A 54,198-nucleotide genomic window follows, 5' to 3' on the forward strand; every position below is an offset into this window, starting at 1 on the left:
GACTTATTTATTTTATAAGGAAGTTGGTACCTTTTGGCCCCCTTCATCCATTTCTCCCACGCCTACACTCCCTGACTCTGGCACCCACCGATCTGTTCTCTGTATCTGTCAGCTTGTTTTTTTGTTTTTCTGTTTAGATTCCATATATAAGTGAAATAATACAGTATTTGTCTTTCTCTGGTAGACTTATTTCACTTAGCCTAATGCCCTCAAGCTCCATCCATGTTGCTGCAAATTTCAATTCTATTTATGAATTAAAATTTATGGCAAGATTTCATTCTATTTATGGCTGAATAATGTCTCGTGTGTGTGTGTGTGTAAAGAGAAGCACAAAATGACTTGTAGAAATAAGTCCAACTGTATTAACAAATACAATAAATATAAGTGGACAAACTTTCCAGGTAAAAGGCAAAGTTTATCAGACTAAAATTTTAAAAACCCAATTATATTGTATTTACTAGATAGGGATAAACATGAACATTATAATAAAAAAGGTTGAAAGTCAAATGGTTAAAAAAATGGACCAGGCAAGTATTAACTCAAAAGTAAATAAATAAACAAAAGAAAAGCTAATACTGCTCTATCAATATCAGACAAAATCACCCTAAAGCAAGAAAGTATCATTAGAGGAAAAGAGGGTAACTTAATAACAATATAAGATTCAAGGAATTATAGCAATTCTAAATTTATATGCATCTAATAACATAGCATGACAATATAGAAAGCAAAAACTGACAAATACAAAGAGAAATAGAAAAATTCACCAACATACTGGGTAATGAAAACCTGCCTCTCAGTAATTGATTGATCAAGCTAAACAAACAAAAAATCATTAAGATTAGGGAAAGTTCAAATAACACAGATAACATGCTTTACTGGTTTTTTTTTTATAATTTTATTTATTTTTTATTTATTCATTTTTAGAGGAGAGAAAGAGAGAGAGAGAGAGAGAGAGAGAGGAGAGGGGAGGAGCAGGAAGCATCAACTCCCATATGTGCCTTGACCAGGCAAGCCCAGGGATTCGAACTGGCGACCTCTGTGTTTCCAGGTCGACGCTTTATCCACTGCGCCACCACAGGTCAGGCCATGCTTTACTGGTTTTATTGATGTGGTTGTTTGTTTAATGAACATTTATTTGTATAGGGTTTATTATGTAGCAAGCTCTATGTACTTTTGTCAAGAACTGGATATGGTTCTGACCTGAATAGAGTCATGGTGGTATCATTGATCAGCTAAATTCACATCAGGGACAAATTTCATAGCACTTTCTCTAATAAGATGACTCCTATCATGAAGATAACTCCGCAGGGTGCAAACAAATAACAAGTCAATTACCTTCCATTAATTAAGGGCAACCTCATTTTGAAGAGATATCTGCAGCTTTCTGAGGGCCACATGATCTACTGTTGGTGTTTTTGTATAGTCTCTCACTACTCACCCCAAAGTCACCATGATTTTGGGAAGCAGGCAAGTTCATGCCTGGCTTTCATGCACTAAACATGCTCATGATGCTTCTGGCAGAGGGCGAGAGGCATGGTTTAAAATTGTTGGGTCCCCCAGATAGGACCTTATATCATTTGGGGACACAGGTTGACAGTGTCTCCAACATGGCCTCCTAGCAAGATTATAACACTTAGGGTTCCTAGTGCAGTTCAAATAATTGTTTCTAGTCCTTATTTTTGGAGGGACTGCTAATGGCAATCAGTATACCCTATTCTATCTGTCCACACTATTGGCCAATTGGCATTCACCTACCAGTGGGATGACTGAGCAATACCTAGGGAAAGGATGGTGAGATCTGGGGGGTGTTATGTGTGGAAGGGGCAGGAGGTAGAACTGGTCCCTGCTGTCTCCAGGAGACTCCCAGCTGAGATTGGAGAGTGGTGATCAAATCAAAATTAAAGCCACCTTGCAAAGGATGGCAGACCCAGTAGTCAGTTCAAAGGGCTTGCAACAATTGGAGAGGACTGGAAACTTCAGAGGTAGTTCTGACAGACCAAGACCATTAACTTCCTTTGTTCTCCGATGTCTATGGAGGACTGAAGTGGTGCCTCCCTAAGTCATTATGACTCCTCCACTGTGTCCCATTCCAGTAACTATAAATTTACCATTCGTTATATCCAGACCTTCTGTCCAAAAGAATCAGATGCAAGGGGAACAAGAGTATTTTTATAAAATTTAATCAGTTATGTTCCTTGTGTCTCTGTAATTTTTTCATAGCAACTCAGGACAAAAGAAATACCTACCAGTTTTATTTATTAAGTTGTTAGGTACAAATATTTTTTTTTATTTTTAAGATTTTATTTATTGATTTAACAGAGAGAGGAGGAGAGGAGAGAGAGAAGTGTCATCTCATAGTTGCTTCACTTTAGTTGTATGTGCCTTGATCAGGCAAGCTCAGGGTTTTGAACTGGTGACCTCAGCATATCCACTGTGCCACCACATGTCAGGTCCAAATATCTTAATATTTATGTTGTCACATCTTTGTAGCCATGTAAAAAATAATACGTATAAATTGAAAGAGACTATTTTAATTTTTTCTTCTTTTTTTAGTGAGAAGAGGGGAGGCAGAGACAACCTCCTGCATGTGCCCCGACCGAGCTCCATCCGGCAAGCCCACTAGGGGGCGATGCTTTGCCCTGGGGAACTCGCTCTGTTGCAACTGGAGCCATTTTTTAGCACAGGGGTCCCCAAACTTTTTACACAGGGGGCCAGTTCACTGTCCCTCAGACCATTGGAGGGCTGGACTATAAAAAAAACTATGAACAAATCCCTATGCACACTGCACATATCTTATTTTAAAGTAAAAAAACAAAACGGGAACAAATATAACATTTAAAATAAAGAACAAGTAAATTTAAATCAACAAACTGACCAGTATTTCAATGGGAACTATGCTCCTCTCACTGACCACCAATGAAAGAGGTGCCCCTTCCGGAAGTGCGGTGGGGGCCGGATAAATGGCCTCAGGGGGCCGCATGTGGCCCGCGGGCCGTAGTTTGGGGACCCCTGTTTTAGCACCTGAGGCAGAAGCCATGGAACCATCCTCAGATTCAGGGGTCAGCTTGCTCTAATCAAGCCATACTGCAGGAGGGGAGGAGAAGAGAAAGAGAGAAAGAGAGAGAGAGAGAGAGAGAAGTGAGAGGGGGAAGGGTTAGAAAAGCAGATGGGCGCTTCTCCTATGTGCCCTGACTGGGAATCAAACCCGGGACTTCCATACACTAGGCTGACACTCTACCACTCACTGAACCAACTGGCCAGGGCTAATTCTATTTTTTTTTTAATTTATTCATTTTAGAGAGGAGAGGGAGAGACAGAGAGAGAGAGAGAGAGAGAGAGAGAGAGAGAGGAGAGACAGAGAGAGGAGGGGGGAAGGAGCTGGAAGCATCAACTCCCATATGTGCCTTGACCAGGCAAGCCCAGGGTTTCGAACCAGCGACCTCAGCATTTCCAGGTCGACGCTTTATCCACTGCGCCACCACAGATCAGGCCGCTAATTCTATTTTTAAGTAATCATAATTATTTGCTGATGGGATGTACTGGGTGCCATACAATTTCTCAAACCCTGGATTAAGATTGGACACTGCTGTCCTGGCTGGATAGGTCAGTTGGTTAGAGGGTCATCCTAATATGCCGAGGTTGCAGGTTCGATCTGCAGTCAGGGCACATACAAGAATCAACCAATGAGTGCATAAATAAGTGGATCACTAATTGATGTTTCTCTCTCTCTCCCCCTCAAAAAAAATTAATACGGCCCTGGCCGGTTGGCTCAGCGGTAGAGCGTTGGCCTAGCGTGTGGAGGACCCGGGTTCGATTCCCGGCCAGGGCACACAGGAGAAGCGCCCATTTGCTTCTCCACCCCTCTGCCATGCCTTCCTCTCTGTCTCTCTTTTCCCCTCCCGCAGCCAAGGCTCCATTGGAGCAAAGATGGCCCGGGCGCTGGGGATGGCTCTGTGGCCTCTGCCTCAGGCGCTAGAGTGGCTCTGGTCGCAACATGGCGACGCCCAGGATGGGCAGAGCATCGCCCCTGGTGGGCGTGCCGGGTGGATCCCGGTCGGGCGCATGCGGGAGTCTGTCTGACTGTCTCTCCCTGTTTCCAGCTTCAGAAAAATGCAAAAAAAAAAAAAAATTAATAGATAAAATTTTTAAAAAGATTGGACACTGCCATCCTTATTTTCTGAAGTTCACACAGTACTTGCCTTTTATCACAGCAACTTCAAAAACCCAACTTTGCAAAAGACAAAACTTTATTAAAAGGAAAAGTATGTAATGTTGAAACCATGCTCTACCTTGTACTAGAAGTTCACACTGTTTCCTACAGATGTCAAGTATCATTGTGTTTCTCTTGAACATTTAAAATATTTGAAGGTGCTCCATGGGTTTGCTGCTGTGTCACCCTGGGGTACCTCAGGACCCAATTTGAGAACTGTGAGTCTAACAGAATTATTATTTGATTTGGGGGGACAAGGTTCTTGGGGAAAAATTCAAAATCAAATTGTCACACTTGATATTACTTAGTGATGTGAATGTTAACAAATTGTATAAAAAACTAATATTTTTTTTAAAAAAAACCAAATGAGCATTAATTGAATCCCTTAGGATCCCTTTTGGCTGGGCAGCCCCCAGAGGGTGAAGCAACCACACCTGCTAGGTTGCCACTAGGATAAAGAAAGAAGCATCATGCCTAGAAGGGAATCCCCAATTTTCAAAATAGTTCTATAAAAGACCCCACCTTTTCACCTTGATTTGTACCCAGGTCCTATTTAGTGACCACTCTGCCTTACTAAGGCCCATGGACCAAGAAGCAAGTAGATAGGGTCAGAAATCTTTTCTGAGCCTGACTAGGTGCTGCGCAGTGGATAGGGCATCAGCTTGGGATGCTGAGGACCCAGATCCAAAACCCGGAGGTTGCTGGCATGACAGTTCCATCCGCAGAGCCATAATTTGTTTCCATGGTTTATAACTCCAAAAGAGGTAACTCTATAGTTTACTCTGCCAGCCAAACAGCTACGCCACTGGTAGCAGCCCAAGAGTCAGTAAAATCATAACAGGGTCCACAGGCCTACTGGCCAGAGCTGTGAGGATGGCTTTGAGTTCTACTTTCCAAGTGGCACAACCACATTCGTTTTCTGTCCCACGCTGACTCTGAACAGCCTCCGCAGCCCAGTGGACACCATGGGTTTTAGCTTTACCAAACCATCAGTGAATCTGGCCTGGGCATTCGGGAGAACTTCTGTGGGCTGACTCCCATTGAGTGAGTGGCTTTCCTTCAGGCTGTAGAGTGGAGGATGACGTTTCCCCTAAAGGAATAGTGGCCTTTTTTTCAGTGAAGCTGAAAATGCCAGTTAGCCCAGGCCAGATGCAGACTTACATACAGCTTTTCTATCTTACAAGTGAGGTATGTTGGGCCCTCCCCACATTGTTAGTTATTGAGCCCAAGTTAAACTACCCCCTAAATATCAGTCACAAGGCCTCTTTCTATGGGTGTCAGGTATTCGATTTGGAAAACAAACAAATAGCAAGCTAAGAGCTGCTTTTTAAAAGAGGTATATGTCTTAGCCACGTCAGGGAAGCAACAACCTCCTTGAGGGCACGTCCAGGTGGAAGCTGCCTCCCTTTGCCAAATGCTCCAGTTGGGAAAATGATTAATCATAAAGATTTTTAGCTTAAAGGGGTCACAGGGTATGGGGATCCCAGAGCCAGCAGCACGTTTCTACAAGCACCGGTTGCCATTGCTATAATCCTTCGGCTGCTTCTGAGTGTTCACAGGACATTCCTGGAAAACACCAGGGCCAGCTTCACACTCAGCAGCAAAAGCCAGAGTACAGCAGGTGGAACTAGTGTGAAGTCCCACCCGCTGGGTGGTGAGATCCTCCCTCCTCCCAGGAGAAATGAGACACATTCTTCCCTGGGGGGAAGCCAGCAGATCTAAAAAGTCCTTTTTTTACTTGCTCAGAAATGTGGTTATCAATTCTTACCACACACCTACAACCACAGACACAAGTTATTCCTTCATTCTTTCAACAAACATTTATGTGGTCTCTATCATAAGTGAGGAACTATTTTTAAGTTCTGAAGATACGGTAATGAACAAAACAGTCTATTCTCACATTGCTTATGTTTTAGTGGGATTTCAGACAAAAAAAGGAAATAAAGAATAAGTCAGATGGTGATAAAAACCAAGGAGAAAAAAAAAAAGCAGGAGAGAACGCAGGAATAGGGCATCAGGATTGTCAGGGATGGGATGTTACTAATTTATGGCAGGTGGACAGGGGAAGTTTCAAACACTTTAAGGAAGTGAAGAATCAAGACATTAATGTATCTGGAGAAAGTGCATTCTAGGCAGAGAAAAAACAATGGGAAAACCCTAAAGTTGGACCTTTCTGCTCTTACAAAAGTAGCCAGACTTGTGCTGCTGAAGTGGACTGACCAGGAGAGTAGATATAGTGGTCAGCAGAGAGGAACCCATGAGGACTTGTAGATTGAACAGACTTGGCTTTTACTCTGAATGAGATGGGATGTCACAGGATATGGCACATTTTCCCAGGATTTCTCTGGCTGGCCTGTTGAGAACAGACTGGCGGGAGGTGTGTGTGCGCGTGCGCACACGCAGAAGCCCATAATCTAAAAGGCAAAACCCCACAAGAAAAGATGTCAGTTTGATCCAGAATGATAATGCGGAAAGCACTGAGAAGCAGTAACATTCTGGATAGATTTTCGTAATTATTATTTTGGAAAATATAACCAAAACACCATCATCTCACCTTAAAAAAAATAACAATAATTATTCAATGGTATCAAATATCTAATAGATATAGAAATATCCCTGATTGCCTTGTGATTTCTTTTTTTTTTTTAACATTTTGTTAAAAATGTTAAAGATAAACAAAAGCTGGATATTAAAGCAATACACACAGATTTTATTTAGTGAGGACTGACAGGGGAAAGAGACAAGCTCTATTCTGATTTGCAAAGAGGTGACTGGGCATTTCAAAGGGAGGATGGAGGTGGGGGAAGAGAGAGCAGGACTCAAGTGGGACACTACAAAGGTTGGCCACAGTGACTAGGACTAGGGCAGCAGCGTCTGCTGGCTGGAAATTATGGAAGTTAGCATTCTATCCTCCCAGACACTGGGAGGCAGAAGCCCTCTCTTTCCTGGTGATAACATTTCAAAGGAATGGTTTTCAGTTCTTTGAGAACAGATACTCTGGAGTTATAGATTATGCATATACATCTCAAAGGACAGAGGGAGGATTCAGTTATAAGCACTTTTAAGTAAATGCTTTAAGAAAGAGAGGTCATGTTCCTGTGTTAGATGTTAGCTAGAACAAAGATCAAAATGCAATTTTTTTTTTTTAGAGACAGAGAGAGAGTCAGAAAGGAACGGAGAGAGATGAGAAGCATCAATCATTAGTTTTTCGTTGTGACACCTTAGTTGTTCATTGATTGCTTTCTCATATGTGCCTTCACCATGGGGCTACAGCAGACCAACTAACCCTTTGCTCAAGCCAGCAATCTTGAGTCCAAGCTGGTGAGCTTTTGCTCAAGCCAGATGAGCCCATGCTCAAGCTGGCGACCTCGGGGTCTTGAACCTGGGTCTACCACATCCCAGTCCGACGCTCTATCCACTGTGCCACCACCTGCTCAGGCCAAAATGCAATAGTTTTTGATGGCTCTGACATTTTCCAAACAGGAACTCAAAAGGGACTGGGTTGTCTCAAGGATGTGGCCTTCAGCTGCCAGTGGCCATATTTAAGTCTGATTTAGACTCTTAGTGCAGGGCTTTGAATGGAGTTTCCATGCTGAGTTTTCTGCAATTCTGACTCAGTATCTAAGTAACATTCCTACATTGCAGCTGGGTGACATTATCTCTTAAATCTCTTATAATTTATGGGTTCCTCTTTCATTCTTCTCCCCCCCCCCCTTACAATTTGTTCCTTGAATAAACTGAGTCATTTGTCCTGTCAAAAAAGGATTTTGCTGATTGGACTCTCATGAGTTATTTTGGGCCCTGTATTTCCCAAAATTGGTAGTTAAGGTTGAGTTGCTTACTAGACATATGAGCAGACGGGAGAGTAGGCATGTGGATGTCAGGCTAAGAGACAGATGAGAGGTACAGGCTTGAGATAATTGGAAGTCATGAATACAGAGAGTTGAAAGCCATGATTCTGGATGAGATGGCGGAGGGAGTGAGAGTGACAAACAAGAACAATGCTCTAAGGCCTGAGCCCTGGGCACTCCCATGTTTACGGCACATGGGGGTACCAGGAAAGATGAGGAGCATATTTAGCAAGACAATAAGGAACTGTTAGGACAGTTACCCCAAAACCAAAAAAAAAAGGTATTTGAGGAAGGAAGGAGTGATCAATTGTGTCATATGTGCACATAGATTCAGTAAAATAAGGATTGCAAATTTACTTGAGTTTGGTCAAGGAAGGCCTCACTGGTGACCTTGCCAAGAGCTACTGGGTGGAACAGTGAAGGGCTGATAGGAGTGAGCTCATGAGGGAATGAATGAGGAAGTGGGTGGGGACAAGCAAAGTCAACTCTTCCAAGAAGTTGTGTTGCAAGTAGGGAAAAGTGGTAACTGGAGGCCAATGCAAATGTGAAGGGGAAATCTGTTCTTTTCAAAATGAATTCATAGGAGCTGATCTAATAAAAGAGGAAATGTGTGTGTGCATGTAAAGCCAGTATCCATGGCCACCATCAGAGCCACCTGGCCCATGCAGGTTCACATTTGATTTGGACAGACGGTAATGAAACAACGGAGCCAAGAACTGGTGGGCCATTACCTTTTTTTTTTTTTTTTAATTTTATTTATTCATTTATTTTTTACAGAGACAGAGAGTGAGTCAGAGAGAGGGATAGACAGGGACAGACAGGAACAGAGAGAGATGAGAAGCATCAATCATTAGTTTTTCATTGCGCATTACAACACCTTAGTTGTTCATTGATTACTTTCTCATATATGCCTTGACCACGGGCCTTCAGCAGACCGAGTAACCCCTTGCTGGAGCCAGCGACCTTGGGTTCAAGCTGGTGAGCTTTTGCTCAAACCAGATGAACCTGTGCTCAAGCTGGCGACCTGGGATTTCGAACCTGGGTCCTCTGCATTCCAGTCTGACGTTCTATCCACTGCGTCACCACCTGGTCAGGCTGGGCCATTACCTTTAATCCTAGCTTGCACCCGGCGGGCAAGTAAAAATACTCACTGGGCTCCAAAACCCACTCATTCAGAGCTCCCAAAGCCACTGACTTATCCGAGTTGCCTAGAATCAAAGGTTTCTAGCTCACCAGACTTATTCACCTCTGTTCCCCATCTCCTTCCTTCTTTGCACAAACTGGCTTCTCCTTCAGCACTCCGCCATCTTGGCTGCTTCTCCTGGCCTCCTCCACGTGGCCTCTCTCTGCTCTCCTCTCTGCTCTCTCCTCTAGTGCTAATCTCAGGAACCAAGAGAGCAAGCTCCCGGGATGCCCCACTTTATGGTGCAGAAATCAAAACCTTTAATCCAATATACAAAATAGGGAAGTCTCTAATACAAAGTCACTTATCTGAGGCATGATGGGATTGCACCACCCCACATCAAAAAGGGTGGGAAAGGCTTAGTCTTAAAACCAAGCCCCAGGCTACAAGGATCCTGCCTGCCCACAGCACACATTAATATCACCTGGGTGATGGGCTTCCACATGGGCAGCGCCATCTTTAACAAAGTGAGCATAATATATTTTATCTGTCCCACGGTGCGGGTCCTCATGCACACCAGCACCTGCTTGTGTAGAGGTTAGCTGAGCAACATCCTTTAAGTGGGTAAGAGGGGATGGAATCTAGTACCCAGTGAAGGCTCTGGTTTTGGAGAGCACAGTTCATTCACAGTGACAGGAGAAAATTGTGCACCTGGACAGATGCAAACAGACAGCTAGATGCCATAGTGGGAACCTGTGATGTTTTCTCTATTGCTTCTATTCTGTAAAGCCAGTAGCCACAGCCACCATCACAGCCTCCTGGCCCACGCAGGTTCGCATAGGATTTGGACAGACAGTGTTGGGCACATAAAATATATTATGCTCACTTTGTTAAAGATGGCGCTGCCCACGTGGAAGCCCGTCGCCCAGGTGATATTAATGTGTGTTGAGGGTGGGCTGTGGGCAGGTAGGATCCTTGTAGCCTGGGGCTTGGTTTTAGGACTAAGCCTTTCCCACCCTTTTTTGATGTAGGGTGGTGCAATCCCATCATGCCTCAGATAAGTGACTTTGTATCACAGATTTCCTTATTTGTATATTGGATTAAAGGTTTTGATTTCTACACTATAAAGTGGGGCAGACCGGGAGCTTGCTCTCTTGGTTCCTTAGATTAGCATTAGAGCAGAGAGCAGGTTGGAGAGCAGAGTAAGGCCACGTGGAGAAGAGGAGAGGCAGCCAAGATGGCAGAGTGCTGAAAGAGAAGCCAGTTTGTGCAGAGTTTGTGCAGGGAGTAGGAAGGAGATGGAGAACAAAGGAGAATGAGGCTGGTGAGGTAGATACCTTTGATTCTAGGAAACTCAGATAAGTCAGTAGCTTTTTGAGCACCGAATGAGTGGGTTTTGGAGCCCAGTATGTGTTTTTACTTGCCTGCAGGGTGCAAGCTAGGATTAAAGCTAATGGCTCACCAGTTCTTGGCTCTGTTGTTTCATTACCGCCTGTCCGAATCCAATGTGAACCTGCATGGGCCAGGCGGCTGTAATGGTGGCCGTGGATACTGGCTTTACAGATGGTAATGAAGCAATGGAGCCAAGAACTAGTGGGCCATTAGCTTTAATCCTAGCTTGCACCTGGTGGGCAGGAAATATACACAGTGGGAAAACACTTCCCTTTCCATTCAGGGCTCCCAAAGCCACTGACTTATCCTAGTTTTCCTAGTATCAAAGGTTTCTACCTCACCAGCCTTATTCACTTCTGTTCCCCATCTCTTTCTCTCTGCACAAACTGGTTTCTCCCTCAGCACTCCACCATCTTAGCTGCTTCTCCTGGCCTCCTCCACTTGGCCTTTCTCTGCTCGCCTACAGCATGGTCTCCTCCTAGAACCTAATCACTCTTCTCCCGGGAACGTGATCTCTCTTCCTTTTACAACCTTTTGGCGCGAAAGCCCTCCCCCAACACATATTACCATAATCACACCCATCCCAATTAATCACCTGGCGACAGGCTTCCACATGGGCAGCACCATCTTTAACAAAGTCAGCATAATATTTTTTATCTGCCCAACATATTCTCTTAATGTACCAAGAAGCAGATCACCTGCGAATGAAGTGATGGAGGTTTGAGGACTGAGGAAAAGATGTTAAGAAGTACTCTCTGGACAGTGGTGAATAAATGGATAAGAAAATGTAGTAGACTATTAGTCTTAAGACCACTCCACTTGGTTGTGTCTCTCCAGCCAAGTCTAAACTCTCAGGGCATAAGCTAAGTTGGCAGAAATTTAAATTTACCCAATGTTGGGCAGATAAAATATATTATGCTCACTTTGTTAAAGATGGCGCTGCCCACGTGGAAGCCCGTCGCCCAGGTGATAATATTAGTTGCTCTTCTTGCTTGGGATGGGCGTGATTATGTTAATGTGTGTTGGGGGACAGGCTGTAAGCAGGCAGGATCCTTATAGCTTAAGGCTTAGTTTTAAGACTAAGTCTTTCCCACCCTTTTTGATGTGAGGTGGTGCACTCTCATGAGGAATCTCATTATGCCTCAGATAAGTGACTTTGTATCAGAGACTTACCTGTTTTTATATTGGATTAAAGGTTTTGAATCTACACTATAAAGTGGGGCAGACCAGAAGCTCCCCCCCCCCCTTAGCATTAGAGAGGAGAGCAGAGTAAGGCCACCCGGAGGAGAGGAGAAGCAGCCAAGATGGCGGAGTGCTGAAGGAGAAGCCAGTTAGTGCAGAGTTTGTGCAGAGAGGAGGAGATGGGGGAACAGAGGTGAATAAGGCTAGTGAGCTAGAAACCTTTAATTCTAGGAAACTTGGGTAAGTCAGTAGCTTTGTGAGCAATGAATGAGTGGGTTTTAGAGCCCAGTGTGTGTTTTTACTTGCCCGCTGGGTGCAAGCTAAGATTAAAGATGATGGCTCACCAGTTCTTGGCTCCATTGTTTCATTACTGTCTGTCCGAATAAAATGCGAACCTGCATGGGCCAGGCAGCTGTGATGGTGGCCATGGCTACTGGCTTTAAATCCTTCTTGCTTTGGATGGGCGTGGTTATATTAATGTGTTGGGGAGGGCTTTCGCACCAAAGGTTTTAAAAGGAGAGATCACGTTGTTCCAGAGAAGAGTGATTATGTCCTAGGAGGAGCCCATGCTAGAGGAGAGCAGAGCAAGGCCACGTGGAGGAAATAGCCAAGATGGTGAAGTGCTGAAGGAGAAGCCAATTTGTGTAGAGTTTGTGCAGAGAGAAGGAGATGGGAAACAGAGGTGAATAAGGCTGGTGAGGTAGATACCTTTGATTCTAGGAAACTCAGATAAGTCAGTGGCTTTGGAGCCCTGCATGGAAAGGGAAGTGTTTTCCCACTGTGTGTATTTCTTGCCTGCTGGGTGCAAGCTAGGATTAAAGGTGATGGCTCACCAGTTTTTGGCTCCATTGTTTCATTACCGTCTGTCCGAATCTAATGCAAACCTGCACTGGCCTGGCTGCTGTGATGGTGGACGTGGCTACTGGCTTTACATTTGGCGTAGATGTGGCAGGATTTGATACAGCTGAGTATGGAGCCACCACCACCTTTGAGCAGTGGAGTAGAGGACTGGGGGCTGTTATGGTTCCCCATGGCTGTCGTTTTGGGGGCCGTAGGCTGGCTGACTTTTACAGCCATGTGTGAGCAAACCAAGAGCTCTGTGGAAGAGGCTGCCCAGGACCTGCAAACCGAGCAGTGGAAGGAGCTGGAGCAAACGAGGGAGAATGAGATTGCGACCCTGGAGCTGAAGCAAGCACCGGAGGAGGTCAACCAGGTTCGTGAAACTTGCCTGGAAATGGAGCAAGCGCTGGAGAAGGAATCACAGGTTCGTGAGTTGCAGGTTGCCCTGGACGTTGTGGAGAGGCAGCAGCAGCAGGAGGCTGGGTGCTCAAGCCTGGTGGAAACACCAGCTTCTCTTTGGAGGATGAGGAGAATCAGGCTGGAGTTGTAATCCACAATCTCCAGAAGGTGAGAGCCCAGCAGCAAGAGTATCTACTATGCTCCTGGCAGGTCTCCAATTTTGGGACACAGGGGTGATTGCCATCATGCTCTCCGGAGCAGAGATGTAAATGCTGACTTCCATTGCCACGTGCTCCTCTTTGGGACAGTGTAAGACCTGCCAGGCCTGACCTGTGGTGGCGCAGTGGATAAAGCGTCGACCTGGAAATGCTGAGGTCGCCGGTTCGAAACCCTGGGCTTGCCTGGTCTCAAGGCACATATGGGAGTTGATGCTTCCAGCTCCTCCCCCCTTCTCTTTCTCTCTCCTCTCTAAAAAAATGAATAAATTAAACAAAAAAACAACTAAGCTTTTTTTTTTTTTCATTTTTCTGAAGCTGGAAACAGGGAGAGACAGTCAGACTCCCGCATGCGCCCGCCCGGGATCCACCCGGCACGCCCACCAGGGGCGACGCTCTGCCCACCAGGGGGCGATGCTCTGCCCATCCTGGGCGTCGCCATGTTGCGACCAGAGCCACTGTAGCGCCTGAGGCAGAGGCCACAGAGCCATCCCCAGCGCCCAGGCCATCTTTGCTCCAATGGAGCCTTGGCTGCGGGAGGGGAAGAGAGAGACAGAGAGGAAAGCGCGGCGGAGGGGTGGAGAAGCAAATGGGCGCTTCTCCTGTGTGCCCTGGCCGGGAATTGAACCCGGGTCCTCTGCACGCTAGGCTGACGCTCTACCGCTGAGCCAACCGGCCAGGGCAACAACTAAGCTTTAAAAAAAAAAAAAAAAAGACCTGCCAGGATGGCAGGGATGACGGGGGTGACTGAGGCCCCATGTGTGTGGACTGATTCCTGGACTGTGACCGAAGTGGACACTGGCTCCTTTGTTGGATCTACTTATGAATTTTGGACAATGTAAATACCCTGATGGGGGTGGCGGCAGCTTTGCCCCTGTCCCAGGAAGCTTTCCCCATGGCTAGAAAGAAGGCCAAGGATATTTTGTGCTTTTGGCAAAGCGCTCAGAGACTGGTAAAATGTTACCTTTGTAGTTGTTGAAATTGTATGACTTGTCATGTTGTTGTAATTTGTGTAATGTGCCTAATCTCTTTGCACAGAATGCCAGTGATGTAGATTGTGGGCAGTAAAGTGAACATAGGGGCGGATTGTTGGGCAGATAAAATATATTATGCTCACTTTGTTAAAGATGGTGCTGCCCACATGGAAGCCCATCGCCCAGGTGATAATATTAGTTGCCCTTCTTGCTTGGGATGGGCGTGATTATATTAATGTGTTGGCGGAGGGCTTTCGTGCAAAAGGTTTTAAAAGGAGATATGATGTTGTTCTAGAGAAGAGTGACTACGTTCTAGGAGGAGCCCATGCTAGAGGAAAGCAGAGATAGGCCACGTGGAGGAGAGAAGTAGCCAAATGGCAGAATGCTGAAGAAGCCAGTTTGTGTAGTTTGTGCAGAGAGGAGATGGGAACAGAGGTGAATAAGGCTGGAGAGGTAGATACCTTTGATTCTAGGAAACTCAGATAAGTCAGTGGCTTTGGGAGCCCTGAATAGAAAGGGAAGTGTTTTTCCACTGTGTGTATTTCTTAACTGCCGGGTGCAAGCTAGGATTAAAGGTGATGGCCCACCAGTTTTTGGCTCCATTGTTTCATTACCATCTGTCCGAATCTAATGCAAACCTGCATGGGCCAGGCGGTTGTGATGGTGGCCGTGGCTACTGGCTTTACACCCAAAAGTATGGTTTTGCCAGATGAGTAAGACAGGCGGGGCAAGGGCAGTGAGTGTGCCAGGGAGTAGTTAAAATAGCCTGTGGTGTTCGTGCTGCAGCTGAGGGTGTGCTTACATAAGTGATACATATTGGAAACTCTTCTGTCACAATTGGGACCAGTGGTCAATCAGTTATTCTTAATGTAAGTTAAATCGATGTGACAGAGGCTGCTGGCTGGTCCTGCGTCCACTCTTTCCTTCTTCCATGGTAATGAATCTTGACTTTTAGGAGGGTACCAGCTTATTCAAAATAAAGACCTAATTTCTCAGCCTCATTCAAGGCCAGAGCTATATGCCCCTACTCACTGGACCATGGTGTGTAATCATAAATATTACAGGACAGCTCCCAGGAACCTTTCTGAAAGGAGACATGAGACACCCTGTCATTTGGGGGATATGAATCTTTCGTTCATCTGGGGTGTAATCGCTGAAGCCTGGTCTTCCACTCACAACAGGAGTGTGTGGGCCACAGCCGAGACACCACGGGAAGAGAAGCTGAAAGGAACCGGGAGACCTTGAGGCTCTGTGGGGCAGAGGTGCCACACTAACACATACTGCGCATCATTAGGGTTTTTACAAGAGAAAAAGTTCTGTTAAAGTCAGTTATTCTGAGGTTCTGTTTAGGTTCTGTTTCTCATAGCTGAACCTGATGCACTGCTAAGATCACCAAAAGTAGAATGAGAACCAGTCTGAACGCAGAACTACCCTGGATGATTACGATTTCCCCCATCTTTACATCTATCTTACCAAACTTAATTCCACAGTTTAAATTTTTTTTTTTTTTTTTTTTACAGAGATAGATAGGGACAGACAGACAGGAATGGAGAGATGAGAAGCATCAATCATCAGCTTTTTGTTGCGACACCTTAGTTGTTCATTGATTGCTTTCTCATATGTGCCTTGACTGCAGGCCTTCAGCAGACTGAGTAAACCCTTGCTCAAGCCAGTGACCTTGGGTCCAAGCTGGTGAGCTTTTGCTCAAACCAGATGAGCCCGTGCTCAAGCTGGCGACCTTGGGGTCTCGAACCTGGGTCCTCCACATCCCAGTCCGACGCTCTATCCACTGCGCCACCGCCTGGTCAGGCTCCACAGCATTTTTTTAGTGACTCTCCTTTATTAAGTCTTTCCAAAGCACTTACCTTAGTTTTCATAGAAATAAGAACTTTCTTTACTTTTTTTTTTTTTTTTGTATTTTTCTGAAGCTGGAAACAGAGAGGCAGTCAGACTCCCGCATGCGCCCGACTGGGATCCACCCGGCATACCCACCAGGGGGCGGTGCTCTGCCCATCTGGGGCACCACTCTGCTGCAACCAGAGCCATTCCAGCACCCGAGGCAGAGGCCACAGAGCCATCCTCAGTGCCCGGGCCAACTTTTGCTCCAATGGAGCCTCAGCTGCGGGAGGGGAAGAGAGACAGAAAGAAAGGAGAGGGGGAGGGGTAGAGAAGCAGATGGGCGCTTCTCCTGTGTGCCCTGGCTGGGAATCAAACCTGGGACTCCTACACACCAGGCCGACACTCTACCACTGAGCCAACCGGCCAGGGTGAAATAAGAACTTTCTTATTTTTCTTAAATTCTTAAATAACGAAATTTTCTTTTCATTATTTCTTAAATAACACTTATAGTTTGTCATTTATATATTCAATTAAACTAGGTATTGGCCCTGGCCGGTTGGCTCAGTGGATGGTGTCAGATCAGTGTGCAGATATCCCAGGTTTGATCCCCAGTCAGGGAACACATGAGAAATGACCATCTGTTTCTCTTTTCTTCCCCCTCCCCATTGTCACTCTCTTCCCCTCCTGCAGCCAGTGGCTTCACTGATTCAAGCACTGCCGGGGGCGCTGAGGATAGCTTGGTTGGTTTGAGTGCCAGCACCAGACAGGGGTTGCCAGGTGGATACCAGTTGGGGCACATGCGGGAGCCTGTCTCTCTATCTCCTTTTCTCACACTCAAAATATCTCATTTGCACCAAAAATACTTTTAGCTCCCATATTTTACTAGCTTATGAGATGTTTAATTGAATTATGCAATTACAATCATGAACACTGCTGGCAAGAACAAGCTTGGGAAAACCACAGTGACTTTGGAAAGCATGTACATCATCTGCAGGAGCTGTGCGTTCTTTCCACACCAGCCCTTCTGCTGTCCGACGGAGGGGAGAGAGACAACACTATCTATTCAAAAGGTTAGGTCTCCTACTTCAGCATCCTTTCACATTTATACAGTTTAGAAGCAGAATTATGACTATACATTTAACTTTATAAATGCAAGAGCAACTTCTATGCACTGTTGATGAGCATGTGAACAGGTGCAAGCTGTCTGGAGGTAAAAATGTCATAGGATTTGGTTCAACAAAGCCATTTGAATAGAGTCCTAGGGAAATAATCGAGGATACTGGCAGCAATTTAATGTTTTAAGAATGTTTATCATAGCATTTTTTAAAATAGTAAACTAGAAAAACCAAAATGACCCCAATTCAGATGGTTTGGGTGAATTTTGATAGTCCACAGATGAATTCTAGTATAGCTGTTACTGCTATGTTGTACAGTACAAGAGGCATTTCCAAAAAAATATCTGATTATTCTGCCCTGGGGAAAAGTTTGAGAGTTGAGTGATTCAGGGGACTATGGGTAGGTGTGTGAAGACTAAAGGATGTTGTCTCTTTCAGCTAGCTCAGAAGTATCTGATTACACGATGATAATTAACATGGGAGAACTATATTTTTGAGTGAGATAAAGCACATGATAAAACTGCATAATATTATCAGTATACATACTATACAGTTTTGGAGTTTAAAGAATGAGTTCCAAAATGTTTTTACAGAAAAGGTAATTAAACATTTAAAAAATTCTATCTAGGTCTGGCCACACGGTGGCACAGTGGATAGTGTTGGCCTGGGACACAGAGGACCCAGGTCAAAACCTGAGGTCGCCAGCTTGAGTGCAGGGTCCCAGGCTTGAGCCCAAAGGTTGTTGGCTTGAAGCCCAAGGTCAGCTGGCTTGAGCAAGGGGTTAGCTGCTCTGCTGTAGCTCCCTAGTCAAGGCACATATGAGAAGGCAATTGAATTAAGGTGCTGCAAGGAAGAATTGATGCTTCTCATCTCTCTCCCTTCCTGTCTGTCTGTATCTGTCCCTTGCTCTCTCTCTCTCACACACACACACACAAAATTCTATCTAGATATATGCTGACTTTATTGCCATAGATAGCATTTGTTGAACATTATGGCAACTTTTTTTTTTTTAGAGAGAGGAGGGGAGGTAGAGACAGATTCCCACATGCATCCTGACCGAGATCCACCCAGCAAGCCCACTAGGGGGCGATGCTCTGCCCATCTGAGGCCCTTGCTTTATTGCAACCAGAGCCATTTTTTACTACCAGAGACAGAGGCCATGTAGCCATCCTCAGCGCCCGCCTGAAGCAACAGGAAGGAAAGAGAGAGAGAGAAAGCAAGAGGGGGGAGGGGGGAGAAGCAGATAGGCGCTTCTCCTGTGTGCCCTGCCCGGGAATCGAACCTAGCACATCTACACACTGGGCCAATGCTCTACAACTGAGTCATCCGGCCAAGGCTATGGCAACTCTTATGGACTGTCTTATCTGTCATTCTGGCTTCTTTCCTAATGACAAAATCCTGTGTCAGGCAAAAGGATGCCCAGTGACGGCAGAAAACTTGTCCACCCAACTCTCATCGCAAGTGCCCTAAGGGTGCATATGTAGCCCAGCTCTATCAAGGAGACAAGGGGTAAGTCTGGGCTTCTGAATATTCCTCCCTGATATGAGCATGATGAGAAAGTTCCTTTACTGCTGTCTACCTTGCTTCTTGATGTGGCTTTGGGCACTGTTATTTGAGAAATGCTGAGCTGCAGCAGCCACTTTACAACACTGAGGATGGTAGAACAGATGGACCCAAGAACATCTTGATAAGGTTCTGGCTACTACCCAATTCTGGAACCACTTCCAGGCCTCTCGTTACATGAGATAATTAAACATTCCTATTGCTTACATCACTGTCAGTCTAGTTCCCTGTTATTTGTGCCATCCACATCCTGATAGAAGCATTTTTCTGTCTGGCACCAAATAAATACCGTATTTCCCCGTATATAAGATGTTCCCATTTATAAGATGCACCTTAATTTTGGGGCCCAAAATTTGAAAAAAAGACAACAAGCATGAAAAAGTGGGAAATGCACGCAAAAAATCTACAACCACTGTATAAGACACCGTTTTTAGACCCCAAAATTTTCCAAAAATAGGTGTCTTATACATGGGGAAATACAGCACTTTAAGTCCATTCTAATTTAAAAGCAATCCTATTAGCCTGACCTGTGGTGGCACAGTGGATAAAGCGTCAACCTGGAAACGCTGAGGTTGCCGGTTCAAAACCCTGGGCTTGCCTGGTCAAGGCACATATGGGAGTTGATGCTTCCTGTTCCTCTCTCTCTCTCTCTCTCTCTCTCTCTCTCTCTTTCTCCCCTCTCTATAATGAATAAATAAAATCTTTAAAAAAATAAAAAAATGAAAAATAAAAATAAAACAAAAAAAATAAAAGCAATCCTATTAAACAGGTGTTACCTCATTTTTTATAGATCATAAATAAAATTGAGCTTAGGGAAAATAAGTAATTTCCCCTAAAGGGACTGGCAGAGTTGGATTCAAGCCCAGTCTTGACTCTAAATCCTACATCCATCACTTAACCACGTTGTTAAAAAAGACCAAACCTATAGTTCCCTCTTTCGGTGTCGTAACAAAATGCACACACAGACGCAGGAAGTAATTCATTTTCACCCATTGAGAAACACTGCTTTGGATTCTCAAATTTCTTGGACGAGTCAAAGAACTAAAGACTGAAAAACACCAAACATCTAACAGAGGGCCTTCAAGTTAGCCTAGAAGAGCAGAAGAGTATATTTGAACCAAAGAAACAGAAGAGGGAGAGGATTACAATGGAGACCCACTGGAGCACTCTATTTAAAAGAAAGCACTAAAACCCAGAGAACAGAAAACAGTTGGCTCCTCCTAGCTCAGCTTTAGACCAAACGGGACTTTGTACGTGTCTCCAAAAAACCTGCTTCACTCCTCTATAGCGAGAAGAGATCAGAACAACATCCAGAGCTCCCATGAGCTCCTAGCTACAGATAGGGCAATGGTGACTGAATATGCAGTCCCCCACATAGCTGCTGGCTAGGCAGCCTGAGCGCCCCAGTGTAGGAAAAGCCCCAGCCATGACAGAGGAAGGGGCTACTAAAGGAAGGCATACCCACCTAACACCTGAGGTTACCTAAAAGTCAGGAGGATGCACCCTTATTGAGGTCCCTCCCTGGGCCAGAGATGGTTTGCTAAGTTCAGCCAGTGGAGCTGCGGTGTCGGCATCTAATGATCAGAGACACTGGGGCAGGAAGCCTTCTTGAATCTCTAAGATGCCTCCACGCCCCACCTCGCAAAACCAGGGAAAAACAGAACCCTGCTCCTCCAGGGCTTACACATTGGATCACAAGTGTGATGAGGTGGTAAAAAGAGTAAGACCATAGAAGCGTGAACTAAAAGGCCAGCATGGCCAGATGGCATGGGGATCCAAGACAAGCAGGCGAACCTGGTGTTCCTAGGACAGGTGTGCCTCTCCATCCAAAGCTTCTTGAAGTGGCTGTCATCTGTCAAGTGTAAAAGAGGCCAATATCTAATTAATCTGACTTCTAGCTTACTAAGGCTTGTTCTTCAGCAGTATTTGACTTAGTATAATGATAATGCCCTAAGAGAATTATTATTATTATTTTACAGAGATAGAGAAAGGGATAGATAGGGACAGACAGGAATGAAAAGAGATGAGAAGCATCAATCATCAGTTTTTCGTTTCAACACCTTAGTTGTTCATTGATTGCTTTCTCATATGTGCCTTGACCACGGGCCTTCAGCAGACTGAGTAACCCCTTGCTCGAGCCAGCAACTTTGGGTCCAAGCTGGTGAGCTTTGCTCAAACCAGATGAGCCCGCACTCAAGTTGGCGACCCTGAGGTCTCGAACCTGGGGCCTCCGCATCCCAGTCCGACGCTCTATCCGCTGCGCCACCGCCTGGTAGGCAAGAGAATTATTAATTGCTCTTTGAGAAATACTTCAATGAAAGCTAAAAGAGTCTGAGGGAAGGGGGAGCAAGTCCTGGGACCACCATGTCACCTGAAGGCATTCATTATGTGTTGGGAGGAGGCTCCGACTTCTTCACTAGAACAGAACCTCCACCTAGCACCTCCCAGCAATGAACAGGAAGCACTCAGCTAAGAATGCTCAGAGGAAAAAGGACATAGAAGGGCCTGAAACTGTCCTTCAGAGGATTAGGCCAGGGTAGAATACAGGGACAAAGCAGCTCTGTTTACTTCTTTGGACAGATTCTCAGAATCTCTAATTTGAAAATAGGCCTGACCTGTGGTGGCGCAGTGGATAAAGCGTCAACCTGGAAACGCTGAGGTCGCCGGTTCGAAACCCTGGGCTTGCCTGGTCAAGGCACATATGAGAGTTGATGCTTCCAGCTCCTCCCCTCTTCTCTCTCTGCTCTCTCTCCCTGTCTCTCTCTCTCCTCTCTAAAAATGAATAAATTAAAAAAAAAAATAGACAGACAAAAGGAAAGAAAACTAACATTTACTGAGTGCCTACTATGTATACCTGGCCTCGTGCAATGAGTTTTCACTTACAATATCCCATTTCATCCTCACACCAACCCTGTGAGGTAGGTAGTATCCTCATTTTTGTCAGATGAGAAATTTGAAGCTCAGAAAGGTTAGGTAGTTTGTGCAAGGTCACACAACCAGTCACTGATAAGAGCTGAGCCTGAATTCTGAGTCTCAGACCCAAACACTCCGTGCTCTCTCAGACACTGCCCCCAGGAGGAAGGAGTGGGTGAGGCAGCAGTAGCTGTCTTTCCACTTTCCACTGTGCAAGCCAAGATGGCGGTGGCCAGGAGAGGGAGCCCTCTTCCACAGAGCCCTCTCCACCTGGGAAGATGCAGTCAGTTGAAGAGATAAATACAAATAAATAGAAGGGACAAGTCCCCCAGCAGCAGAGACATGCAGAATCCACACAGGGGGAAGGAAGATCATGGCGCTGTTCCCAGCTGCTGCGGGAGGGAGCCCCGCGGCCCTTGGGGAAAACTGGAATGAACTGACAAAGGCTGGGGTGGGTACGCCTAACCAGGCTGCTTCTGGGTCGCATGGATTTTAGAACAAAAGGTCTGGAGCAGGCAGCAGCCACGGGCACAGTCACCACCATCTTCCACCTGCTCATTTTACCGGTGTTTGTGATCCAAGAGGGACTCAAAATCAGGGGAACATACAAGTTTGTGCTTTATATGTCCCAGGACTGTCATGTCCCCTGTTCTACTCTCTCCAAGGCTCACGGACACCAGCTCCTGCCAATCGATAGAGAAGGCAATGAGAATCAAAACCACACAGCCCATCAATCAGTTCCAACTTTAACGTCATAATGCCAAGATCCCTTCTTCCTCATTTAGCACCTTTTCCTCAACACTCCACAGCCTCTGCCCTCAACCATGCAGACTCTCACCTGCAGGAAAGAGCAGGCCGTTCCCATTGTCACATCCAGCGTCACCTTGCCCAGGAGGAGCTGCACCTTTCCCGACTTGCGGATGAGTAGCTTGCCAACCTGACCTTCTGTCAGGTCAGCCAGAGTACAAGCATTCTCTGCCAGCCTGGCTTCCTGTGAAGAGAATTAGGGTACAGAACAGGGTAAGGGACTGCTTCCTCCATCTTTCAGGAGCAAAGCCTTTCCCAAAGGAAGGCACCAGCAGCAAAAGTCAGCAGACACTCCCCAAGGAGGGCTTTTTCCTGGGGTTGCTTGTCACTGGTTACAAAACAAAACCCAGAGCACACAGACAAAATATGAATAACTGCTGAAACTGGGTAGTGCCACATGAGGGTTTATGTTTTCTCATTTGTACATGTTCAAATATTTTCATTGTAAAAAGTAAACATACATGTGATTGAGATTAAAGTACAAAGTCCCAAGCCCCTTATGGGAAGAAAGACCAAATGCATATTATTCTCGAAACTCAGCCTGGGTGGCACACCGCTGCTGCACCCAACAGGTCGCTGCTTCCCATCCTGATCGATCCCCCGCATTCTCACCAAGCTCACTCCTAAGCATACCCGGTCCTTCTCCTGCTTCACGACCATCATCTGTCCATCCTCACTCTGCACCTCCGTTTTGATAGGCTTGATATCCTGAGTTGGTGGCTGGCCAGGCAGCGTGTCTGGCAGCTGGAGGAACAGCAGCTCTTCCTCCTGTGTGAGGCTCAGCTCCCTGAGCAGCTCCGCCACAGACACATCCTTCGGGAGGCCCGGGGTCTTTCTGGCTGCTCTGGGAGGAGCCTTCATCCTGGCCTCCTCCTCTTCCTCCTCCTCCTCATCTCTTGGCTCCTCTTTCACTGCATGAGGTAACAAAGATGGAAGAGCTATCAAGTGGCCACCCTCTAGGTCATTACATTGTATCCATCTCTTCACCCCTGACTGCTCCACGGTCACTCAGCCAGGAAGCTGGAGGGAAACACCTGCTGTGAGCAGGGATCCACCAGTTGTATGACTCATCTAGTAAGAGGTATCTGTGGCTAGGCCCACCAGTCCATGTCAGCACAAAACCTCTGAGAGGGAGACTCTAGCATTTTGTTCAGGCCATGTATTTCACAGTTTAAATGGGAGACGACCTGATTATGAGCAGCAATCCAGGAGGTCCACGGAGGGAGGGCAGCTACAGAAATGGAGCCGAGATGTTAACTGACATGGAATACCTTTCACAACAGGCACATCCACCTCCATGTCCTCTTCCTTGGGGCCCGCCAGCCAAGGTTTAACATCTGGTTCTTCACTCTCTTCCTTAAACAGCCACCCGGAGTGAGCAAGAGGCAGCTGGACAGGCATGTTTCGAGTGTCATTCCTCAGCCCGGGGTCATCGATGAACTGCCAAAGAGGAGTCAGGGGTTCACACGGCCTGGCCAGCATACACACATACGGGGAAAGCAGTCCACTTTAGCCCTTTTCTAATGGAAAATTCCTGCTGCTCACCAGGCTTCCAGCCAGCATCAGAGAGCAATTCTTTCCCCATCCCTGACTCCCACAGGCCCTTTCTCCAGCCATAAGGGCCCATCTCCTAGCCCACAGGTACCTACATCATCCTTCTCCAGCATGCGCAGGATCTGTTTCGTCTCTTCATCCGTCTCCCTCTTCTCTTTTTTGATGTTGATGATGTGAGAGGGCCCCATGTCCGACACATCTATAGTCTTATCCCAGTTCCCTGTGCGAAATCACCCAGTTCACCAGGAGTGAGGAGAGGCCGAAGGCAAGAAAACTCAACTGGGAGCCAGGGGGTCCCACTACCCTTGCCCTTGCCTAGGGCAGTTGGAACTGAAATCCGCTGATCCCTTCCTCCCGGAGCCCTGGCATCTTTTGTACCCTTTTTCTTCATCATTTCAGCTGGGCCCTGCTCAAAGATGGAATGGGACTGGATCACTTCTGGGCGACCCCGGCCCCGTCCATGCCCCTCTCGCTGTCGGTCTCTTTCACGCTTCTCCTTTTTGATAGTTACTTCTTCCTTGGGCCTGGAAAAGAGGATTAGGGACACCACCCACTTACCCTGCTTCAGAGAACTGCTCTCATTCCCTCACATCACTCCACTCCACCTGAGCCAACAACTACACCAAAGAAATAGAAACTAACCCTAAGTCTAACACTCTTTTTATTTCCTTGATGGACAGAACCCTTTCAACTTGCTTTCCTTTCCTTTCTTGTTTGAGAGTATACATTGGAACTGTACCTCAAAAGTTGAATTATATGGGTAATAGGAATGCAACATAATCAAATGTCAAAATAACCTAGAGATGTTTTCTCTGAACATATGTACCCTGATTTATCAATGTCACCCCATTAAAATTAATTTTTAAAAAAAGCTGGAATTACAGAAACTGCCCAAAAACATTAAATTTTTTTTGTATTGATTGAAAACAGGAAGAGTGAAATGTGAATGAACTTAAGGGGAAATGTGATACATCCTTGTCTAAACTAGTGGCTCTCAACTCTGGCTGTAAAAGATAATCACTCGGATTCACTACAAACAAGTTACATCACAACTCTGGGAAGGACTCCCAGACATCGGTATTTTTTATTTTTCAAAGCTTACACATTAGAATCAGCTGGGAGCCAGCGTTGAAGAGAACTAAATACACAAATTTAAATTTCCAAGCCACATACCTAGTTATTTCCCAAAAGGCCCAAATTTTGAGCAAGTAAACAAGGGGTGAGTATCCAGAAGGCCTAGCTACTTACTCTTCCTTGATTTTCCGACTGATGATATTTGGGGTGAAGGTTTTCTGAAAGTGAAATACAGGAGTCACTGGTTTGGTAAATTCTGATCCCAAAGTACAGAGGAACAGAAAAACTCCCAAAGGGAATTGATCCTCTATGAACCAAGACATGGTTCTCTCTGCACATTCCATACTGTTGTCAGAGGTTTATAGAAATACACATGTGCTTCAAAAGGAGGAACATCAAGTCATGGTGGCAGCAGAGTTACACACAAAGGGGCAGCAAAAACAAATTTTAACTAGCAGCCTCAATACCTGCATTCTGAAAGAGCCTTCAAGACTTCTAAAAGCAAAGGCACTAATGTAATCTCATCTGTCTTCAAACTGCTACAGAGAGCCCTATCAAGTAGGAAAGACAGTATTCATAAGCAGATGATAGATTAGATTGCCACCAGAATTTCCCTAGGCAAACCTAAGTCTTTAAAAATAATATGGCTGCTTTATGCTTGTCATCTTCCCCCTCCCCACTTTCAGGGTTACTCCTCACATCTACAGTCAGGACATAATGGGAGAGGACACACAGCCTCGAATGCCACACCTAGGATTCACTGTACTTCAGAACAGAAGGGCACACACTAGGACCCATGGCAAAGTTTATGCCTGCATGACTTACACGGTTTTATTAGAAATGTCGAAACAAAAGAGTAAATATACACTGTTCAAGTTGCTTTTGAACTAATTAGAATTCAGTGGTCTTCACCATCTCTGAGAACCATGTCTACTGCTTGTACCTAACATCCAGACTTCCAGGTGGGGCAGGCCCCCCAGAACTTGTAGACAGAAATCTGCGACGAGATCCGTAAGGCCCCGCACCACACCTGGCACACGGTAGGCCCTACATGAACGACAGCTGAACCCCAGGAGCCTGGAATTCAAGGTGGTCGGGTACCTTCTTCACTCCCCCGAGGGTGAGGTCCCTGGAGCGGATTGAGGGAAGGCGGCCCGGGGTGAGGGGAGGCGCCGGTCGCCGTCCGATAAGCCCCCGGGCCCCAGAGAGGAGGGTTCGGGGCCCAGCTGGAGCGCTGGGCTCGCCCGCAGCGTTCCCTTCCGACATGTTGCCTAGAAGAAAAAAGGAAAAGGACAACAGTCAATCGAGGGGATGGACACGCGGACCCTGAGCGGAACCCCACCCACCTGGCTGCCTGCCCTCCCCCAGTCAGTGCGTCCCTCCATGCGGAGCTTCAGCTCCTCCCCTCCCACGTAGCGACACGCGGGACCACCCGGCCAGGGCCCTTGATGGCCCTCTCCCCAGGCCTCGGCCGGGCACAAGGAAGGGGCGCACCTCAGCGCACCTTGAACCCACACCCCACGAGTCCCCGACTTCAGCTCCGGCGCTGCCCACAGTCGACTCTGGGTCTCGGCGTTGGGCGGAAGTCTGCGTGGCGGGGCCCAGGCGCCGCCATCTTGGCGCGAAGCGGAAGTGAGGTCGGTGGGCGGGGCCGGTCACACTATTTATCCCGCGGATCCCCACTTGTCTCCGCCTTCTCTTCCCGGTTCTTCCCGGAGTCGGGAAAAGCTGGGTTGAGAGGGCGAAAAAGGAAGAGGGGACTGGTCCTGATTACACCTCGGAGGTCTTAGCCCAGGGCGCAAGGCTGGATGCGCCCAGCCGAGGGTGTGGGGGGCCTAGGCGGACGCCGTCTCGCAATGTAGGCTTCTCCGCGGTAGAGCTCGGGGGCACTGGGGTTGCAGCTCGGGATGGGGTGAGGGGCGCAGGGCAGAGAGCGGGACCCGGACTCAAGTCGCGGAGCCCGGGTGGGCTGCGTGCTCGATGGTGACCCTGGAATGGTCATTGCACCTCTGGACAGCAGCCTCGGCCTCGCTCGCGGGGCGAAGTCCCCTCCCCGGATTCCTGTCGGGGTCCTGAGATGAGGCGGTGGGTGCAGCGCTGGAGCCGCTGCAGCGTACTAACCGAATACCTAATGGTACCCGCCCGAGCTCGGGACTTCAGGCCCTTAGGTGAGCTCTTGTTTCAAGCCTAGAACCTGAAAAACGAAATTTGCTTCCCTGGAAGGGATGAATGTAAAGAACTTTTATTGTGACTCTGGCATTTGTAATTTAATACAAAAAATATCCCTCCACCCCTACATCATGTAAAAACCATGTAACAACATTAGGGAAAGTTAGAGGGAAAGAAAAACATTTCTGCTAAAATTCCACATGGAATACTAAAACTTTTGTAATGTATTCCAGTCTCCTTCCCAGAGCTGTCGTATTGCACTACAATTTTGAATCTTCCCTTTTCAAATAAGAGTTGTTGTATTTAAACAGACTGGGTTCCTGACCTGTGGTGGTGCAGTGGGTAAAGCGTCCACCTGGAATGCTGAGGTCGCCGGTTGGAAACCCTGGGCTTGCCTGGTCAAGGCACATAAGGGAGTTGATGCTTCCTGCACCCTACCCCCATCTTTCTTCTCTCTAAAATGAATAATAATAATATAAAAAAGACTGGGTAGTTCTCAGGTGCTTGTGTCATGATTTGCCTATTTTCCTGTTTGGACATTTAGATCCCTCTCTTTTCCTTGTAAATAACGTTGTAGTGAACATCTGGTGCATTTGTTTTTTTCTGCTTTTGGATTACATCCCTAGGACAAATTTCCAGACTTGTGATAATAGGCCGAAAGAAGATGTCCTTTTTTTCTTTAGTACATTTTTTAATTAAGTGAACTTATTGGGGTGACATTGGTTCACAAAACCATACAGGTTTCAAGTGTACACCTCAATAATAACACCACTGGCACCCCACATCTGTGCTCTATGCTCCAAGCAAAGTCTTCTTCCATTTCCCATTCCCCTCCCCCTTTGACCAACTTCAGTAAATTTTTTTGAAATAATTGTAGACACATGTACAGTTGTAAGAAATAATGCAGATATCCCAAGTATCCTTTATTGGTTTCTCTCAACAGTAACATTGCAAAACTAATACAACATCACAACCAAAATATTGTCACTGATTCAGTCAAAATATAAGACACTGGCATCACCATGAGGATCCCTTCCAGTGACCTTTTATAACCATACATCCTGCCTCCCACCCAAACCTGACAACCACTAATGTGTTCTCCGTTTTTAGTACTATACTTGTATTATTTCAAAAGTGGAAATCTTTTTTTTTTTTTTTGTATTTTCCGAAGCCAGAAACCGGGAGACAGACAGACTCCCGCATGCGCCCAACCAGGATCCACCCAGCGCGCCCACCAGGGGGCGATGCTCTGCCCATCGGGGCGTCGCTCTGTTGCGACCTGAGCCATTCTAGCGCCTGAGGCAGAGGCCACAGAGCCATCCTCAGCTCCCAGGCCATCTTTGCTCCAATGGAGCCTTGGCTGCGGGAGGGGAAGAGAGAGACAGAGAGGAAGGAGAAGGGGAGGGGTGGAGAAGCAGATGGGTGCTTCTCCTGTGTGCCCTGGCCAGGAATTGAACCTGGGACTCCTGCATGCCAGGCCGACGCTCTACCGCTGAGCCAACCAGCCAGGGCCTAAAAGTGGAAATCTTTTTAATTTTTATTTTATTTATTGATTTTTAGAGAGGGGAGAGTGAGAAAGGGTGGGGAGCAGTGGGAATCATCAACTGTAGCAGTTGCTTCTGAAAGCCTGGGGGGGGGTTGTTTTTGTTTTTTACAGAGACAGAGAGAGAGTCAGAGACGGGAACAGAGACAGATGAGAAGCATCAGTCATTAGTTTTTCGTTGCGACACCTTAGTTGTCCATTGATTGCTTTCTCATATGTGCCTTGACTGCGGGCCTTCAGCAGACGGAGTAACCCCCTTGCTCGAGCCAGTGACCTTGGGTCCAAGCTGGTAAGCTTTGCTCAAACCAGATGAGCCCACACTCAAGCTGGCGACCTCGGGGTCTCGAACCTGGGTCCTCCTCATCCCAGTCCGACGCTCCATCCACTGTGCCACCACCTGGTCAGGCAAAGCCTGGGGTTTTGAACTGGTGACCTCAGCATTACAGGTCCACTGTGTCACCACAGGTCAGGCAAAAGTGGAAATCATTAAAAATTGGAAAAATACACAGTATGTGACTTCTTGGGATTGCTTTTTTCACTGAGCATAAATCCCTGGAGATTATTCAATTTGTTATGTTTCTGATTAATTCATTCCTTTTATTTCTGAGTAGGCATGATTGGTTACCACACTTTGAAGGACATGTGGGCTATCTTGACTAAAGCTGCTATGAACACACATGTACAGGTTTTTGTGTGCACAGAAGTTTCCATTTCTCTGGGATAAATGTCCAAGAGTGCGATTGTATCAAATGGTAGTTGTATGCTTAGTTTTCTAAGACTGCCACACCATTTCTGTAGTGGCTATACGGTCTTGAACATGAACATTTTATATTTCTTATCCATATTGCTAAATCGCTTTCAAAAAGGGTTGTGCTAATATGCATCACCAGTAAGAATGTATGTAATATATAAGAATATATGTATTTTCCACATCCTTTTGAGTAGCACTCTTAAAAATTTTGACAATTTAGTCATAATATTTTATGGTTTCTAACCAGACTTTTTCCAACTTCTCTTCTTATTGGTTTTATAATAAAGTTAACCAAAGAAAAACCATTCCGTCGGAATGTCCCCTACAGAACTACTCTGAGCAGCCTTTAGCGACTGGAGCAATAGATAAAATTGCTTTGATCTCATTCTCTGGGCTTTGAAGTCCACGAATGTTTTACAAACTCCCCATTTTCTGTTTTGCTTTGCTTATTGTAGAAAATTTTGGAAAATTTAAAAAGTACCCAGAAGAAAATTTAAATCACATTATTATTTTATTTATTTATTTATTTATTTTTGGTATTTTTCTGAAGTTGGAAACAGGGAGGCAGTCAGACAGACTCCCGCATGCGCCCGACTGGGATCCACCCGGCACACCCACCTGGGGGGCGACGCTCTGCCCATCTGGGGCATCACTCCGCTGCAACCAGAGCCATTCATTCTAGTGCCTGAGGCAGAGGCCATGGAGCCATCCTCAGCACCCGGGCCAACTTTGCTCCAGTGGAGCCTTGGCTGCGGGAGGGGAAGAGAGAGACAGAGAAGAAGGAGAGGGGGAGGGGTGGAGAAGCAGATGGGTGCTTCTCCTGTGTGCTCTGGCCGGGAATCGAACCCGGTACTCCTTCACGCCAGGCCGACGCTCTACCACTGAGCCAACCGGCCAGGGCAAATCACTTATTATTATTACCCCATCAACTGTTCTATGTACTTGAAGTTTTTTTTATGCATGTCGATTTTTTTTAAAAATATTTTATTTATTGATTTTTTTAGAGAGAGAGGAGTGAGAGAGAGAGACAGAGAGAGAGAGAGAAGGGGGAGGAGCAGGAAGCATCAACTCCCATATGTGCCTTGACCAGGCAAGCCCAAGGTTTCGAACTGGCGACCTCAGTGTTCCAGGTCGATGCTTTATCCCACTGCGCCACCACAGGTCAGGCCTATGCATGTCAATTTTTTTAATGAGGTATTTTGCACATAGTCCTAAAATCATTTTCTTTTAACCGTATACTGTGAACATTTCTGAGTTATTAAATATGCTTCTAAATTATGCTTTTTAGTTGCTAAATAGTAGTCTACATTGTCTTGTACCAGGCTTTTTAAAAAAGATTTTATTTATTTATTTATTTATTTATTTATTTTGTGAGGGAGACAGGAAGGGAGAGAGATGAAAAGCATCAACTTGTAGTTGTAGCACTTTAGTTCATTAATTGCTTTCTTGTACACACCTTAACTGGGGGCTCCAGCTGAGCCAGTGACCCCTTTCTCAAGCCAGTGACCTTGGGCTTAAGCTAGCGACCATGGGGTCATGTCTGTGATCCCATGCTCAAGCCGGCACTCAAGCTAGTGAGCCCGCGCCCAAGCCAGATAAGCTTCTGTTCAAGCCTGTGACCTTGGGGTTTTGAACCTGGGTCCTCTGCGTCCCAGTCCAAAGTTCTTTCCACTGCGCCACCACCTGGTCAGGCAAAGATTTTATATATTGACTTTAGAGAGAAAAGAGAGAGAGAAAGGCGGAGGAAGAGGTATAGGAAATGTCAACTCGTAGTTGCTTCTCCTATGTGCCTTGACCAGGCAAGCCCAGGGTTTTGAACCAGTGATCTCAGCATTCCTGGTTGATGCTTTATCCACTGCATCACCACAGGTCAGTCTGTCTCATATTATAAATTAACCAATTTCTTTCCTGCAATGCTTATTGGGTTTCCCCAGCATTTTTCACCTAGAAAGGACAATAAGAAATAAGAGTTAAATAGAGCATTTCACATTTAACATTTGGGAGTTACCTCCTGGCAATTATTATAATTTCCCTTTAAGAAGATTTTTCAACCTTTCCTCTCATTAGGCTGATATCTACTGCTCACAAAAATTAGGGGATATTTCAAAATGAATATGAAGCAATAAAAAAACAAAGATTTAACTTTTTTTTATTAAACAAAAACATCAGAAAAGCAGACAAGTCAAAGAAAGTTGTTTTATTATGCAAATAAGATGCAAAACCAGCTTGTATTTCATTAGTGAAAATGCACTATACGAAAGGCTGAAAGTACTGGAGTATCTGCATGTTCCCTGATCCCCTAATTTTTGTGAGCAGTGTACTTTTAGCACCATTATGCTTTTTTCTTTACTTGTTACAACACTTCTCTCTTCATTTTCCCCAAAGAGTGTTCATTCTTTTATCTAGCCTCAAAAGAAACTTGTAGGCCCTGGCCGGTTGGCTCAGCGGTAGAGCGTTGGCCTGGCATGAGGGGGACCCGGGTTCGATTCCCGGCCAGGGCACATAGGAGAAATGTCCATTTGCTTCTCCACACCACCCCCCTCCTTCCTCTCTGTCTCTCTCTTCCCCTCCCGCAGCCAAGGCTCCATTGGAGCAAAGATGGCCCAGGCGCTGGGGATGGCTCCTTGGCCTCTGCCCCAGGCGCTAGAGTGGCTCTGGTCGCAGAGCGACGCCCCAGAGGGGCAGAGCGTCGCCCCCTGGTGGGCAGAGTGTCGCCCCTGGTGGGCGTGCCGGGTGGATCCCGGTCGGGCGCATGCGGGAGTCTGTCTGACTGTCTCTCCCTGTTTCCAGCTTCAGAAAAATGAAAAAAAAAAAAAAAAAAAAAAAAAAAAAAAAAAAAAAAAAAAAAAAAAAAAAAAAAAAAAAAAAAAAAAGAAACTTGTAAGTCATCACTAGCTGAACCCTGTATAATCACATTTGTGATTCTAACAGCTCTTAATTTGTTTTTAATAACAGTGTATTGCTTTCTCCTTTTTTAAGGAGATGAGGGGAGATAGACAGACTCCCTCATGCACTCTGACCAGGATACACTCAGCAAGCCCCATCTGGGGATGGTACTCAAATCAACTGAGCTATTTTTAGCACCTAAGGCTGACTGACAATCCAAGCAACCAAGCTTGGATCAGTGCCTGGGGCCAACACAAAAACCAATCAAGCCACTGGCTATGAGAGGGGAGGAGGGAGAGAAGGGGGAGAGGAAGAAGGAGAGAAGCAGATGGTCGCTTCTCCTGTGTACCCTGATTGGGATAGAACCCAGGATGTCCATACACTGGGCTGATGCTCTGTCCACTAAGCCAACTGGCCAGAGCCCATTTTATTGCATTTTTATGTTTACATATTTCATAGTAAAGACAATCTTATTTTCTGATGACTTAATGAAACTAATCATCAAACTCTTGAGAACAAATATAGTTTTCTGGGTCTAAGTGCAGGTTTTCAAAAGGTATAAACATTTGTCAGAAGCCTGTTCCTGTGAATTCCTTATGGATGTTGCAAATACTAAATGAACAAGGCACTGTTTTGAATATGTATCAGTAGAGTAAGAAGAATGTGTGGTATGAGGATGCTATCCAACTTCAAGCTATAACATGTTCTCTGAGTAATTTGTCCTAATTTGTTGCCATCATTTTGCAAGCTATTTATTTGCAGGTTCTCCTTGAGCTCCAAATATTGGAGAGCTCTAGGATTCAGTCCTTAAAACTCTTCCCTTTTTTCTTTATTCTTAACTCCCTTGGCAGTGGTCCACTTTCTCAGCTTCAAATCTTGTGCTTATCTCAGTCTGGACCTCTCAGAGCACCAGATGTGCGATTTTGCCTATCCCACACCTTTACTTGGATGTCTGTCCTCATCCAAACTTTTTTTTTTTTTTTAATTTTATTTATTTATTTTTTTACAGAGACAGAGAATGAGTCAGAGAGAGGGATAGCCGGGGACAGACAGGAATGGAGAGAGATGAGAAGCATCAATCATTAGTTTTTCGTTGCACATTGCGACACCTTAGTTGTTCATTGATTGCTTTCTCATATGTGCCTTGACCACGGGCCTTCAGCAGACCGAGTAACCCCTTGTTGGAGCCAGCGACCTTGGGTTCAAGCTGGTGGCCTTTGTGCTCAAACCAGATGAGCCCCCGCTCAAGCTGGCGACCTCGGGGTCTCGAACCTGGTTCCTCTGCATCCCAGTCCGATGCTCTATCCACTGTGCCACTGCCTGGTCAGGCCTCATCCAAACTTTTGATCTTTCTCCTTGAACTACACTAGAGCTCCCTGTCTCAATACATGGCAACTCCGTTCCTCTAGTAGTTCAAGTCAAAAGTCTTGCAGTCTTAACTCTTCCCTTTCTCTCACACAATACATCTTAATGTGTCAGCTCTTCCATATATATCCAGATCTTACCACTTCTCACCTCCTTCACTGACATCCCATCTTGGCCCAGGCTACTCTCATTTTTTTTTGCTAGGATTATTATAATCACCTCCTAACTGTCCTCCCTGCTTCCACCTGTGCCCCCCCCCCCCCCAGTCTACTTCTAATACAGCAGAATTAACATATTTCACACCAGGCCAAATCTCTGCTCTAGACTTCCCAGTGGGTTCCCGTTTCAGAGTATAAACCATATAAACCAGAGGCTTTGGACTGGCCTATGCAGTCCTGCATCGTCCGTCCATCCACCCACCTCTTCTCTGCCCTCCACTCTGACCATGCTGCTCCAGCAACACTGGTTCCCTTGCTGTTTCTGGAACAATTTGACATGCTTCTACTTCAGGGCCTCTGTACCTGTTGCCTGGAATGCTCTTCCCCCATGTAATTCTGCATGGCACCCTCCCTCTTTCCAGATAGGATTTTTTTTTTTAATTCCAAAGTCACCTTTTCAAGAGACTTTTTCTAATGGCTCTATTTAAAACTGTAACCTCCCACTCCCCCGTGACATACCCTATTCCTATTTACTGACTTATTTTTCTCTGTAGCACTCACCATCCCCTAATAGAGTTTTTTATTTATCTTTATTTCCCTTACCAGAAAGGAAGCCCCCAAACAGCACAGATCTTTCTCCTCAGTGCCTGATACACAGGAAGCACACAACAAATTTTTGTTGAATCAATAAATGAATTCCAGCTTGTCATGAAACCCAAGTCACAAATCTGGATGTGCTTTAGAAAAAAAAAGTGTGGCTTGTTTCCAGATGGACTGCAGCAGTAATTTAACTTTGACACCATTGATGTAAAAGCCATCTTTGTGCTGTATTCTCATATGTCTCCTCTTTAGGTTCTTCTGGGTGCAACTCTCTGAAGACAGTAAGTGGGGCAAATACTGGGTGAGTAGGGGGGAGCCCTTCCAACATGGCAGTGGTTTGTGTATTCTGTATGGATGCCTTGTCCGTGGTATCATGCTACACGGTGCTCGGTGGTATTCCTCAGTTCCTCCACTATGCTGTTCCACTTTGGGTATAACTTAGTGACTATCCCAGTACCATGGTTCTATTGTGTTAGTCCTTCCACTTTTCATTTCACCTGCAATTCTTTCTTTATTGTTCTTCATCTTCTTTCCTTGAAGTTTCTTTTGCCCTTTCAACATTTCATTAGTGTTTCTATATAGTTTATCAGAGACCTTAAATATATTTCAGGCCCTGGATGGTTGGCTCAGTGGTCGAACATTGGCCTAACGTATGGATGTCCTGGGTTCAATTCCTGGTCAGAACACACAAGAGAAGCGACCATCTGCTTCCCTACCTCTCCCTTCCCCCTTTCTCTTTCTCTTTCTCTCTTCACCTCCTGCAGCCATGGCTCAATTTGTTCTAGTGCATCGGCTCCAGGCACTGAGGATGGCTCCGTGGAGCCTCCACCTCAGGTGCTAAAAATAACTCTGCTGTGAGCATAGCCCCAGATAGGCAGAGCATTGGCCTTATACCAGGAGTCCCCAAACTTTTTACATGGGGGGGCCAGTTCACTGTCCCTCAGACCATTGGAGGGCTGGACTATAAAAAAAACTATGAACAAATCCCTATGCACACTGCACATATCTTATTTTAAAGTAAAAAAACAAAATGGGAACAAATACAATATTTAAAATAAAGAACAAATAAATTTAAATCAACAAACTGACCAGTATTTCAATGGGAACTATGAGCCTGCTTTTGGCTAATGAGATGGTCGATGTCCGGTTCATATTTGTCACTGCTAGCCGTAACAAGTGATATGACGCACTTCTGGAGCCTTGAGGCGTGCGTCCCACGTCACCGGAAGTAGTACTGTTTGTGAGTGACTCCGCGTTTTGCGGCACTGCCTCATACAGTGCTCTAGGAGTACTGTGCTCCTCATCCTGTGCTCCTCTCACTGACCACCAATGAAAGAGGTGCACCTTCAGGAAGTGCTGCGGGGGTCGGATAAATGGCCTCAGGGAGCCGCATGCGGCCATGGGGCCGTAGTTTGGGGACCCCTGCCTTAGACGGTGGTTGCCAGGTGGATCCCCTGTTGGGGCACATGTGGGAGTCTGTCTATCTCCCCTCCTCTCCCTTGGAAAAGAAGGGGGAAAAAAAAAGAAAATATATATAATTCAGAATCTTTCCATGTCTTAAAATCGTTAAATATTTCATTTTTTTTTTACATTAAAACTTTTTTTTCCTATTGTTTTGAGAGAGAGGAAGGAAGGGGTGGGAAGAGAGAGCAAGAGAGAAACATCAACTTGCCATTCCAATTCATTGTTCTATTTAGTTGTGCACTCATTGATTGCTTCTCGTACATGCCTGACCAGGATCTAACCCATGACCTCGGCATGCTGGTATGATACTTTTTTCACTGAGCCACCTGGCCAGGGAAAATATTTAAATTTTAAAAAGCTAAAAAAACGCATTCTTTAGTTGAGTGAATACTCAGAAATGTGTCTAGTTTTGAGAATTATTTTTATGCTATTTAGTAAGTTCAAGATAAGTGACTGATGAAGGTTGTAGGAGGTCTAAACATAATTTCAAAAAGATGAAGTCAATAAGCACTGAGAAATTCATAAGTTCTTATAAACAATCATTGCCCACTTCTGTCTCTGTCAACACATGTAAATGAATAAAGTGGTTTTTCTGGGCAGTCTGGATGCATATGCATTCATTGGCCCATGAGAGCTCCATACTTAGTTCAACCATGGGGAAATACACGTACACATTTGAGTCTATCAAGTGCATAAGCAATAATAAGACTCTGGATTTTTTTCACTTACAGCCTCATCTCTATTATATCCGACTCTACATTTGCTCTGTGCCCTTCTACCACGAAGAACCAGCCTTTGTGCTCACACCTGAATTTAAATCTAATTTTACTTCATATGAACCAAGTCTCATTTCCTACCATCAGCCTTTTTAAAGAAGGGTTGATGGCTCCACTTGTCAGGGTTATGAGAACCGCATGCTTTGCACTGTGTCTTGGAGCTTAAGAAATATGTTTATTATTATTATCATAGATTAGCTAAAATATTTACTATGGTAACTTCCAAACATTCACAAAAGTGGAGAGAATAGCTTCTTGAGTGTCAAAGTATCAGCTTCAACAGTTATCCACTCCTGCCAGACTTGTCTCAGCTATGCCCCGAGCCACTCCCCCACAGGTTATTTTGAAACAAATCACAGATACCATGTTATTCACCCATAAATATAATATATAATATAAATTATTATAATATAACCTGAAGGATATTCCTTTTTCTTTATTTTTAGGTGAGAGGAGGAGACATAGTGAGGCAGACTTCTGCATGTGCCCTGAATGGTATCCACGCAGCAACCCCCATCTTGAGCTGATATTCTAATACCAAGCTATTTTTAGTGCCTGAGGCTGATGCACTTGTACCAATTGAGCTATCCTCAGCACCTGGGGTCAATGCTCGAAGCAGCTGAACCACCAACTGTAGGGAGGGGAGAAAGGGAAGGGGGAGAAGGAGGGAGAGAGAAGCAGATGGTTGCTTCTCCTGTGTGCCCTGATAGGAAATCGAACCTCAATGTCCATATGCCAGGCTGACACTCTATCCACTGAGCCACTGGACAGGACCTTGAAGGATATTCTTTTAAAAGAATAACCATAGGACCTGGCCAAGTAGCTCAGTTTGTTGGAGCACCATCCCACAATGCCTAGGTTGTGGGTTCCATTCCCAGTCAGGGCACATACAAGAATCAACCAGTGAGTGCATACATAAGTAGAACAACAAATTGATAAACTGATGTATCTCTCTCTCCCTCCCCCTCTCTCTAAAAATAAATAAGTGAATAAATAAAAATTTAAAAAATAAAAGAACCATAAGATATCAGCACTAATAATTCCTAAATATTATCAAATATCCAGTTAGTATTCAAATTTACCAAAGGCCACTTTGGGTGTTTTTTTTTCTTTTTGTAACAGTTTGTTGTTTAAATCAGTATTCCAATATGGTCTAAACCAGGGGTCTCAAACTCGCGGCCCGCCGAACAATTTTGTGTGGCCCGCAGACTAATCCACGAAGTTCAAAATATTTTGGATAAAATTAAGTAAGCCTAGGGGCCTACTTGTATTTTTCATTTCTCTAGCATCCTAGCTAGATATTAGCTTAGTTAACAGCAGTTGTGATGCGAACTACAGTTTCTAGTCGTTTTGTGACACTGAGTAAACTGCATGTACGATTGTGCTTGTTGTACTGATTTTTTTTTGTTGTTTTCAACTGCAGTGAGAAAAGTGTTGCGTAACAGTTGCCTTTTGTAGACCTAGTGCGGACTGCTGAACGGCTGTGATCTTGCTCTGCGGCCCACATGCTGAGTTGAGTTTGAGACCCCTGGTCTAAACCCTTTAATATTTTACTGGAAATATAATTAAGGCACAGGAAGAGCTTTTGCTCTAAGAATGTTTATTATAGTGCTATTTAGAATGGAGGAAAAGTAAGACAACTTATCAGAGAACAGTAGGGAATTGGCCCTCTGAAAAAGGGTATATGACCCGACAACAGAACATCTACAGCAATTGAAAACAATATTGTGGAAAGATTAGGCAATGAACAGAAAAAGTATTGTTGCCTGACCAGATGGTGGTGCAGTGGATAGAGCATTGGCCTGGGACGCAGAGGACCCAGGTTCGAAATCCCAAGGTCGCTGGCATGAGCGCGGGATTGCTGGCTTGAGTGTGGAATCATGGACATGATCCCGTGGTCACTGGCTTAAGCCCAAAGGTTGCTGGCTTGAGCCCAAGGTTGCTGGCTTGAGTAAGGGGTCACTCGCTTTGTTGTGGCCACCGGGTCAAGGCACATGAGAGCAATCAATGAACAACTAAGGAGCTGCAAGGAAGAATTGATGCTTCTCATCTCTCTCCCTTCCTGTCTTCTGTCTGTCCCTCTCTCTGTCACACACACACACACACACACACACACATGAGAAAAAAAAAAGAAAAGGTATTGGTAACAGAGAACAGCAGGTTATAAAACAGTATTTCTATTTTCTATTTTTCTTAATAAAGTGTGTATCTTATTTGCCTATCTCTGATTAGGAAGGACACGAACGAGCTTAATTTTCTCTTAAGTTTAGGATTAATCTCATTTTTCTACAATGAGCACGTATTACTTGTATAACAGAAAGTTATGAAAGATAAAAATGCCGTGGCAGTGCCTCTTGGCAGTGGTTTGGTTTCATGCGGAGTGAGTTATGTTTGGCACGCGATGCTTTCTCCCGACCATGTGTGTTCTCATGTGATTGTGTGTGTTCTCATGTGATTGGCTGAGGAGTCCTGTGAGGCAAGAAGAGGCAAAAGCCCTGAAAGGGCTGTGCCTCCTTCCGATGCCAGCACGCCACTCTACAGGAGCGCGTTCAGAGGGCTATTGTTCACTGCTCGGGACGTGTGGTCTCATGCGTCCTCCACATGCCAGCCTGCCAAGGTAGGAGGCGGAGACGTGCTGGGGCGAGCCTTCCTTTCCCAGAGGGGGAAATTGAGGTGCAGTGAACTTGACCTTTTCCTCACAATACCCCTCAGGATTGTTATAGGGACAATGGGCCCAGCTGTCTGGACCTGGCCATCACCATGAGATTATGCTTCACATGTTTCAGGAGTTTCACCATCTCCCAGTAGGTTTGGCCCAGGGAGTGCTGTTTCCCTCCTGGTGAGACACACCACACCGCATTCTGTGGGTCGGCATCTGACCAAACTTGCTCAGGTTCTCCACACCCATTAAGGGTGGGATTTGCTTCTGCTTGTCTGCGTGTTCGGTGAACTGTTCACTTTTTATTCACGGTCACCTGCTCTAACCTTTGCAGCGGGGGGGGGGGGGATGTCTGCAGCCCCTCAGTCCCTCTCAATGCATGTCCCTTATGCTTAGCTCAGGCCTTCTCCTGTTGCTTTCTGAAGCCCTCGCCCAGGGTCTGCCTGCATAGTCTGTGTCTCCTGACTGCTGTCCTGCACCAAGCCCTCCCCACCCCACCACACCTCTGCTTGCACAGTCTTCGTTTGGCTTAGCCCTACCTGTGTTCTGGAGCTCGTCCTGACTCCTCCTTCTGAGAATTCTTATCTGTACTCGGCAATTTAGTTGTCTACTTCTTGTTTCTTAATTGTGTCTCTAAATGTCCGTCTTTTTTTCCCCTAAAAGACTGTGGGCTCCTTGCAGGCAGATATTGTCAGTCTGATGGCAATGATACCAGCTCTTATAGGTGACTGGACACTCCTGTGTACCAGACCCAGGGACGAGTGACTCACATATTTATCTCATTCAATGATGACAATAAAACCTGTGTTATTCCATTTGACAGATGAAAAAAATGAAGCTCTGAGAGGTTGAGTGACTTGCCTAAGGCCACCCAGCCAGAAAGTAATAGAGCATGAATTGTATCTGTACCTGTCTGACTGCAAAGCCCATTCTTCTCTCCATACTCACTGTTGGTTGCTTGGTTCAAATTTCTCTGAGTGTTCTTCATGGCAGCATCCACAGGGTCCTAGTTTCTGGGTGGTAGAAAAGCCTCCTGCAGATAAGAGAGCAGATGGTTCTCTCTCTCTCTCTCTCTCTCTCTCTCTCTCTGGCTCTGTGTTTAGGGTTTGGCTCCTCTAGTCCACATGGTTGGGTAGATGTCCATTCCGAGCTCTGTGCATCTTTCCCACCACCCACTATCTTGCCTCTGCACACCCCTCAAAGACCCGCAACTTCTCTTTCTTGTCCCTTTCTCTGGGGACACCTAGCAGCTAGAGGATTTTCCTTAGACCACCAGGGTTCCTGGGACTTCCATATAATAGCTCTTCATATTTGGTAAGAAAATGGAGCCATGAATTAACGAAAGGCTGGGAGGAAAGAACCCAGACTAAGACAGACACCGCCCCTGCCCCTGCCACAGATACCAGCTCCCGTGCCCTAACTGGATCCTGCCCCTTCAGAGCCACCCCCTTCCCCAATCAGAATCTTTGCTTCAGTCTCCTAAACCCTTGGTGGGCAAAACTCCACCCCTCTCCCAGCATCCTAAAGTTTGGGGGCTGCATTCAACTGAGAGTTCCAAGTAGAGGTGTGTTGGAGGGACTTCTGCTGAGGGCACATGTCCTGGAAGAATGGGGAAAGGTGTAGCCACCACTGTTGTCTCAGTAGACATCCGCGTAGTTCCCTTTGAGACCTTCTGCCCTTTCCCCCTCCCACCCGCCCCAGCAAACAGGGATCTAGCTTGCTTATTGTCACCTGACGCTGGGCAGCCACTGATCCCATTGGTGGAGCCAGATTGGGTCTGGCTTTCCCATTCCTTCTAGTCTCCTCTGCCTCTTTCTCCTCCACACCGCTTTGATTTTGCTCTTGCCTCTCTCTCCTTGCGCTGGCTGGGAACATCGCCTCTCCCGGGGAAGCAGCGTGCTGCGGAGCAGGCAAGAGCTGCCTGTGGGGCATGGAAGAAGCCTCCTTGGCAGCTGCAAAAGGAGCCAGGAGAGCCAGTGAACGCTGCTGCCTGTGACCCAGGCATCTGGCCGCTGCCCCTCTGCGTGGGAGCCCGTTCACACAGAGCTCTCTCGCTTCCCTCCCTTCCAGGTATTTCCCTGCAGCGAGTGGTGGAGGCAGGTGAGTGCGCTTCCTTCCCAAAACATTCTGCTGTCAATCCCGAGAAGGACTCCGGCGGCCAAGGACTAGGAGCTGGGGGCCCCAGGGTCCTGCCGCTGCCTGCAGTGCCCACCTGAATTGCCAGGACTGGCGACCTTGTCCCCTTTTACTAGCTGGATCCGGTTCCCAGGGCACCACAGTTAGTCACCCCGTGACCATTCTGCTGCAGTCAGCGCTGCCAACAGAGACAGCAGGGTAGGGGGCAGCTTTTTCTCTGTCAGGTGGTGGCTCTTCTGAATGGGCATGGGCAAAGGGTAGCATGTCATGTATGTACCAGGTATGTTTGTTTGTGAGGAGACTGGAGGTTTGCTTGCGTAGAGAGTTCTATCTACATGCACTTATGTTCATGTGTGGGTTTTAATTGTGGTTTGGCATGTCTAAGAACATATGTTTCCTCTACATGTGGCACACATGTGTGTGGGATCACTTGTCTGAGTAGCATGTGAGTACATGTCTGTGGGGACAGTATGAAGCAGTATATTTATGGGATGGACATCCCCTTGTCATGTGTGTGGGAGTACATGTTGACGGAGGGTGTCTACGTGGGAGGTGCCACTCGGCGCAGAAGAAGGTAGGTAGGTGGAAAGTGTGGGCAGAGCCCCTGCTGGTGGGCAGGGCTGTGTAGGTTTGCAAACCTGTTGGCATGTGTAGGCTCAGGGTTGGCAGAGCGTGGCCAGAGACAAACACATTTTCAAAGTCTGTGTCTTTGAGCCTAGAGAGAAGACTTGAGAGCAAATACAGAATATGGGTAGAGGTTAATGTATGTGTGCATACACATGGGTATGCAAACAGCCTTCTATGGAGGTGGCATGCATGCATGTTGGTGCCTGTGGCTTTCTTTCTCCCAAAACTATGGCTTTGTGAGAAGGTTGTGCATGCATATGTGTGTGTGTGTGTGAGCCTGTGGACATGAACATGTGTGGGTCTAATGAAGGTGACAGCTAGTGGAGGGAAAATTGTGGGACAGTGTGGAGGGTGGTGGAGGGTCCCTGAGTGCACAGGTGAGTATGTGGGAGTGAGAATGTCTGAGATGTGGGTAGCCTGTGGTTGGGCATACTTGGTACATGTGTGTGTGTGTTGTGCTCACATGTGCATGCCTGCCTGTGTGTGGGTGTGTGAATGCTTGTCTTTGGGTGGATTCACATAGGAGTGTGGGTGTTTCTCGGGTGTTGTCTAACCTGTCTCTCACACCCTGTCCTTTCTCGGTCACCTGGGATTGGAGAATGAAGGATCATGCCCACCTTTGGTCCACCCCGGCTTCACTGTTCACCTAGTGTCACTCACGGCCATTCTCCCGAACTCTCATGGAGGGGGTAGTCTCAGCTGTCTTAGAACTGTAGAGGGGAAAGGATCCCTCACCACCAAGCACGGCTCTCCTGTCTCTGGGACACTGAGAAGTACGGAGGCAGCAGTAGGTGCCCCTCCACAGGGTAGGTGTGGACTGTACCCCACGTGGGTGGGAGGCAGTCACTGAAGCCCTTACTGGAGTGGCAGTGTGTCTGTGTTGATATATGTGAGTGCATGTGTGAGTGTTGTGCATGTGGGGGCACATGTGTGTCTCCCTGGGGCTTCCTTATTGGAACCTCAGGGGATGGCAACTCTCCACTGCTTTATACCTGTCCCCATGAATTACAAACTGGTTTATTGTATAGTTATTTCTAGACACCCTCTCCCCTTCTGTTTATTCTGTGGCAGACCTGTTAGCACTCCCATGCTTATTTATCATAAGATTCACGAAGCCACTGGCATTTACTGGACCTCACAACAGGCAAGCATATGCTTTAGAGTGGAAAGCTAAGATGTGACAAGGACTCAGGTAACACTATAGGACATGTTAAGGCCATCACCCATATACTTTGCCCTGTTTTTTGCCATCCAGGCAGCCCACAGGTTAATTTAGAGGTGCCAGGATCCAGAGCAGGCTTAATTGACAGGGAAGTGTGGGTTGGATCTTCTGGAAGCTATAAATAGCAGTACCTGCTTTCGAAGGCTCCATCACCCTTAGCGCCTAGGTGAAGAGAAGAGGGAAGCAGGAGTAAAAGAGCTGGCACTCCAGAAATCTGAGGTGTCCTGGGACTGGGCTTGAGGAAGAACCAGGAGGCATGACCTCTAGGTGCTAAGCAGGTGCCCAGGAGAAAGTCCAGCCTACACTCCTGCTATTGTCCCAGAGGTGGCCCCTCCCCTCCTCCCTCACTTCCCTACCCCACCCCCAGAGCTTTAGTGAGCCAAGCCAAAGTCAGGGCCATAGTCAGTGCTTCTTACCTAAGAGCAGGTAAGAGCGATGGTGGTATGGTCCTTTTCCACCTGGGAGCAGCCAGGGGAGGAAGTGAAGGAGTGAGAAGGGAAGGTGAGAGAAAATACCATTGCTTGAAAAAATAGAACAGAGAAAGAAAAATAGTGGTAAAGCCATGTACACCTATGCATATACACATGCCACACATGTGACACATGTCACACACACACGCACAAGGAAACACAACCTTAATGATAAAGTGCTCCAGAGTCAGTTAAACCTGAGTTCAAATCATTTTGTAACTGTGTGACCTTTGTCATCGTAGTTCCCCCAACCTCAGCTACCTGATCTGTAAAATGGGATAATAATAGTAGATACCTATTGTGAGCTTACATGAGATGATGTTTCTGGAATTATCAGCACCTAGTCAGCCTGCTATAGATGTCAAAGGTAGACCTAATTATTTAAAAGAGTCAAGTGACAGAGGATTTACTGAAAGGGAAGGAATGACAGTGAAAAAGTTATGGGGGGACAAAGGCTGTGGCTTGTGCTGCCTGCCCGGTGGGTTTACATGGGTCTCTGCGGCACTTGCACTCCCAGCCCTCTATTGTAGTGATCCCTGCTGAGTCACTCTAGAGAGGAGGGGGCCTGACTCCCAGAACCCTGGCCCCCTGGGCCCCTTGGCTCCTGCCTACACCCTCACATCTCCTCAGTGGGTGCTTCCTGTCTCTTCTATGCCGCACACTGTTCTCTCCACCTCCACCTCTTTCTCTTTTCACACTGCTGGCTGAGGGCCCCCTCCTTGGCTCCATCTGCTGCAAATCTGTCCCGCCTGGCATTTGCAGCATTCCCACTGCCTCTGCCACCTGTTAGGTGCCATCTGCTCTGCAGACCCCTCCTAGGAGGGCCAAGAGCCCCTGGGAGGGGTGCCTCACCCCACCTTCTGCCCTGTCCCTCCGGTCTTCTCTGTGCAATCTTTCGGTCACCTTTTTTTTTTTTTTTTAATAGAGAGAGAGGGATAGATAGGGACAGACAGACGGGGATGGAGAGAGATGAGAAGCATCAATCATCAGTTTTTCATCGCAACACCTTAGCTATTCATTGATTGCTTTCTCATATGTGCCTTGACCGCGGGCCTTCAGCAGACCGAGCAACCCCTTGCTCGAGCCAGCAACCTTGGGTCCAAGCTGGTGAGCTTTTTGCTCAAGCCAGATGAGCCTGCACTCAAGCTGGCGACCTCGGGGTCTCTAACCTGGGTCCTTCTGCATTCCAGTCCAGCACTCTATCCACTGCACCACCGCCTGGTCAGGTTCTTTCGGTCATATTTGATGGGGCAGTACAAGCAATGGCTCAAGGTTCCACCTCACAAAGGATGTTGGGAGCAAAACATTCCAGAAAACTCCGTGGTGGCAGGCGGGTGCTAATTCTCCCTCTTCTCTTAGTCCCTACAGGAGCCAAACTGGAGGGGAGCATGGAGCTGCTGTCCACGCCCCACAGCATTGAGGTCAACAACATCACCTGCGACTCCTTCCGCATCTCCTGGGCCATGGAGAACAGTGACCTGGAGAGGGTCACCCATTACTTTATCGACCTCAACAAGAAGGAGAATAAGAACTCCAACAAATTCAAGCACCGGGTGAGTGAAGAAGCCATAGAGCACACCTTCCTCAAACCTGCTCTGAAAAGAGGCAGGATAGCGCAGGCCTGAAAATGATGGTGGGGAGTTGGAGAGGCCTGATTCCAATCCAGGCTCTTCCTGTGTGATCTTAGTAAAGTTATCTAACCTCTCTGAGCCTGAGTTCCATTGCTGGGGAAAAAGGAATAACAATAATGCCAACCTCTATAGCAGCGGTTCTCAACCTGTGGGTCGTGACCCCGGCGGGGGTCGAACGACCAAAACACAGGGGTCGCCTAAAGCCATCGGAAATATATATTTTATATGCACAGGTTGAGAACCGCTGCTCTATAGGCTTGTGAGAAGCTTCTGAGAGGTAATGTTTTTGCGGTGTTTGGCACAGGGCCCAACAAATATTGTTATCTGCATCATGATTAGGGAGGGCTTCAAAGGGGTGGGAAAACCTTGGGTGGGGCCACGACATCAGAGTTGAGGATGCCTTGTTGACTGAGTGGCTAACATGGGTCATGGGCAGGGGTGGGGCCTTCTGCTGGTTCCTTTGGGCCTCTGTGATTCTCTCTGCCTCTGGCCCTCTGGCCTGTTTGCTGGGTTTAGACAGTGAGTGTGAGAGAGTCCCCTGTTGGCTGGGGTGTCCTTTCCCTGGGTTCGAGGTGGTGTGGGAGCGGATGGAAGGAAGGCTCCCATCTTCTAAGCTAGCAGAAAGACCAGGGGAACAGTGAGGTGGGAAGAAGCTGGTTCCTATGATGATGGCATCATGTGGGTTACTCACTCTCTCTCTCTTTGGAGCTGGCTCCCCTGATCAGGATGTCTTTTGGCAGGCCAGTTGCCACGGTGACGTGAATGTTCAACACCATCCCCTTAACCTCCTCCCAAAAGAATAAGGCATATTTTCCCTTCCTCCCTGGCTTCTCAGCATTGGCCGTTGCCGTGGAGACAGCACTGCAGTGTGCAGAGCTCTTGAAGTCTCCCTCGAAAACAGAGGTCTTGTCGCCCTCAACTTTGTGGGTCTCTACCCCAGTGGTCTTTCTCCTCAGTTCCCAAGAGAACAGGCATAGGGGAGTTAAGGAGGGGTGGAGGCTGGGGAGTGTCTATAGGACCATCCCAGTGGCCACTGCTTGCTTCTGCAGCGAAATGGTGGTCAGGACACCAAGCCATAGAATCATTGGGACTGGCCCTCCTCAGGAGGCAATAGGAGTAGAGGACTGAGGGAACACAAGGTTGGGCGTGATCCCCAGTTTGACTCTTGGCTCTCAGGATGTCCCCACAAAACTCGTGGCCAAGGCTGTGCCACTGCCCATGACGGTGAGAGGCCACTGGTTCCTGAGCCCCCGCACGGAGTACAGCGTGGCGGTGCAGACCGCCGTGAAGCAGAGTGACGGGGAGTACCTGGTGTCCGGCTGGAGCGAGACTGTGGAGTTCTGCACCGGAGGTGAGGCCTCGCTCTCTTGCTGCGTTTGCGGGTCGGTTTAGTTAGGGTCAGGAGGGGCTTCGTGTTAACAAAGCAGACACTGGCTACCACTGGCTGTACCCCAGCACCAGGCGTAGGCCGTCAGGGAGACACAGATAGATGAGACCCACTCCTGCCCCCACAGAAGCCTGAAGACTGCTGCAGGAGGCACGTGTGAGCACTGTTAATCACGGTGACAACATCACTTCCCTAACGGCATCAAGTCGCTTTTCTGGCTTGGGGCAAGTGTGTGTTTTTTGAATTGTGGTAAAATACACGTAACATAAAAGTTAGCACCTTAACCATGTTAAGTGTACAGTTCAGGGATATTAAGTACATTCACATTGGTATGTAACTAATCTCTAAAACTTTTCATCTTCCTAAACTGAAACTCTGTACCCATTAAACAACAACTCCGGCTACCCCCTCACTGTAGCCCTTACCAGTCCATTTTCTGCCTCTAAATTTGACCACTCTTGGTACCTTTTGTGAGGAGAGCCATACAGTATTTGTTCCTCTGTGACTGGCTTATTCATTTAGCATCATGTCCTCAGGTTCATCCATTTTAATAGCATGTGTCAGAATTTCTTTTCTTCTTAAGGTGGAATAACAAAACATATTCTGTGGCTAAACCATGCTTTGTTTCATGATCATTGGTTGATGCATGCTTCACACAACCATCACGTTTTGCATGTTTTGAGCCTCCACTTAGCCTGGGAAATGATCCTTATTCAGTGGTCTCACATGCTCTCTTAGTAGAACTTAGTTTGCAAATTCCAGCATGAGCAAACAAAACGCCAGGCGCAAGCGTACTTGGTCACTGATGACCCAGGTTCTAGCCCCATGGTATTTCATTCTTTTGGTGTCCATGGTGAGAGCTGCCCTAGTTCTCCCTCTGTCACAAGGAAGGGGCCACGGACAGTCATAGCCTCAGGCCTCGGAGGCTGCTGGCTCCACCCTCTGCCGAAGTCTGTGCCCTTGGCTGCGTCCTTGAGCTGCTGTTCTCTTTTGAGTGGTGCTTTTCCTTAGCTCAGCTGCACACCCCGGTCTCTGAAGGTGCGCCCTCTGTCTCTGGGGAAAGTTTATGCCAGAAGTCCAGGTGTTGTGGGACTTTAATTTAAATGGGGGAGCTGGGGATGGCTGCAGTCCAGTCTATATTCCTTTTGCCCAAAGCAGCACCCTGGCCAGGGCTGCATCAGCAAGAAGGAGAGGGCAGCTTTTCCCAGTTAGCACACAGGCGCTGTCTAGGCTAGCAGCAGCCCTGCCTGGACCTCGGGCCGGGCTCCAGGGAAGGTCCAATTTCACTACCCTGTTTCCATACTTCTCTGCTTTTCCTGGCATGCTGAAGTGGAGTCATCACCCCAGGACCCTGCTGCCTAAGGACTCCCCTCAGTTCCCTGCAGGCTCTCCATGAGCACCCCACACACACACTTAATGACAACTGGCTTCCCCATGGGTGGTGTGGGCAGCCTCCGACCTGCTGGATTTGAGGGCTGTTTCTAAAGGACTTCAAAATCTCCCCCTCTCGGTCCTTCCCTTGCCTGCTGGTCCTCCTTCCTTCCTTTCACACAAGGACGGCCTGAGATTACCGCCCCAGGGGCCCAGCATGACTGTATAACAGGTCAGCCCTGTCCTTGTCTGAGGCAGAGTCCTGAGCCTCTGGCACTGAGGGCTCAGAGGTGATGAGGACAGACAGCTCCATCTGGCCCATTTCTATGTGGTCCAAGGTGCTGTGAATGTTTGGTGTCCTCTGCTGCTCTGACAACAGAGGTGAGCTGGTGTCCACACTGTGGGCGAAGGACGGGGGAGGGGCTGTGATCCCTGCCTGGCCCCAGCTCACCCACCTGCACTCTTGCAGATTATGCCAAGGAGCACCTGGCGCAGCTGCAGGAGAAGGCCGAGCAGATCGCCGGCCGCATGCTGCGCTTCTCCGTCTTCTACCGCAACCATCACAAGGAGTACTTCCAGCACGCCAGGTGTGTGCAGCCCCGCACAGCCCACCAGGGCCCTTCTTCCTCCCCCAGCTCTGCCTCAGCTGCCAGGCTGTTTGATGTCACCCCAGCCTTGTCACTTGCCAGATCCTCTGCACAGAGTCACTAGCTATTTCTCCAAGTCAGGTCTTGGGTTGCAGGAGGAGGAGTGTGAGTAGATTCTGAGCATGAAGGGTTGTGGTCTGCACACTGTCTGCTGAGGAGCCTGGAGGTGCCAGGGAGCGTCTCAGGAAGCCCTTACAGTGGTGCCCAGGGATTGTTGGCAAACTCCGAGGATGGAGCTTGGTGGGCCTCATACCTACCATTCAACCTGAGCAGCTCCCATTTATTGCCTGTGGCTCGCCTATGTATATAATTCCCTTTGGGGAAAAAAGAGAGGGGTTCCCCATCCAAAAATTCTTGATCCAATGGACAGTGTTATCCAACACCCTCAGCTGACGCATGGAGAGCCTGAAACCCAGAGGGCCAGCAGTTCACCAGTCATTTAGGACAGTCAGGACCGAGCAGGAGTGAGGTTGGGTCAGAGGCTGCCCTTCCCCCTATGACTGCTGACACTCCTCCTTCAAAGGCTAGGCCAGGGCACACCCTAGGGCACTGGTACTGTCTTCATCACTGTGTCACTTTGACTCTCCCCCAGGGCAGTGGGGGCCTGGAGGGTCTTTGGTGTTTACACCAGAGAAGAGAGACAGTCAGGTGAGTGGTGAGGGCACTGGCCCAGTTGGGTTTCTCTATCAGAAATCAAGAAAGAGAGAGCACCCCTGTGTGCTAGGGTATAAAGATGGGTACGGGCAGAGCCTCCATCTTGAAAACCTCAGCCTATTGGGTGGGAGACAGTACTGAGAGATGGCATGTAATATGTGTGTGAGCACCGAGTAAAATTCAATGTCCTGCACAGAGGAGGCAGTAAAACTTTTGTGGCATGCAAGTGCCTGGTTTCCTAGAAGGTTTGCGATTGGAAGGGGCACCTCTACTGGTCCTTGAAGGATGAAGAGAAGTGTGCCAGGCCAGGTGCAGAGAGGTCGGAAGGGAAGTCCAGACCAAGGGCAGAGCTTGGCAACCAGAGAAGCAGGAAAGAGCTGGGGTGGGGTTCCTTGTGGCTGGAGGGTGCCGCCTGTGGGTGTGGGGGTGTGGGAAGTGGAGCCAGAAAGACCAGCTCGTGATAGCCTCGCTTTTCACTCAGTCTCCATCAGAGGGTTTATGCCGGGGGAACAGCAGGTTCAAATCTCTGCTCTGTGAAAGAGTGGGCTGGATCCTCTCATCTCCAGGGCCCTCCCTGCTCTCACATTCTGGAATGTTCTATTTGTGATAGGCGGAGGCGGTAGCTGGTGGGAGAGCTGGGAGCCAGACTGGCTCCCTTCACAGCACACACAGCAGCCAAGCCTCAGCCTAGCTAACTGGTGGCATTCTCTCTCTTCCCTCGGCGCTGTACCTGGGGCGGGCAGGACCCACTGCGGGAACATGCTGCAGCCCTACCTGAAGGACAACAGCGGCAGCCATGGCTCCCCGACCAGCGGCATGCTCCACGGGGTCTTCTTCAGCTGCAACACGGAGTTCAACACGGGCCAGCCCCCACAGGACTCCCCCTACGGCCGCTGGCGCTTCCAGATCCCCGCCCAGCGTCTCTTCAACCCCAGCACCAACCTCTACTTCGCGGACTTCTACTGTATGTACACAGCCTACCACTACGCCATCCTGGTGCTGGCCCCCAAAGGCTCCCTGGGGGACCGCTTCTGCCGAGACCGCTTGCCCCTTCTGGACATTGCCTGCAACAAGTTCCTGACCTGCAGTGTGGAAGATGGGGAGCTGGTCTTCCGCCACGCCCAGGACCTCATCCTGGAAATCATCTATACTGAGCCAGTTGACCTGTCCCTGGGCACCCTGGGGGAGATCAGCGGCCACCAGCTCATGAGCTTGTCCACTGCTGACGCCAAGAAAGACCCCAGCTGCAAGACCTGCAACATCAGTGTAGGCCGTTAGGGACTCCAGAGGAGCTGGGGCGGGGGGGGGGGGGGTGTGAGGGAGAAATGACAGGCAAGGTGGTGCTAGGTGACTAAGTTTAGGGAGCTGGCTTTCTCTCCCCTGCTCCCTTGCCCCCTTTTCGTCATTGGCTTCCCCTCCCCCACTCCTTGGCATCAGAGGCAACAGAGGGTGTTCCCCTTGGTAGACATGGCTCACCCAGGCCTGGCAGACTTGGAAAGGCTCTTGGCTTCAGTGGGTCGGTGGGGGGATTGGATTTCTGGAGACTTCCCCTTTCCTCTGGTTTCCCTGTTCTGCTAGTTCTTGCTTTGTTTCAGGCCTCCCCGTCTTACGGAGACTTGTGGCCTCTGGGTTCTCTTGGGGAAGCATCTCCCACCCAAAGCCCACCTGTAGCTCGCCTTCCTCCAGAGGGGACACAGAGAGCTGTGGGGTGCTCTTCCTTAGTGCCCCCAACTCAGGACCAGCACAGGATGCTCCTGCTCAGCTGGGCCCTGGGGGCTTCCCACTCCAGAACTGGCCCTGTCCCGCTATAAATAGGCAGCTAGCTGCAGTGCTGTGCCGTCCTGCTCCGTGGCACCTCCTCCTGCATGGGGAGAGCTGCTTCTCCCTACCTGGGCTCTAGAAAGGGACCCTCTTTTTTCTCGTGGCTTTGGAGCCTCTGGGCTGTTAGGATTTTTCCTTTCTTCTGGAAATCTAGTCCCCAGAGACCTTTCTTGCTCAGACCTGGGGAATGGCAGCCACTGGGGTCAAGGAGGGGGGAAAGAGACCCCTGAGACCCAGAGGAACCCCTTGCTCAGCTGAGAGTGGGCTACCTCCTGCCCTGAGGGGCCCTGGTGTGGAACTAGCCCTGAGGGCTTTCCTGCAGAGCCCCACACCCACCCAGCTGTGAACTTTGCTAGTTCTCTCTGCCACAGTGCTGTGAATGCACTGTGCCTGTGTGTGATCTGGACTGTGGCTTCCCTGCCACCCCCCTGTCGTCCGCGCCCACTGGCGCTGTCCACACTCCCCTTCAAGCATATTGGTGGAGAGGCCTTTCATGAGGAACTCCTGTTGAAGACTTCCCTGGGCCTAACCGCATTTGTACCTATTTCCTACTTTTGTATGGATCACCAGGTGGTGAGGGTAGCCCCTCTCGGACAAGCAGACCAGGTGGGCTGATGAAGAGAGGTGTCGATGGAGGCAGCTAGCTGCTTGAGGATGAGGGAGGTGATGTCAGGAGGAGGAGAACAGCCTCCACAGGGATAGCCAGATTTCTGTGATAGACAGAAGGGCCAGCAGGCCAACAAGGCCATATCTCTGTAAGGAGCAAGGTGGGACAGCTGGTCGCCTCTTCTGTAGCCACAGGAAGTGGTGTGGCCAGCTGTCTCTGTGGCACAGATCCGGTCTGGGAGCCCTGGGAGATGCATGGAGGAGAGGACATGGGTTCTCAGGCCCTCCCCCCTCTGCTGGCAGCACTGCCTGAGGGTGGCCCGCTGCCCTCCCCCGGCCCCTTGTCTGCCCCGGGCCGGGGCATGCCTGCCTGTGCTGTGCTTGCAACGTGTACCAATAAACCAACACAGCCTGAGGGCCCTGCCTCTTCTTGGGCTCTGGGAGTGTGGGCAAATTATACCACCACAGAAGAGCTCTCTGTGGCCCAAAGATGGGCCACTGGGGAGTGTCTCCAAAGGTGCTCCAAATCATGTTGCAAAATGCAGCACTGAGGAAGCAGAGCCATGTCTCCAGCTCAGAAGAGATTTGCAGGTCATTTGGAGCTACCTGCACTTTGTAGAAGGAAACTGAAGCCTCTTGGGAGAGCATCTGCAGCAATCTGGAGGCCTAACCAAGGTCCCCAGACTCCCTGTTTGGAGCCCTTCCCATGGCAGCATCAGGCCCACATGCCACTGCCCCTTCCCCAGCAGGGCTCCTCCTTTGTGGATCTGAGTCACCTCTGTGTCTATTATTATGGACTTATTAAAGTGATCCTCTGCCGGAGTGGAAAAGCTCCAGAAAAATTAGTCACATCCCTGACATTGATTGGCTCACTGCCAATGAGCATGTGTCACCCAGAGCTCGGGCACAGCCCCTTGGGGCTAGGAGGGAAAGCTGAAGGGCAGAGACCAGTCCCTGAGGACCTATTCTGTGCCAGGTTTCACGCCGGGTGCTCTCACAAGTCCGCTCATTTAGTCTTCACAATGGCTCTGTGCTGTATTCACATTTAACAGGTGAAGAAACGGGCACAAAGAAGTTAAAAGGCTTGCTCACATCTCACAGTCAGTAGATGACAGTGGCCAGGATTTGAATCGGAAGCCGGAGTCTTACCATTTCACTCCCCTGTGTCCCCTAGTGGCCAGGGCCACTGAGACAGTAAGACACAAGCAGGGCCCTTCTCAGACACAGTGGCCCTCTCAAGGTTCTCAGGCTGACCAAGGCTGGTCCTAGTTCCTGAATATCACCAGGGTGGGCTATGGAGTCACAGATGCCCAGGAAGCATAGTTAAAGAGGTTTGGGCAGCAGCTGGTGTCCAGAATGCCCAGGACAGGGAGTGACCACCAGGACAGGGGCTCCAAACAGGGAGTCTGGGGACCTTGGTTAAGCCTCCTGTTTGTTCTTTGACTCCTGGGCAGGACCCCTTGCCTCCTGCCACCAGCTCAGGGGATTTCAGAGTTTTCCAGAGGCAAAGTGCAGGCTTCCGTCTTTCTTTCGTGAATCCTTTTGGGTTTCTTAGGAGAGCTGGGCTCCCAGTGTCCCTTAGTTAGGGATAAAGGCAGCCAATTGGGGCAGGGTGGACGGGTCTGGGGGTGTACGTGCAGGTTTCCTCCAGAGAGCCTGCTTCTTCCTTCCTCTGTCCAGATGGCTGCTCTTTGGCACACGCCCTGTCTAGGCTGCTAAAGGTACCCATCACATCAAGCTGGGTCAGGGCACCTGGTGGAGTCTGCCCTAGGCTTCCTTCTGGCCCATGTCCCTCTGGTGGAAGAGAGGCCTGCATGGGAACACAAATACACGCAGCACACACGCATGCACCCTCCTTGGGCTGGATTTAGAAGACATCCTCTGTAGCTGCAGAGAGCTGAAAGGTAAGGGACAACCTTGGACTGCAGGGGTCGCTGTAGAGAGCAGGGGTCGCTGTAGAGAGCAGGGGCCCTGAGTTAGCCCTGTTCCAGTGCAGGCCAGGAGGGTAAATGAGCAGAGGTCGCCGAGGCACAGACACATAGACACAGCCAACACATGCACAAACCACACGCACTAATGCTTCCAGCTCTCTCTCTCTCCTCTGCCCAGACACCCACTTCCCTGCTCATTCCTTTCCTCCTGGGCCAGCGTTTGTTTTGACTCCTACATGGATGACTGTACCCACACACACACAATGTAGTGGG

At 47.8% G+C, this 54,198-nt stretch overlaps 2 protein-coding genes across 7 annotated transcripts; one reads left to right on the forward strand and one right to left on the reverse strand.

Annotated features, from left to right (window-relative positions):
* Nucleotides 1–21,517: 21,517 nt before the first annotated feature.
* POLR3D (RNA polymerase III subunit D) lies at nt 21,518–26,678 on the reverse strand. 2 transcript variants are annotated; one of them, XM_066267736.1, is made up of 9 exons: nt 26,556–26,678; nt 26,153–26,322; nt 25,226–25,269; nt 24,356–24,501; nt 24,073–24,197; nt 23,695–23,863; nt 23,057–23,334; nt 22,455–22,607; nt 21,518–22,299 (listed from the first exon to the last, which is right to left on the reverse strand). In XM_066267736.1, exons 2-9 carry the CDS (start codon nt 26,315–26,317, stop codon nt 22,177–22,179), a joined length of 1,203 nt encoding a protein of 400 aa, XP_066123833.1. In that variant the 5' UTR covers nt 26,318–26,322; nt 26,556–26,678; the 3' UTR covers nt 21,518–22,176. The 2 variants fall into 2 exon arrangements, with proteins under 2 accessions (XP_066123833.1, XP_066123839.1); XM_066267742.1 differs by having other exon boundaries at nt 26,546–26,678.
* Nucleotides 26,679–26,762: 84 nt separating this feature from the next.
* On the forward strand, nt 26,763–52,409 carry PHYHIP (phytanoyl-CoA 2-hydroxylase interacting protein). Of its 5 annotated transcripts, XM_066267756.1 has the most exons (6): nt 26,763–26,909; nt 27,069–27,219; nt 45,237–45,430; nt 46,685–46,859; nt 48,736–48,853; nt 50,311–52,409. In XM_066267756.1, the coding sequence occupies exons 2-6, from the start codon at nt 27,129–27,131 to the stop codon at nt 50,843–50,845; spliced, it is 1,113 nt and encodes a 370-aa protein (XP_066123853.1). In that variant the 5' UTR covers nt 26,763–26,909; nt 27,069–27,128; the 3' UTR covers nt 50,846–52,409. The 5 variants fall into 5 exon arrangements, with proteins under 5 accessions (XP_066123853.1, XP_066123862.1, XP_066123872.1 ...); XM_066267765.1 differs by lacking the exon at nt 26,763–26,909 and having other exon boundaries at nt 26,973–27,219; nt 45,246–45,430; XM_066267775.1 differs by lacking the exons at nt 26,763–26,909; nt 27,069–27,219 and adding an exon at nt 39,292–39,380.
* Nucleotides 52,410–54,198: the final 1,789 nt, after the last annotated feature.

The sequence above is a fragment of the Saccopteryx bilineata genome, chromosome 1 (assembly GCF_036850765.1).
Source record: "Saccopteryx bilineata isolate mSacBil1 chromosome 1, mSacBil1_pri_phased_curated, whole genome shotgun sequence".
In the NCBI taxonomy this organism is placed as follows: domain Eukaryota; kingdom Metazoa; phylum Chordata; class Mammalia; order Chiroptera; family Emballonuridae; genus Saccopteryx; species Saccopteryx bilineata.

What these genes read in the sequence shown, in the direction of transcription:
- POLR3D (XM_066267736.1), bottom strand. Translation starts at nt 26,317, where the DNA reads ATGTCGGAAGGGAACGCTGCGGGCGAGCCCAGCGCTCCAGCTGGGCCC. An exon ending in CCCTCGGGGGAGTGAAGAAG is followed by an intron (nt 25,270 to 26,152) that starts GTACCCGACCAC and finishes TTTCACTTTCAG; the next exon opens with AAAACCTTCACCCCAAATAT. An exon ending in CGGCCTGCTCTTTCCTGCAG is followed by an intron (nt 22,300 to 22,454) that starts GTGAGAGTCTGC and finishes ATCGATTGGCAG; the next exon opens with GAGCTGGTGTCCGTGAGCCT.
- PHYHIP (XM_066267756.1), top strand. Translation starts at nt 27,129, where the DNA reads ATGAGGCGGTGGGTGCAGCGCTGGAGCCGCTGCAGCGTACTAACCGAA. An exon ending in TCGGGACTTCAGGCCCTTAG is followed by an intron (nt 27,220 to 45,236) that starts GTGAGCTCTTGT and finishes CTCTTCTCTTAG; the next exon opens with TCCCTACAGGAGCCAAACTG. An exon ending in TGTGGAGTTCTGCACCGGAG is followed by an intron (nt 46,860 to 48,735) that starts GTGAGGCCTCGC and finishes GCACTCTTGCAG; the next exon opens with ATTATGCCAAGGAGCACCTG.